The following is a 72,089-nucleotide window of genomic DNA, read 5'->3' as shown; positions in this document are numbered from 1 at the left end:
CTTGTCTGTCATCTCTATTTATACCAATCATTATAGTAAGTAGTTTAATTTTTAAATAAGGTAGGTAACAATTTGATATAATCTGTAATTTAAACATGTTATATATAGGAATATCAAATTTTAATGTTCTTAATATCATTGTAGCACCAATTAATATGAGCGTGTAAATTTCAGTTTCGTAGAATTGTATAGAAACTATTGTATTTTGATTTATTGTGTTATGATTTGATTTGTATAAAATATTATAATTTAAACAATGCAAGGTGTATTTCAACTTTTAGATCATGATTTGTAAAATGTCTTTAATTTTTTTTCGTTTTATTAGTTGATTTATAATTTGATGTATTTGAAATGTTGGGATATTTACAAAAAAATATTATGTACTTTAATGTTGGTGATAAAAAATCATAAGTTAAAATACACCTTATATGATTCAACTTGCACATGTTTAGTTTAGCATCTCTAAGATGTCTTTCAAAAATTTCACCTCCTTTGGTTCATTCATAATATCTCGTGTGTGAAATATTGGGATTTGTACATTGACAAAATGAATGTTGTGTAGTTGAATGTTGGTGAAGAAAATTGTCGGTTGTAAAACACAATGTGTATTTCAACTTATAAATGTTTAGTTCATGATTTGTAAAATGTTTAATATGTTGTCTTCTATTAGATTTTGTTTTTATTTACATGAAATCTCATTCAATCTCATTGCAAGTATTAGCAAGAATTTATTTTGCATGTTGAATTTTTGAACATACATTCAACTTATAATTTTCTTCTTCAACGTTCATTCACATACTATTTGTTTTATCAATTTACAAGTCTTGACATTTAAGACAAAAAATCATAAACATCACCATATGTTGATAAAATGACAAGGTTGGAATAGGAAATTTAGCACCTATTAATAAAAATTTAAATTTCTTAATTTGAATTAAACTCTACTTCAAAGTTTGCAAATAGAAAATTGACATACATTATCGTAGATATTACCAACTATTTATTACAAGTGATAGTGATAGTTTAATTCGTAAATTAATTACAATCTTGATCAAATGGTTACCTATTGCCCGCAACAACAAGCCTATTTGAAATGCCATATCATATTATTTTTTAATTTAAAAAATAGAAGTGTTTACAGGAAAGAATGCAACTAATTTACAATTTAGACTATCACTAACACTTGTAATAAATAACATGTTTTTGTGAGTTGTTAATATAAAAGAAGGATTTCAATTTAAAAAGTTAAGGTGATGATGATTTGGGGCTTAATCAAATACAAGTTATTTTAGTTTTCATTCCATTAATTACAAGTTTCAAGGTCTAAATTAATTGCATGTTGATTTATTTAAAATCGGGTTGTTTATAGTAGAAAATACAATTAATTTTTAACTTCCACTTTGTAAGATACAAGATGCACTCTTCACTAAATGGAAATATAAATCCAATTGTGTTACTCATTCCTTTTTTCAACTCTTAGTAGAAAGGTGATGAGACCATGCCACATAATACCCTATCCTTTTCATTTTGATTATTTCACATGTAATTATTTTTGCATGTCATAACAATTGTGAAAGTCGTATCAAGTGGCATTGTCTCTAAACTAGCTATTTGTGGAAAGTTGGAACTAATATCTACATTTTTTTTAATGTCAAGTTAACTAATATCTACAATTATTTAAATGACTAGTGACCCTGGCATAACACGTCCTCCCGTACCATGTGAAACACTTTTGACCTGGAACTCTGAACTGGTGAAGTTGCAAATAGAATGTTAGCAACAATTAAGAAGGAAGACTGAAAGGTTGGGGGGGGGGGGGGGGGGGGGTGAATTAGTCTTCACTAGATTCAGAAAATTAAACTCCAAAAAAAAACCGATAAACTGCAACAATAGATAGACAAGCAAATTAACAACACAACACACAACACCAAGATTTTTGACGTGGAAAACCCGGTTAAGGGAAAAACCACGGTGGGAACCTACCCACAATAAGATGATACTCTGCAGTAGTATGTGAAGATATTACAATGGGGAATGCACATGCATTTAGGCACACTGCCTAGAGTTCACTGCTCAAAAGATATTTGCCCGGAAGGCTACAACCCTTAGGGAAGTCTCATTGACTTACAATATGATTCGGACTACAATCCAGAAGAAATAAACTGCAATGATAGCATCTACAAATGCCTGATGACAATTTCGGTTAAGCACAATTGTCTGCTCTGCAACACCAATCTCACCTCAACACTTCACTGAATGATAAATCTCTTGTTTGCATATTCACCTCTCTTTGAAAATGCAAACACAATACTGATACACAAACTACATGAATAACTCACCTATATATACAATTCATCAACCTTGATAACAAGTTTGGCTAAACCCTCAACCCTCAATTACAAAATTACATTACATGATACAAAGATCGGTCACCAGACCAATATAATGATTTACATTACATAGCATGGACCTAATTCAAATTCCCAACTGATCACATCCACCGGAAATCATGCCAAGATCAACCGCAACACGTTACACCACCAGAAATACCGCATAACGTGAAAACCAATACTAATTGATAGAAATCACCAAAAACTCGCACAACAATCAATACGGATCACCAAAACAAATAGGACATGACTAGGAAACACCAACAAGCACGTTAGAATCATTTGGAACAGTTGTACCAACACTACTTTTCAAATCTTCATCTATCAACGTCTAGAAGCTCAAGAACACAACCAATCAACAACTGCCACAAAGAAAGATAACTTGTGGGGCACCAAATCACGAACCATTTGAAATGAAGATACACAAAATCATCCAGAACAATATCCCAAAGTCTCAACACCAGATCTGATCACACCAGAATATACTAGAGGAAATACCAGATTTTGCAAAACAATGATCAACAAAACCAAACTACAAAACCGGATTAGAAAATCTTCCCAATCTCAATGGAATAAATCACATGAATGTGTTGACATCAATGACAACAACATATCCTAGAAGCAGCAATGAACAACTATATCCAACACATAGGACTTCATCCCCATTTAACAGAGTTGAGACTCAAACCCGCGATCACATTAGATCAGAGAAGGTACAAGCAAGTGATCACAATGGCCTAGTGGGGTTTTGAACCTTGGTGGTCACAACAACAACACCACTTAACCAACACACTATAAAAAGAACCCCAAAACTAATATCTACATTATTTAGCCTTATAAAATAATATTCAACTTGTAGTTCCCCTTTGAATCTCTTATAATAACCTAGTGAGAATTGTCAATACATACATAAAATAAATAATGCAATTAATTTATACTTTCAAACTATAAGAAATGGGTGCATGTGTAGGTTGAAATATACATAGTATATTACAACTTAAATTTTCTTCACCAATGTTCAATTAAACATTATTGTTGTGGCTCCTATCAACATGGTTGGTGATTCACCATGGTATGGTATGCTATGTCCAAAATTTGTTAAAATTGGGATATGATGCCTTACACATACAACATTGTATAGATAATATCATGATATTGGATTTGCCAATGTATGGATCCTAACATTTGAGGTAACAAAAATAAAAAATTCAATTGGGAAGGTCTAAAATTTGAAAGATATATAAAAATTTATTACAAGTGTTAGTGATAGTTTAATTAGGAAATTAATTTCCATATTAAAAAAATTGAAGTAATTTTAAAAATGACTTGTTTATAAGAGGGAATGCAATTAATTTTGAGTTAATTTTTTTTTTTTATATTAGTTATTCCTGAAATTTAGAATGGTTGAACAACATAACTTACATGTTTCAACTTATATGTTTTAAACAATTAAACATGTCCATACTGAAATATAAATATGTATTTCAATTTGCATATTTTTAAACAACTAAACATGTGTAAGTTGAACTGCACAATTATATTTGAATATACATATTTTTTTCTAAACAATAACTAACCATCCTTATTTATACATTGATACACCCAATGACATAAGAAATAGGTGTGTGTGCAAGTTGAAATATTCACTATATTTCAGCTCACATCTTCTTTATCAACATTCTATCACAATATTGATTGCCAATGTATGAATCCTAACATTTGATACAAATCAAATAAGAAGGTTTGAAATTTGAAAGACATCTTAAAAATCTACTACAAGTATCATTGAGTATAATTTGCATATTGAAGTTTTGAATGATTTAAAAAATGACTTGTTTTATAGCAAGGAATGCAATTAATTTACAATTTAAACCACCACTATCACTTGATACAAAATGGGTGTATGTACATATGAGATGAGTAATCAACTAGAAAGTTACATTCTTTACATGCACAAAAATAACTTTTATACAAGTTCAACTTGTACGTTTTTTAATTTCTATTAACAATTTAACACATTTTGAAACTAAAGAGGGCATGTCAAATAAAATGTTGTATCACAAAATAATTAGTCCTTACAAAGGAATATAGCTTCCTTGAAAATCAATATCCTACCTTATATTCAGATGAATGGAAAGTCCTTTTCTTGCCCAATTTATCCTTTTTATAAAGAAATATAGTTGGGAATAAGTGAAATGCTCAATTACAATACAATATATCCAGATATAATGAACAACTAAAAGCATATTTCTATATAATAATAAATAGGAAGTACATATTTTAAAAATAATTTTGTGATTTGTTGGAAGCCTTAGCTACATACATTAATGCATAGTGTAGATATCATCATATCATATTGTTGTCTAGTATGAATGTGAAACAAAATGCATAGAATGCTCCAAAATCAATACCTACACACACAAAATGAGTGCCACAAATTTATTTGTGTATGAAAAATATTCAAAACAATAAAAGTAGAGGGATTATATTATGGAACCTAAACTATGACAATTAAATAAACTATTGAAGATAAAGATATCACTAAAATTGATTCTTTCCTCCAACTTAAAAACTACACATAAAGTGAAAAGAGAAAATGTTTTGTTGGGCTTTTAAGGGGCTTGTCTCATTCAAAGATTGCTTGACTTTACTTTATTCTTGCACACTAGTTCTCTCTCCAACTTTGCATGTATCCTTCTCACATCTAAATGACTCCATACATAACTCTATCATCAAAGTGTCATGGAGTCAAATATTCATTACCATTGAGTCAAATATTCATTACCATTGAGTCTAAAAGGTTGTAGCTATTTTGGCTCGAAAATGGCATGCCATGCCATGATGCGGCTCCCCAAAATCGCATGCCCTTTCATGCCATACAACACCATACAAACGTTCTGGGACCCACCATCAGGCTTCTAACGTGGAGGCATGTTGTCGTTTGCGGTTGACGGAAAGAAATTGCACGCGACTAACATTTGTCGGCCACTCTCCCGATCACACCTCACGGGCACAACTACAGTTTGTAGCCATGTGTGTCTAAAAAATTGAATTTTAATTTTAAAACTCCTCTCCCGCTCCCGCCCAAACATAATTTCAAACATATTTGTTTTAAATTCGATCGCTATTGAATTCCATTTTCATTTTCTGATGCTCAAGTTTAGAGTCAGGGTGAGGGAATTGGGGTTTTCTATTTGTTTGATTTTGTTTGGTGTTGCAGAATTTTTAGATGGAGAAAATGGAAGGAAACCTTGGATCTCGTCATTGGCTGTCGTAACTGGAGTTGGAAATAGGAAGGTGAAGTTTGCTTCTGCAAGGCAGAGTGTTTCTGTGCACAGATCGATGGTCCAACGATCTACAGTGAAAAGATCAATGTCTAGTTTTGGTAACGCCTCATACGATTGCAAGATATGGACAAAATACATTTGTGAAAGATATAGAAACCTTTAGCCAAATGCAATTGGCAGGTGTAAATCCAAACTTTACGATCTTTACTATCGTCCTCCCAGCCTGCTCCTAAAATGGGAGCTTTGGAACAGGGCATGGACATGCAAAGCTAAATCAGCTTCATAGAGAACATACCACACCAGTTGATGTTGTTCATTGTAATGCCCCGCTAAGAACCCTAAAGGAAAACAACACAACTAGGCAACTAAAGGGTGAAATAATTTTTTTTTAAAAACTAAGTGCATTAATCATAACCATTGCACGTCTAATAACACAATGAAAGACTAACACATGATTTCCTAAGGGTTACCAATGAAGATTGATTGTAGATTATATTAACACCATGGTTAATCCAATTGTCCATTTAATTAGATAAAGTAAATGCTTAAGTATAAAACTACACATACATCTAAATTCCATAATGAAAGAATCAAGTATTCCAATGCATTCAATTTTCCATAAATCATTTATACATAAGATCAAAGCAACTGAATTAACATACATTCCACTGACATAATATTACAATATCCATAAATGCATGGGTTCCAATAATGCTACGGATTACAAAGTTACAATATCAAGGTTACATAAAAGTCTGATATAATGACCACAAGGTCTCAACTGAACAATGATCATGAACATGAGCTGGTACATGAACCACGAACCAATAAACACCAACAAAGCCTTTCCTTGCCTGAAGATACAATCTAGAACATTCGATGGGAAGTGGCACTACCACCCGACCATGTGATCCCGAAATGGAACCACCCCACCCTGCTAGGAGATAGTAGAAAACCCTCAAGCAAGCAAAGTAAGACAAGTACGAAAGAACAACATGACTCTGCAAACATCAAAGTGACTCAACTCACAAAACACTAGTGACTCTAAGGAGAGAGTTTCATCGCATAGCTTGATGGTTACCATGGTAGGCCTCCTAGGTCCCGGCTCTCTGTCCTAGTAACCTCTCCCAGCTTCCGGCTCCAACTAAGTCCCATGCGGACCCTACCAATCCTTTCATGAAGACAAGGTGGTAAGTTTGTCATTCCAGACCTTCTCGCAACATTATGAGCCCTGTACAAGCACTCACCTATGCACGAGGTACATTATCTTAATTAATATTTATTCCACTCCCCCCCAACATATTATTAGGTTATCACTTTTTACTGACTTTCGACGGGTTATCCTATCATCCACTTCAGGCACGACCCCCGCTCGAAAGCCACTCTCTCTCATAGGACACTAACAGGAAAGGTCTCTCTCTATGAGAACTCTATGGCGAAGCAGACAACCATAACTAATTCTGACAAACCACATGTGAAGGATACACAATCACTAACCCAAGATTGACCATTTGGACAAAACACACAATGGCTCACATCAATAAGGTTATACAACAACACCTAACCAATGAGATATAATAATATAGGACACAATGACAACTCAACCAGAAATGCAACGGAATTAAGCTGGACTGCAAACACCATTTACACAAGATCCTAATACAGGCAATCTTTCCTTAAAACAGTCAAATGCATAAATAACTTGCAATTAAAGATTTTCTAGAAATTAAGAAAATACAACTATATTAATACAAATAAATCAATTTTGTCATTTGTCTAATAAGGTTTAAATCAAGCACATAAAAATTAATCTCCTAATGTCTTCAAGCATAAATATAAAATCTCTAAATTTACAAGATTTTCTGAAAACACCAAACTATAATTTAATTTCATTCATAAAATATAATTATAACTATAAATTAAATTATATTCATATAATATACCTATAAATAATTCACTTATAATTATATTACAGAATATATATTTATCAACTCAGAATTTAATTCCACAGTATTAAAATATTAATACCAAATAACATAATGTCCAAAATAATATTAACTTTTATATATATATATATATATATATATATATATATATATATATATATATATATATATATATATATATATATATATATTTCATATATTAATAAGTTGATTTAATACCAAATTAAATACCCTGCATGGATATCGAAACTCTATATTTCGGACTGCACAACGAAATTTTAGGGAAAAGCAAATTTAACCATGTCCCTGCCACCATGCACGATAGCACATGCTACCACACAGTAGCAGGTACTACCGCTCAGTAGCACTGCTACCGTCGGTAGCTTACTACCTATATATATATATATATATATATATATATATATATATATATATATATATATATATATATATATATATATATATATATATATATATATATATATATATATATATATATAATTTTAAAAAGAAACCAAAAAAAAAACCTAATTTACATTAAACTTTATTTTATTTATAAAATTTATTTCAAATGAATTTTTATATAATCCAATACATTTTTTTTTTAAAGGAATTTTAATTACTACATATTTTCTAAAAAGAATAATATAGTAAAAATAACTTTTCCCAAAACCTAATTAATCAAATAAATTTAATTGATAATTAAATTTATTTCCAAAGTAAATCAACAGTTTCACAAAGACTCAATTATCAAAAAGACTGCCATAGCCAATATTGGAACAAATCAAACAAGAGGAATGATTTCTCTAGTAAATCTCATTCCTCCCAAACCTTGCAATTTTCATGCACAATAAAAATCTTGGCAAAATTTGCCATAATAATTTTCCCAATTTTTTCAAAATTTAATCCACAAACACTCAGGAAATAATTTCTTTTCATAATCTAGAAATTAACTTCAGGAATGGACTTTAGCCAAGAACAAGAAATATGCAGGCAAGATTTTAGATTTGACAAACATATTAACACACACATCATTCAAAAAAATAGAAGAAATAGAAATATTTTCTTAAAACAACAATCAAAAGAAGCCACCCAACTTGATATAGCTTTCCTGGAAGAAATTTGTAGAAGAGCCCTAATCCTTTCAACAAGCTTCCAAATAAATTTCTTCACCTAAATCCCTGACCTATTTCCTGTGTATCCTAAAATAATGACCTATTCCCCTTTTTAAACTAAAATTCTAGGTTGAATATCTTTTTCCCCAAAAACGTAAATTTAGTAATAAAAACAATTTTCTTTTCTTTTCTAATTTCCTAACAAAGGATAAGTTAACATGCAATAATTAAAAATCTTTTTTTTTTTTCTTTTCTTTTCTCATGCAATTAACTTTCCAAATAAAAAAATTAAAGCAATACTATAATTCTAATTAATTTTTTTATTCATTTATTTATTTATTCTTTTATTCTATTTAAAATTCTAGGAAACAATAAATGCAATTAATCCAATTTATTTTTCCATTAAAATTTAAATAATTATATTTCTAAAATCATGCAACTTGCAACTTAATTTAATAACTTCTTTTAATTAAATAAATTTATAATCTCAATGCATACCTAATTCAACTATGATATAACTCCATAAACTTAATTAATTAATCAAATCCACTAAAACACACAAACTGAACAAATCTCAAGCAAATACTCATAAAAAGATCAAACGACAAAATACGAAGGCCGAACAAACTGATAGGACGACCAACTGACGACACTCACACGAGTGTAACTGAGTAAAGTAGGATCAACTACTATCTCCTCTACTTCCATCGAAAAATATAAGGCATGCTCAGACCTGTGAAGCCAGGTGGAGACGATACCCTGTACCTACCAGTACTTGTACCTGCAATATCCTGCATCACCAAACCACACATGCATATATAATATAGAAAACACGACATACACACCGATGAAGGAGAATTGCGACATTCCCTGTCTCACCGAAATGAGTGAAGGAAAATTGTCCCCTTGCATCCAATACACTCTCAGACACACAACATATAATTCCACATTGCATAGATAAAGTAAAGTGTCAGTATATAGCAATAATCCATAAAATTCCATAAATCACAAGTCCTGAAATACTGCAAATAAATTATGCATCTCATATCTAGATAAAGCATGAAATAATGTCATAAAAATATGAATAACACATCATGGCAATGTATCCACTGAAAACAAACGATAATAAAATATGAGTCTAATGAGTTCAAATGAGTAGAGGTACTACATTCTCCCTCCCAAAACTAGGCTTACTCCTGGAAGCCTAAAACAAATAAGAATACAACTCTCTCCTCTGGAACCTGCTGATACGGCTCCTCAACCTGAGCATGAATAGGCTGCTCAAACTCAAGCCTATGGCCTAACCTAGCCAGAACCTCCTGAAATATCTGTCTCAGCTCTTCCCTTTCGGGAACCTGCTCTCTTGCATGCTGAGGATCCTGATGAACTGACTGTCCGGGCTCAAAACTCACTACACTAGTGACTCTAAGGAGAGAGTGTCATCGCATAGCTTGATGGTTACCATGGTAGGCCTCCTAGGTCCCGACTCTCTATCCTGGTAACCTCTCTCGGCTTCCAACTCCAACTAAGTCTCATGCGAACCCTACCAATCCTTTCATGAAGACAAGGTGGTAAGTTTGTCATTCCAAGCTTTCTCACAACATTATGAGCCTTGTACAAGCACTCACCTATGCACGAGGTACATTATCTTAATTAATATTTATTCCACTCCCCCCCAATATATTATTAGGTTATCACCTTTTAACTGACTTTCGACGGGTTATCCTGTCATCCACTTCGGGCACGACCCCCGCTCGAAAGCCATTTTCTCTCATAGGACACTAACAAGAAAGGTCTCTCTCTACGAGAACTCTATGGCGAAATAGATAGCCATAACTAATCCTGACAAACCATAGGGGAATGATACACAATCACAAACCCAAGATTGACCATTTGGAGAAAACACACAATGGCTCACATCAATAAGGTTATACAACAACACCTGACTAAGGAGATATAATAACATAGGACAAAATGACAACTCAACTAGAAATGCAATGAAATTAAGCTGGATTGCAAACACCATTTACACAAGATCCTAATACAGACAATCTTTCCTTAAAACAACCAAATGCATAAATAACTTGCAATTAAAGATTTTCCAGAAAATAAAAAAATACAACTATATTAATACAAATAAATCAATTTTATCATTTGTCCAATAAGGTTAAATCAAGCACATAAAAATTAATCTCCTAATGTTTTCAAGCATAAATATAAAATCTCTAAATTTACAAGCTCTTTTGAAAACACCAAACTATAATTTAATTTCATTCATAAAATATAATTATAACTATAATTAATTATATGAATACCTAGAAATAATTCACTTATAATTATATTACAGAATATATATTTATCAACTCATAATTTAATTCCATAGTATTAAAATATAAATACCAAATAACATAATGTCCAAAATAATATTAACTTATATATATATATATATATATATATATATATATATATATATATATATATATATATATATATATATATATTTCATATATTAATAAGTTAATTTAATACCAAATTAAATACCCTACACAGATATCGAAACTCTGTATTTCGGACTGCACGACGAAATTTTAGGGAAAAGCGAATTTAACCATGTCCCTGCCACTGTGCACAGTAGCACATGCTACCGTTGGTAGCACTGCTACCGTAGGTAGCTTACTACCTATATATATATATATATATATATATATATATATATATATATATATATATATATATATATATATATATTTATTTATTTATTTATTATTATTATTATTATTATTAAAAGAAACCAAACAAAACCTAATTTACATTAAACTTTATTTTATTTATAAAATTTATTTCCAATGAACTTTTATATAATCCAATAAAAAATTTTTTAAAAGGAATTTTAATTACTAGATATTTTCTAAAAAGAATAATATAGTAAAAATAACTTTTCCCAAAACCTAATTAATCAAATAAATTTAATTGATAATTAAATTTATTTCCAAAGTAAATCAATAGTTTCACAGAGACTCAATTATCAAAAAGACTACCATAGCCAATATCTGAACAAATCAAACAAGAGGGAATGATTTCTCTAGTAAATCTCATTCCTCCCAAACCTTGCAATTTTCATGCACAATTAAAATCTTGGCAAAATTTGCCATAATAATTTTCCCAATTGTTTCAAAATTTAATCCACAAACACTCAGGAAATAATTTATTTTCATAATCTAGAAATTAACTTCAGGAATAGAATTTAGCCAAGAACAAGAAATATGCAGGCAAGATTTTATATTTGACAAACATCTTAACACACACATCATTCAGAAAGATAGAAGAAATAGAAATATTTTCTTAAAACAACAATCAAAAGAAGCCACCCAAGCTGGTATAGCTTTCCTGGAAGAAATCTGTAGAAGAGCCCTAATCCTTTCAACAAGCTTCCAAATAAATTTCTTCACCTAAATCCTTGATTTGTATCCTGTGTATTCTAAAATAATGACATATTCCCTATTTTAAACTAAAATTCTAGGTTGAATATCTTTATTCCCAAAAACCTAAATTTAGTAATAAAAACAATTTTATTTTCTTTTCTAATTTCCTAACAAAGGATGAGTTAACATGCAATAATTAAAAATCATTTTTCTTTCTTTTCTTTTCTCATGCAATTAACTTTCCAAATAAAGAAATTAAAGCAATACAATAATTCTAATTAATTTTTTTATTGATTTATTTATTTATTCTTTTATTCTATTTAAAATTCTAGGAAACAATAAATGCAATTAATCCAATTTATTTTTCCATTAAAATTTAAATAATTATATTTCTAAAATCATGCAACTTGCAACTTAATTTAATAACTTCTTTTAATTAACTAAATTTATAATCGCAATGCATACCTAATTCAACTATGAGATAATTCCATAAACTTAATTAATTAATCAAATCCACTAAAACACACAAATTGAACAAATCTCAAGCAAATACTCATAAAAAGATCAAACGACAAAATACGAAGGCCAAACAAACTGATAGGACGACCAACTGACGACACTCACATGAGTGTAACTGAGTAAAGTAGGATCAACTACTATCTCTTCCACTTCCATCAAAAAATATAAGGCACGCTCAAACATGTGAAGCCAAGTGGAGACGATACCTCGTACCTACCCGGTACTTGTACCTGCAATATCCTGCATCACCGAACCACACATGCATATATAATATAGAAAACACAATATACACATCGATGAAGGAGAATCGCAACGTTCCCTGTCTCACCAAAATGAGTGAAGGAAAATCGTCCCCTTGCATCCAATACACTCTCAGACACACAACATATAATTCCACATTGCATAGATAAAGTAAAGTGTCAGTATATAGCAATAATCCATAAAATGTCATAAATCACAAGTACTGAAATACTGCAAATAAATTATGCATCTCATATCCAAATAAAGCATGAAATAATGTCATTAATGTAATAACCCATCTTCATTTCCTATTTCACGAAATAACCCACCAAAATTGATTCAACAAAGATTGAGTATATATTTTTTTTCATTATGTTTTATTCAATTGCATACTCTGGGCATCCATCCAATTAGGATTAGGCATTCATCCATTCGGGATGAGCTTCTAACCATACGGGTTAGACAATTGTCCATACGGGACGTAAATTTCCATCTATCCAATACGGGATAGGCATCTACCCATACGGGGTAGGCATCTATCCAAATGGGATAGGAGATGCTCTGGCCAGAGACTTAGACTCATCGGGACCATTCGGGTCCTGAGCCACTCACTAAGTACTACACTCTTCTAACAAGAGTGCACCGAGGTCGCCGTCCTTAGGAGTAATTAAAATGACACAAGCTTGAATTCCGCCTCGGAATTTGGCTTAAAGCCTCGGGAAGTCAAGCGAATCCATACGGGATTCCTTCCGAGTATGCATTGAATTAAATTGATTATCTTATTTTTCATTTAGGATTCTTACTCAACCAAGCCTAGACCCCACCCACGAACGCCTGAGTACGAGGGACAACTCCGTCCCAAGACTGCCTACATACCCCCTTCGGCACGGGATCAAGGCGTAAAGTATGTAGTTCTATTTTCTAATCTATGGTTTGATGTAAACTGATTTGTGGGTACGCAACCCTTTCTAGGGTCGGTGTCCCAGACAGTTTCTCTGCGGTTGCTACCCACGATGGTAGCACTTAAGCGAAGGCTCAAGATGGCCTATTGCTTGTGGCCTAAAAAGAAAATAACTAGATCCTAATACTTATCATGAACGTCACCCAATTACAAAATGCCAATATCCCTTCAAAAAAGAAATAAATTTCATGAGAGCTTTTGACTTGACCATCCCTAAGAGGGGTTTGCTATGGTTTATCTCAACGGATGTGAAAATCATTAAAAATTATCTTATTAAATTGCCGATCCAAGGGGGATTACCCGCCCCTCGGATTTTAACTTCCAAATGTCCCTTATTACTCCCCGACGATTTATAGGGACGATGCCACAGACGTCGTTAATGCAGCTTTATTAGGTGTTAAGTGCAGTAGTTCGACACGACGGCATTACCCGTAAGCGTGACCCAGAGGCACCGTATATACCGAACGCTGCTAGTTTTGGTTTTCCAACTTCCTTTGTTTAGTTTTCAATCTAACATCATGCTTGAAAATATAATTATGAAATGGATGCACATAATTTAAACCTTAAATACTATTTGAAAAAAAGGAAATATCATTATTCTACAATTAAATGAATTAATACTTGTATTGGCATGGTAATGATAATTGTGAACTTATGAGTAATTGCATGGAAATAAGGAATACGAAATAATAATAATGCAATGCAAAAGTAACGTCATTTACATACAAAATGCAGAAATGTTTTCTCTTATCGCAAGACTAATTAATTATAAGGTTACAAATTTCTCATGAGTGGCCAAATTGAATAATAATGAGACTTTACTTATCTCCAAAATCATGGATCAAATAATCCATTAATTCTCTAAGGAATTGAAATAATACATTGCATTCAAACTCTTGCTAATTTTAAGGAAAATAAATTTAACTAAACAAATATATGTAAAAAAATTAATTTAAATTTAATTTAAACGATACACAAAATAACTTAAATTTTAAATCAAACGATTAAAACTTCCATCGAAATTCTTATAAGCGAACCTTGTTTTATTTATATATATAGAACCAGGGGGTGGGGACCACGGGTCCCGTCACTCCCTGCGGTCCTGCATGTGCAGGCCCGTAGGGGTTGACGGGGCCACGTGGTCCCCTCCACTCCCCAACGGCCACTTGCAGTGACCGCAGGGTAGTGGGGGGTACCACTAACCCTGCCAGTTTCGGTAACGCCATTCTGCGTACATGCGGTTATTTTCGAGGACTGTGCCGAATGCGGTAGTAAATGCAGTAAATGATAATGTGGCATTAATATTAGTATATTAACATTGGGATTATATATGCATATATATATATATATGTGTGTGTGTGTGTGTGTGTGTATGTATATATGGTTTCAAATTTCTTTGACAAAAGATATTTTTATTTAAGAAGGTAAGAACAAGGAAAATGAGCAAATAATTGAGTTTTTTCTTGGTTTGTCTCTTTACAGAGAACAGGTTTTTTTTTCTTTTTATCATTCACAGAGAGAGAGGGAAAGAGATTTATCCAGCCATCACAGGGAGGGAGTTATTTCCCAGACTTCTCAGGAAAATTGTTTATTTCTAGGATTTATTCCAGAGTTCAGGAGGATTTGTTCAACTGATATTTACAGTGAGCTCTTTGTTCAATCCACAGAGAGTTTCAGAAGAATAATCACAGGGAGGGAGTTTAGAATGGTCATAGAGAAAATATTCACAGGGATAAAAAGAATGATCATTAAATAGTGAAATTTATCCTTACTTCCAAATAATTTCTTTTCTTTTCTACAGAGAATTTATATAACCAGATACAGAGGAGATAATCACAACGAAATCTCTTTAGAGGATGAGATTTAGATAACAATAATCAGAGAGATGAAAAGATGGTTCTGCTTAGTAAGAATCAATCTAAAATTTAATAAGAGGAGAAAAACAATTTAATCTGGATCTAATAATTTTTTTTTAAAACAGTGAATCTAATTCTTATCAAACAATTTAATCTACTTTTTTTTTTATCAAGAATCTGAAACTAATTTTTATCAAAAATCTAAAACAATGAATCAACAATTTATTCTACTTTTTATCAAACATTTTAATCTACTCCAAAATCTGAAAAAAAAAAAATTTATCAAGAATCTGAATCAAACAATTTAGTCTACCTCTTTTTTTTTTTTATCAAACATTTTAATCTACTTCATATCAAAATCTGAAAACTAATTTCTTATCAAAACACAAATGAATTTCATTCTCATAAAAATGATTTAATCAAATCTAATCTACAACAAGAATAAGATGCACGAAACTAAGTTTGAAGGAACCTGGGTGCTTGAAAATGGTGTAGAGTCTTCCTTGATCCTCCAAATTGAAGAGAAGTCCTCCCAACAAAATCTTAGCTGCAAATGAAAAATTGACTACAAAGGAGAATTTAACTTGCAGAATTTCTTATGGAATAGCCAACACTCATTTTGAAACTTGTACCTATTTTATAAAAGAAATTTCAAATTCCCACTACCTAATTTTTTAATTGAAAAAAAGAGATTCTCTCCCAATTTGGCCTCCATGCAAATTGATTAGGCTTAGTGGGAGGAGTTACATGCAAGGGTGGTGGAGAAGCCTCTAGAAGCTTCTTATTCCTCCTACAACATGTGCCTTAATTTGGGTGAGGGAAATTAAATAACAAATTAAAAATATATATGTGTTTTCCATGTGTGTGTGGTTTATTATTTTTATTCCCTTACAATATTCATTCAATAATTTATCCAAGGAATTATAATAGAGTTTGTATTTAAATCAAAAAGGTGATAAAGGAGGGTTGTGACAATTAAAATCTGAATAACACATCATGGTAATGTATCCACTGAAAACAAACAATAATAAAATATGAGTCTAATGAGTTCAAACGAGTAGGGGTACTACATTCATCCTTAAGACAGGTTTCATTTTGCTGAAATTCTAGCTATGATTTTTTCTTCATTTTTTTCGTTTTTACTCATTTAAACTGTGGAAAAAGAAGCCTTGCTTGGTACTCTGCAATCTCTTTTGAAAGAGAAGTTAAATAGTTCAAAATTAATGAAAAATAAGCCTTGTCTCGCTTGTCTTGCAGACCCATTGAAAAGGGGTAAAACAAACAATAAATGGAATGGACAAGCTTAGTTTTGGTAAGAATCTAGCTGCAACAGTCCATTATATTGTTCATTTTTTTTTTGTCATGGTATTCACAATCTCTTTTTAAATAGATGGTTGCGTACCCTTAATGGGGATGACCAAAGATTGGATTTTTCTCAGCAAGACAAACTACTGAAATAGATGGCTTCACATGCAATATGGATTCAATTGCTGCAAGCTCATCCACAAAGTTTGCATGATATATCCTTCCTTCTTTCTGATCTATAAATTTATAGATTTGAAGATATTTTGTTACTATAACCTTTTCAACCGTAATTATTTGTAGTCAAGCTCTTTCCAGTAGAATAAGGATTGGATGTGGCTTTTGAATAAGAAAGAATAAAATATATAATTCTTTTGGTTGGTCTACTTTACTATTGTTAGTTCTAATTTTCTATTTCTATTATATATCATAATAAAAAATGTGTATACAATTTATAAATTTTAATAGGTAGATTTGAATTTATCATTTCTAATTTGTATGTTGGAAATTATTATTCAATATGTTTTGTAAATGGATTTTTTAATTGTTTAGTGTGATTTATTTATTTTCGTTTAGACTACTACTAATTTTAAATTGTATGTCAAATTATAATAGTTTTTTCATTATTTTTCAATACATTATTTTAATTACACAAAAATTTGTTAGTCATCTTAATATCTTTTTATCTTAGTTAATATTATAGCCAAACCCTAAAGGATACAACTTTTCCAAAACCTTATGTTAAGAGACTTGATGTAATCTCTTGAAGAAATTAGTGAGCATTTTAAGATTCAACATTCCAAGGCAAGAATAATAGATTAACATAGCTATAATAATCCCCGATGCATGGCATGCGATCATTCCTATCTCTAGATGACATGGATATTAAATGTAGGTCAATCCCATTAGACTGGTTATTATTCCCCCCTATTGACATGTATTATATAGAGAATTCAAGTTTAAGTGATGATCTTGGGACTATTACTTTTTTGCTTGCATTATGAAACTAACCCCATTAGAAGTAATTCAATGTAGAACAAGTAGTGGTCAAAGCCTTTTGCTTGGTTAAGAAAAATAAGGGATATGGGTCTCTTTATTGATCATACTCATCAAAGATGAATCTTGATATATCTTGCTATTGAGAATAAATTGGAACTAATCCCATATATGCATCCCTATCATATAGGATAAAATTATTCTTTTCTCAACCCATTTTTCAAAAATTTACGAAGAATACCCTTCTTTTATAATGTTTAATTATATCTAAAATTTAAAATAAAATTGTAGATTTCAATAGATCTTTTGTTATTATAAAATTCTCAACTAAAATTATTTTTATAGGAGACAAGAATGAAAAGTTGCATTTGAATAAAAAAGATTAAGATATAAAATTATTTTGGTTTATAATATAAGGTCCTCTAATATATTATGGGCCTAGTTTATAAATAATTTTTGGCTATATTTTTTTTATATTAGAAGATTAAGATACATAATAGAAAATATGTATATAATTATTAAATCTAATATGTATTGGTTAAGATTTGAATCTATTATTTATAATTTATATGTTAGGTTTATTATTCACTAATTCATCTATTTTGTGGTTGTCAAGGAAGGCCCCCCAGATAGCTCTCCCAAACTTCCCCTACCCTAACAACAACTTCTAGATAGTTGATAGTGTTGGGTGGGATACTGTTTCTGAGATCGACGAACGTATTATATTGATCTAACAATAAGTGTTTCATCTAAATAAAATATAATTGCTAAGTATTTTAAGGATCAACAATCCAAGACAATAAGCATAGATTCTTTTAGATATGTGAATTCCCTAAATGCACATGTGATCCTTCACATCTCTAGATGGTATGGCTCTAAATATAGACCATTCCCATTGATCGTTGCGGTGGTTATTTTTCTTTAATAATGGTATGCATTATATAGATAATTCAAGTTTACATGATAAGCATGAGATTGTCATTAATTTCATTATCATTATTTTCCTTGGTATTTTTACTAATATATAATATATCCCTAAATAGAATAGGCCCTTAAGGTAGGTTAACACCACCAAATTCCCTTTAGAAGAATTTAATCTACACTATATCTCCAAGATTTATTAGTACACATCATACTCTTCACTTATCCTTGTAATGATATTTACGTCCTTTATGTATACTTCATAATAACATAATGTGGGATTAAATCACTAATCCCACTATAAGCCTACTCATCACCTAATTGAGTAAATTACAAAAAAAAAATATATGATTTAATATAAACAACTTAAGAGATGTGTGTCAATGTTGGCATCCCTATCCACCTATTAAATTATAATATAATCTCTATAGATGCATTGCATTCCATCTCTCTTAAATATATGTTTCAACTATCAAACATGGGAGGAAGTCAATAGTAAGACCACTACAATTCATTACAAATATGATGAAATTTCCTATTATCAAACCATCCATAAGTGATCTTGTAATATTTTTAGCTTGATGATAGAAAGATCTAGAGCTTGATCATTATTTTAACCTCTATTTTATTCTATTATTTCTATAGCTATTCTTTCTTTTCACCTTAAATTTAGTCATTGCTTCTATTCAATGTCAATATTTTTTGTAGGTCCATGTTGATTCTATGTTGATCCATAGTGATTTATTTAATTTTTATATTTAGTATCATGCCTCCATGTAGGTTTCTTCTATGAATCTTTCACCTCACAATCATGTGGATGTTTTTATATTGTACCTTTTATATGTCTATAACCCTATTTAATTCATCACCATTTTTTGCAACTTATTTTGTTAGCTCATGAAAGGAAATATTTTTTCAATCTTTATTTTAATTGTATGATTTTTGGGTATACTCTTCATTATGTTCTTAAAATTTCCCTACCTTGAATTTTATTTTGTGTTTACTAAGTGTAATATCCTACAATATAGTTTTTATTTCCTTCTATACCAAAGCTTCATAATATTCTACACATTTATTTTTGTTGTCCTAATGACTCTAACCAAATATATCTAAGAGAAATAGATCCAATCCATCAATATCTAAAAAATTATAATTTAAATATAAAACATATTTATCTATAAAGAGCTTCGTTTTTGGATTTTTTCTTACCCTTTATTTGGCTATCCTTGATTTATTTTCTTTTATTTATAATTGGTTGGTCATTTTTTTTGTAAATTAATTCATAACTTGTAGGATTCATATAAATAATAACATTTTCCTTTTTAATAAATGCATGAAATTAAAGAATTAGATCTTCCTTCCTTGAAGCTCAAATTCATGAAATGTCATCCTTTGTCTTTCCTTCCTTCTCATCATCTCATGCTTTTCATCATCCTCCCCATTTTCCTTCTCCTTCTCCATATTCTTCTAATTATTATTATCCGTCTTATCCTCCTCCACCTTCATAATCTCCTTCTCCTTCTCTCATTTCTTTTAGTGCCTATCTATCTATAAAATCTTGTTTAAGTTCACCCTAAAAGGAAATGTTAGTAAACCATGACACATACCAATTGTTAGCTTCACCTTTATGAATACAAAGAAAGGTAATTTCTATAGATCACTTTAATCATAAAATATTTTATACCAACAAAATAAGAACACTCCATCAAAATAAGGTTTCAAAAAGATCAATATATCTCCTTTACCACCTAAGAAATGAAAGCATTCATAGTCCATTAGAAAATATCTATCATGGGAATTTACATCATTTATTACTTCCATATAAAATGCAAAGTTTTCATGAGAACTATGTTGAAGGAATACCTAAGTGTACACTAGGTCTAGCCTATTAAATTTAATTTTAGCTCTACTTTAGAAGAATAAAATTGAAAAAAATAGAGACAAAAGAAATTCCAACTAAATCATGTCTATCATGATACATAGATGCACCAAAACAAAAATGCTAATACAAAGGCACCCCCTCAATATGAGTTGCATCACATTGATATGTATCTTCATCTTATATTGCAACTCATCCACATCATTGTAACTAGGTCATGATTCATATAAAATTAATAGATCCACTATCACATGCATTTTTATCAAACTCATGGATAGAAAGTTGTAATATATTACCACTACAAATGTTGAATTTATTTTTCATTTTAGACTCAAAAATAAAATTCAATCCTTCAATCCAAGCATGATGTAAGTCTATATGAAATGTCTCTAAAGAAGAGGTAAGGATTTTAGAGTTTTTATCCAATTTAATTCCTTCATAAAAAAATATCCACAATAGAACTACCCTTGTGGATAAGTTCTAGAATGATTTTGCCTTGAGTTCAAAACCTCTTCACAATCAACATTATTAGGGTCAACGCATTTAATTAATGAATTTAAAGAACAATCTCAACATCATTTGCACCATGAATAACTAGTATATCTAACCCATGCTCTACAAATTTACCAAGGTAAGAAGCTTGTTCATTCATAGAAAAACACTTTTCCTTATCAATATTCATATTAGTAAGATTTTTATGTGAAGGTCAAATCTCTAATTTATCATCATAGGAGAAATTACAACTTATAGAAATACAATAAAATAAATTTATCATCACAATCATCACCTAAACATTTATCTTTATTAACATCATTAAATAAAGAAAAAAAATCATTGTCCATAATAACATAATATTTTTAAGTAATCAAAAGTCCACTTCACCCATACGTTTGCAAATTCCCTCAACAAAGTAATGGGAAAGAGACAGACCTAAGAGATGGAGAGAGGGGGAGGAGAGGGAGGGAATGGGAGAGAGACGGACCTAAGAGAGGAGGAGAGTGAGATAGAGAGATAGAGACTGAGAGGGAGAGACTTTAGAGATAAAGAATTGGAGAGAGAGAGAGAGACTTAAGTGAAAAAGAGAAAGGGAGGGGGGGAGCTAGGGAGAGATTGGAAAGAGATACACTTGACAGAGGAGGAGAGTGAGATAGAGAGATAGAGGTAGAGAGGGAGAGAGACTTAAGAGAGAAAGAATGAGAGAGAGAGGGAAAGAGAGAGAGAGAGAGAGAGAGAGAGAGAGAGAGAGAAGATTGACGAAATATTTTTTAGGCACATAGCGTGTTGATGGAAGATTCGACTAACATAGTGTGTTAGTCGCTTTTGCTGATTCACGGACTAAATGGCCACCATTTCCTTTTGCCCCATGAAATAGTGAATTCGACTAACATAGCATGTTAGTAGCTTTTGCTTATTTGCGGGCTATGTGGCCACCATTTCCTTTTTCCCCGCGAAACAACAAATTTGACTAACATGGTGTGTTAGTCGCTTTCGCTGATTCGCAGACTGTGTGGCCGCTATTTCCTTTTGGACCATGAAACATCAAATCCGACTAACATAGCGTGTTAGTCGCTTTCATTGATTCGCGGACTGCGTGGCCACCATTTCCTTTTGCCCTATGAAACAAGGAATTCGACTAGCATAGTGTGTTAGTCGCTTTCGCTAATTCGGGAGTTGCATGGCCGCCATTTCCTTTTGGACCACGAAATGACGAATTCAACTAACATGGCATGTTAGTCGCTTTTGCTGATTTGTGGACTGCATGGCCGCCATTTTCTTTTGCCCTGCCAAACAACAAATTCAACTTACATGGCATGTTAGTCGCTTTCGTTGATTCGCAGACTGCGTGGCCACCATTTCCTTTTACCTTGCGAAACGACGAATTCGACTGACATGGCATGTTAGTCGCTTTCCCTGATTCACGGAGTGTGTGGTCGCCATTTCCTTTTGCCCCGCAAAACAACGAATTCAACTAACATGGCATGTTAGTCGCTTTCGCTGATTTACGGATTGCGTGGCCACCATTTCCTTTTGCCCCGCGAAACAATGAATTTGACTAACATAGCGTGTTAGTCTATTTCGCTGATTCACGGAGTGCATCGCTGCCATTTCCTTTTGGACCGCAAAACAACGAATTCGACTCACATAGCATGTTAGTCGCTTTCACTGATTTGCAGACTGCGTGGCCGCCATTTCCTTTTGCCTCACGAAACAACAAATTCAACTAACATAGCGTGCTAGTCACTTTTGCTGATTCATGGACTAACATGCTATGTTTGTCGAATTCTCTGTTTCATGGGGCAAAAGGAAATGGAGACCACGCAGCCCGTGAATCAGCGAAAGCTACTAACACACTATGTTAGTCAAATTCGTTGTTTCGTGGGGCAAAAGGAAATGGTAGCCACACAGTCCGCGAATCAGCTAAAGCGACTAACACGCTATGTTAGTCGAATCTTCCATCAACACGCTATGTGCCTAAACAATGTTCCATGAATCTTGTCTCTCTCCAATGAAACCTTCTTCGGTTTATTCCTCCAGTCACTCCATCGGCCTTCAGAATGAAGTCACTTCATACTTCATCCAATGGTCCCATGACATCTAACTTTCCTTTTGATCGGATTGCTTCATCGGGCATCGACATAGTGTATTTTCCTTGCTTCCGATAGTTATATTCTCCCTGATAGATCCGCCCTTTATGGCATTCTGCCCATCGGGCATCGACACAACTCTAAGAATGTTTCTCCAGTAGCGTAAGCTATCCCGATAAGCCTTCTTGCACCTTACTCTCCTTATTGGGTTGTTTCAGTCTTATCAGCATAGGCTTCCCTGATGTAGTCTCAGCCCTTCATTTGTGTCATGTAGCCCGTGAATCAATGAAAGTGAACAAGCTATGTTAGTTGAATTCGCTATTTCACGGGGCAAAAGGAAATGGCGGCCACACAGTCCGCGAATCAGCGAAAGCAACTAATATGCCATGTTAGTCAAATTCACAGGTTTCATAGGGCAAAAGGAAATGGTGGCCACGTAGCCCATGAATCAGTGAAAGCTACTAACACGCTATGTTAGTCGAATTTGCTATTTCGTAGGGCAAAAGGAAATGGCCGAAGCTATTCTGGCTCCAAAATAGACCTTTCGTACAACGTGTTAGCAACAGGTTAGTCAATCACAGCCATTAATTGCAAAATCGACAGTATAAAATGTGTGACTCACACGTGTGTTAGTCAAGGAAATGACGGCCATGCAATCCGCGAATCAATCTTTTTTAAGGAAGGCAAGGATGCCCTGGGCACCCCTATATAGAAAAGGGTGCCTTGAGTGCACCTGTTCATCGAAAATAGGGCAAATAAATGAGAAATGAAGAGCAAACAACTCAATGTTAGGGTTTAGATTACCGTGCATAAAGATGACATTAGTTTTGAGGTAAAAAGGCTTGAAATGGACTCAGGTGAGAGCTAAGATGGGACACATGAAAGTAGGGGCACATAAAGTTGTATAAATTGTGCAAGGTTACAAATTACAACAGTTCACTATCTCTCTCACTCGTACACACACTCCTTGTTTCTATCTCTCTATAAATCTCCTTTCCAGCTCTCTCTATCTCTTTGTTCCTCTATTTGTTACTTGTCTTCATCACCTTTCTCTCTCATTATTGCTCCCTCTATCTGTATCTCCCTATCCCTCTCTATCTATATCTCATTATCTATACCTCTCTCTTATTCACCCCATCTCTCTTGCTTTATATATTTATCTCTCCATTACTCTCTTTATCTCCCTCTTACTCCTCTCTCTATCTCTTTCTATCCATATCTCTCTACCTCTATCTCTCTATCTCTCTCTTATTCACTCCATCTCTTTACCTCTATCTCTCTATCTCTTTCTATCCATATCTCTCTACCTCTATATCATTATCTATACCCCTTAGAACACTATTTGGTGTTGTTATAGGTCCTATTATGTACTAAGGGATCATATAGTGTCATATGACCCCTTAGGATAGCCCATGACCCCTTAGGACTCTATATGACATCTAATGTATCGTTACGAGTCATATGGTGTCCTATGACCCCACAGGACACATGCATGGATTCCTATGATACCATATGAACCCTAAGAATACCATATGACCCTAGAGAGGGAGAGAGGGGTAGGAGAGCGAGGGAATGGGAGAGAGACACATCTAATAGAGGAGGAGAGTGAGATAGAGAGATAGATACTGAGAGGGAGAGACAAGAGATAAATGAGAGAAAGAGATAATTTAGTGAATAGTTTTTCAAACATATAAATCACCATCAATTAATATATATAATTATGGAAATTTTCGTGGAGGCTTAAATTTTATGACTATATGATCTTATATTTATGGATTATTTGAATAAAATGCAATTAAAATTTTAAGAGCTATATTTCATAAACAAAAAGATTTTGTATTTTTTGCTCATTTGAGATATCAAACTAGTCATTTGAGATATGTTTTACACATTGTGTTTTATACAAAAGTACATTACACATTGTATTTTGTAACCTTACACAAACTTAGTTCATAGTTGGTAAGATATGCTCTAGTAGACCTATATGTGCCTGACCTTAACTATACACTTCTCATGAATTCCAATCCACTAAGGCAATGATGCATATTCATAATATTAATAACTCTATTTTATTTTTATTTTATAGTTTTATATTCTACTTATTTTGAAAAAATGATATAATGCAATTGTGATATATTATAGGGTTAGTAGTTATATATTTACTTAGATTTCTATATATTTATTTCATGTTTTATTTGTATATTTTTTTAATGTATTATAATGTAATTTAATAGATTAAATATTTATTAAATTTGTCAATACACTCATATTGATGGCCTATCAACCTTTATTTCATCACTTATATTTGAGATTGATCTTACATTTACAAATATAATCTCTCAAATTTCAATATTCAAATAAGTTTTGAAAATTGTGTCCATTTTTTTTACCTTGAACAAACTAAACACAAAATCAATCATTATATTAGTTTTGTTTCTCATTCTCTCTCTATTTCATCTATTCTAACACATGTGTTGCCCCTTACAAAGATACCTAGAGGGCAAGAGAGAGGTTAGATAGCTAGATGGGAAGAGAGGGGTGAGATAAATAAAGGGGGATAGAAGAGGAGAGTTGATGAATTAAGAGAATGAGAGAGAAGAGGAGGGAGAGAGAGAAAAGAGAAAGAGAGGGATAAGAAGGGGGAGAGGGAGAGGTATAGAGGAGACTATAGAGAGAGAGGTTTGAAGAGAGGGAAAGAGGGAGAGAGTGAGAAAGAGAGGTAATGAGAAAGGGAGAGAGGGAGGGGAGGAGAGAATAAGAGAGAGATACACCTGAGAGAAGGGGAGAGTGAGATAGAGAGGATGAGAGGGAGAGACTTCAGAGAGAAAGAGTGGGAGAGAGAGAGAGAGAGAGAGAGAGAGAGAGAGAGAGAGAGAGAGAGAGAGAGAGAGAGAGAGAGAGAGAGAGAGAGAGAGAGAGAGAGAGAGAGAGAGAGAGAGAGAGAGACTTAAGTGAAAAAGAGAAAGGGAGGGGGGAGGTAGGGAGAGAGTGGGAAAGAGATACACTTGACAGAGGAGGAGAGCGAGATAGAGAGATAAAGGCAGAGAGGGAGAGATACTTAAGAGAGAAATAATGGGAGAGAGGGAAAGAGAGAGAGAGAGAGAGAAAGAGAGAAGATTCATGGAACATTGTTTAGGCACATAGCATGTTGATGTAAGATTTGACTAACATAGTGTGTTAGTCACTTTCGCTGATTCATGGACTAAATGGCCACCATTTCCTTTTGCCCCATGAAATAATGAATTCGACTAACATAGTGTGTTAGTAGCTTTCGCTGATTCGCGGGCTGCATGGCCGCCATTTCCTTTTGCCCCACGAAATGATGAATTCAACTAACATGGCGTGTTAGTCAGATTCGTTGATTCGCGGAATGCATGGCCGCCATTTCCGTTTGTCCCGTGAAACAACAAATTTGACTAACATAGTGTATTAGTCGATTTCGCTGATTCGCAGACTATGTGGGTGCCATTTCTGTTTGGATCGTGAAACAATGAATTCGACTAACATAGCGTGTTAGTCACTTTAGTTGATTCGGGACTATGTGGCATGCTATGTTAGTCGAATTCTTTGTTTCATGGTCCAAAAGGAAATGGCGGCCACATAGTCCGACATAGTCCGCAAATCAGTGAAATTGACTAACATGCTATGTTAGTCGAATTTGTTGTTTCACAAGGAAAAAGGAAATGGCAACCATGCAGTCCACAAATCAGCGAAAGCGACTAACACGCTATGTTAGTCGAATTTGCTATTTTGCGGTCCAAAAGAAAATGGCGGCCACGCAGCACGCGAATCAGCGAAAGCGACTAACACGCTATGTTAATCGAATTCACTATTTCATGGGGCAAAAGGAAATGGCAGCCATGCAGTGTGCGAATCAGTGAAAGCGACTAACACGCCATGTTAGTTGAATTCGTTGTTTTGCGGGGCAAAAGGAAATGGCAGCCATGCAGCCTATGAATTAGCGAAAGCTACTAACATGCTATGTTAGTTGAATTCGCTATTTTGCGAGGCAAAAGGAAATGGCGGCCATGCAGTCCACAAATCAGCGAAAGCGACTAACACGCTATGTTAGTCGAATATTCCATCAACACGCTATGTGCCTAAACAATGTTCCATGAATCTTCTCTCTCTCTCTCTCTCCCTCTCTCTCCCATTCTTTCTCTCTTAAGTCTCTCTCCCTCTTTGCCTCTATCTCTCTATCTCACTCTCCTCCTCTGTCAAGTGTATCGCTTTCCGACTCTCTCCCTACCTCCCCCCCTCCCTTTCTCTTTTTCACTTAAGTCTCTCTCTCTCTCTCTCTCTCCCACATTCTTTATCTCTGAAGTCTCTCCTTCTCATCCTCTCTATCTCACTCTCCCCTTCTCTCAGGTGTATCATTCTCTTATTCTCTCCCTCTCTCCTCCCCCACCCCCTCTCCCTTTCTCATTACCTCTCTTTCTCACTCTCTCCGTCTCTCCCTCTCTTCACACCAATTAGGGTGACCTCCAATGGTTAAATTGAGACGCCAAGATCCAAAATCACCAAGAAGGGGAAGTGCACTGACATATTTAAATATGTATTTTTTAAGGAAGGCAAGGATGCCCTGGGCGCCCCTATACAAACAAGGGTTCCTTGAGTGCACCTGTTCATCGAAAATAGGGCAAATAAATGAGAAATCAAGAGCAAACAAATCAATGTTAGGGTTTAGATTACCGTGCAGAAAGATGAAATTGGTTTTGAGGTCCTAAGGAGTCATATGGTGTCCTATGACCCCATAGGACACATGCATGGATCCCTAGGATACCATATGAACCCTAAGAATACCATATGACCCTAGAGAGGGAGAGAGGGGTAGGAGAGGGAGGGAATGGGAGAGAGACACACCTAATAGAGGAGGAGAGTGAGATAGAGAGATAGAGAGTGAGAGGGAGAGATAAGAGATAAATGAGAGAAAGAGAGATGGAGAGAGAGAGGGGGGGCAAATAGAGATAGAGAAAACATAATATTGATGAATCAACACCTCGAGGTCAACATAATTTGTATTTTGATGATGTTTCAAAATCATTGTTGAGTTATTATAGATGTATCTTCTTCTTCATCAATAACATACAAAGGTAGCTCATTAAACAAAACAATCATTATCTCATCATCTTGCTCAATATAACTAGGTAACTCATTAAACAAAACAATCAAAAACTTTTTATCGACACTTTTTCCTTTCTCTTTAACCTATTGTTCTATATCATCATGCATATCATTTTATTGCAATAGATTTTAATTTTTCTATTTCTACATCATTTGCAGGTGTATTGACGAAAGATAACTTTGTTTCTACCTCAAAAAAGTCTCTGTTTTGTTCAACAAAATAGCTCTTTTGATATATAATAGGACATCTTGGACAAAGGCTTGTCATGCTAGGGCATGAAAGTTGATTTGCAAAAGGACTTTGATAAGATTTGGGGATTCCTTGAGGTCTCTTTAAAGGGTTTCTATTGGGGAATGATGACCTAGTTTTCTACATACATATAACATCTTGCATGTGTTGAAAGCTTCTAAAACTTGGGATTTCAACTTTAGAAGACTCTCTTGAAGGTTGAATAGGCTTACCTTGCCCAAAATTTTTTAATTTGTACTTATGAACCTCTTCTTTCATAAGATGATCTATTGTAGTTGAGGGAGTTTGTTTGAGGATAGGAATTGAAAGAGCCGATTAAGTCTCCAACCTCTAAAATTGAGCAAGGAAAACCTTCATCTACTTCTCCTTGTTTTTTATCTCACTGCAAGATATTCTTCATATTGCTTCATTTGATCCTCTAAATCTTTCTCATGATGATAGGCTTGATAAGCCCACTCATCCTGTTGCAAATCAAATTCCCTTGATAAGTACACTTATATTCAAGTTCCCAAGGGGTTTGAGCAGGGATGGGTGAGTGGTAAGTATATTGAATATGCTAATAGCTTGTTGTAGAAAGTTTGTCTGGGATAAAACTAGCAGTGTTTTGGGTCTAATATAGATAATTTGGTGTAGGAATATCACTCTCATGAAATAGGGTTTGATAAGACAAACTCTTATGAAGTATAGACATATTTATTCATTCAAAGAGACGGAGAATCAAAATAAAATAGATTTTCTTTGAAACATACCAACACTTGGACTTTTGAACCAATAGATTTGAACTCAGAGTCACTAGGCATGTGAAGATATTGCCTCAAAAGGAAGATATCATTGATATAAATACCAATATCAACAAAGTATGGAAAATCCTTGGACTGAAACAATCCAAACTATCCCACTTGGTGTGCCAAAAGTTGTTGTTACTAAGGATTGTGCCCAAATGCTAAGATGTAAAACTCAGTAATCTTGCACAACATGGGGAGTTTCTCAAGCTATGAGTGACCTAAAACAAGGATGAACCTCCATATTATGGGATACTTCCCTTGGAAAACCTCCTAAAATTATTGCACTTGACAAGAGAAAACGATAGAAAGATTGCTTTTGAATTGAAAACTACTAGCCCTAGGAGGTGATGCACTAAAATTTTGAGAATCTGCTTGCTATCCTAAATCATGATCAACTTCAATGGAGATCAAATTTCACTCGCAACTCAAATTAGAAACATGTAGTATATAATTGATTCATAGGAAAGTTTTAAATTCAATAATTGCTTGAAGGAAAATGATTGTATTCACAACTTCAACTTGTCAAAACACTCAACACAACTTACAACCTCTACTAACATGACACTTCTTGCCTTGAAAATGCATAGATGAGACAAAATTGAAGGATCTTTAAAAAAACCACAGGAACATCATCATATCATCCATTTAGGAGTCAAATAACAAGTTTAGACTCTATTTATTGGTTACATGTTCTCTATTAGCTACGTCTATGGAAAACTATAAAATTTTGTAGGCTAGAGCAAGTGTAGATTATGTCATTGAAAGACTTGTTCAAAAGAAATAATACTGAAGCTTTAAATAAAAACACCATGTAATAAAAGAAATCAAGCTCATGATTGTAGTTTTTACATTCATGATGAGTGTAAATGAGACAATGAATTCACTTATCAACAACATGTGTTATCAACTAGAGGGGAGATTTGTCACCAAGATATTGAATATTGGGGCACATATTAGTGTGTCCTATTGTGATCAAAGATAAGAAATTATTTATTTATTTATTTTTTTTTTGTGTGTGTGATAGATTCCATCAATTTTGATGCTAAACCATTTGTGCATATTTAGGATTAAGATTATATATGATATATACACAAAAATGTGACTATACATAGACAATTAAAGCATAAAGTTAACCAATATAGCTCACATGGACACACAATTTAGTCACAACAATTTAGAAAATTAATATAATGAAAGCATACAAAATATTTTTGTCCACCATGCCTTATCAATTCACCAAGCTATGATATTCATATCCAAGGATATAAATTGGTTAGACTATAATATTAAATTCTCATAATGACAATACAACAATGTGTAACATCTAAGAATTTCGTTCAAATGGATTGGTTTGCAACAAATTTATAGATTTTTGTGTGAGAAAATAGAGGGCCTAGATTAGTTGGAGAGACCAAAGGTTCTCACGGCTTGAGAGGATTGGGAGCATAAGAAGAGAACAAGTTTCATGCTTGTAATTGAGGAACTCAACGCCTCTCCATGATTCAAGGGGAATCAAGGGTGAGTGACACGTGTCTTGGATAGAGTGGATGGTAAGGATCTAAAAAGTATTTTTTTGAGGGATGTGAAAATAACTCCTATGCCTTAAGTATTGCAAGTGTACAAGTGATATGACATATGCACCTACTTGAGAAATTGAGAACATAAATATTTGAATATTTATTATTAGGCATGCACAAATGATTAGGGATATTAATTATTTTTTCTTAGGTGTTTAATTAATTAAATATTCTAGTGTTTATTGAATTTTTAGATGGGGGTGAGATAGAGATTTATTTACCTAAGGGAGCTTATAGAAAAATGATGTGGAGTAAATGCTAGAAATAGGAATCAATAATAATAAATTTAATTATTTAATTAATTTTAGAAAGAAAATAAAATAATTAATCAAATACAAATGATTAAATAGAAATAAAATGACAATAGATGAGCTGGAATGATGATGTGTCAATTTTAGTTGTCTAAATATACTTTTTGTGAATTGTATAGTGAACATTTAATTTATTGGGAAAATATTCTTATGACCCAAAATATAGAGTCACACTTGCAACATTAGCTATCAATTGATGGAGAAGAAGATGATTAAAATCATAATAAATTCAATCCAATTATCTCACACAATGTTTAAGTACCACATGCTAATCACAATGAAGTGTGATACAAAATACTAAAAAACTAATTAAGTGCCTAGTAGAATAATAAGAACATCCTCATAAGTGTTCTTTTGGTCCAACCCTTGCTTGTAGTGATTTGATATTTTGTTACATATTCTTGACCACAATTTATGTTGATCTATTCATTTTTTTTCTTCTCTTTAAGAAATATCTAAAGAGAATTGAAAATTTCCTTGTCTAGCTTGTTCAAAAGGTTTTAAGTAAATTTTGGTATGCTTCTATACCTTATTCTTTGTCTTATTCACTCAATATCTCTTGAATTATCACCTTCTTGCTTTAGGAGGGTTGCCTCCTATGGGATGAATGAAGTTATTGTGATTCACTTATATGTACGCTTTGATGTATTATTGTATTTATGCTACAAAATTGATGAGTTCATATATGATATTTAGAGTTTTAAAGAGAACATATGAATTGCTTATTCATTAGATATAGTTGCATATTTGCATTTAGTGATTTCAATGGAAAGGAAATTACATACAATGTTGAGTTTGTTAGGGTTTATAATTTTGTTTTCCAATAATCCTTGAACATAATTAAATATACATATGACTATTTCTTGGATCAAATTTTAGGACTACATCTAAAATCAGTTTTGTTCATAGATATTACTAAAAGACCTATATGAAATTCTTGTTTCGCCATAACTTTGGCTATCATAAGCCTATGAATTAATTTATAGAAGTCAGTTTAATATAAAATATTTCTCATCTTGACTACATTAACTATCAACAAGAAAAAATATTACAGCTTGACATTTTTTACCACATTGATTACCTACATATAAAAAGAAAAGGATAGAAAAATAATATAAAATTTGACCAAAAAACTTATAATTAACTAATCAAAAACATAATTTACCATTATATTGATAAGAGATGGCCAAAAATAATTTAACATAATAAAATATATAATATTAATTTAGTTCATATTTTTATTCATTTTAATTAAATATAACATAATATTATTTTAATTTACTTTAAATTTAAATTAAAAATTTATTAGAAAATTTATTAAATAGGTTTAGTTAAGTTTTTTAATTAAAAACAATAAAGCGCTGGGAGGTGAGGGACCCCACAACCCAAATGAAAAAAAAGGCAGGGTATGGGACGAGACGTTTACGTTACCTTGCAAATGCACAAAAATCGGCAACAACAAACACAGAAACCGGTGAGCGGTGGACGCACGTTGCATGTTAAGTCTAACCGCATGGAAATAGTGCGGTCAACACTTCCCGACCTCAGATGAGCCAGATGTCTCCACGTCATAGGTCATGTGGGTCCGTTACCTCCACGCCATCCGAGCAAGTGGACATAGGAGGGATGTATGTCAATGGGCTCCAGATGCATGTCATTTGTACGACAGTGCTGTTTTGGAGCCCGAAGCATCCAATCTAAAAGGTTTGAGAAACAAATAAATATTCTTTATTTGAATGAAAGGTTTGAGAAACAAACAAATACTCTTCATTTGAAAAAAAATGGTATTTGAAAGGTTTGAGAAACAAATAAATACTCTTTATTTGAAAAAAATGGTAACTTCATTTTTTTTGTTTCTAAGGAATTCTTTTACAAAATCATCTTTTGCAAATTTTTACAATATCTTTGGATGAAATTTTTAATTTTGTCTCATCTTCAACCAATTTTCAAGGCTATTACACTTGGTTTTGGGCTTGTTTAGGTCTTATTTAGCATGTAAGGGCTTGTTAAGGCCTTCTTTATAGGTTTATTGTGTCTTGAATCACTATGACCTCTTGTGGAGGACAAGTCATAGGAATAAAGCATCTACAATGATGCAAACCTTTTAACAACTTTTGCTTTGTCCAAACTCTGGTTTGTATTGAGGATTCCCTGAAACAATGTAGCTTAAGTTTTTTGTCAAAGATTTCTAGCTGCCACCATTCACCTGTTATGTTAGCCTAGAGATTTACCAGTCATGATCTTGCTTGGTATTGACTCGGGAAGGAAAAAACTCACGTAATGATAGATCTCACACATCATCATTGTTCTGACTAGAGAACCTTATGCCTAACATGACTAGATTTGTAATGCATAGGGTATTGGCATTTTATGTCTATTATTCATTGTTGCAGCTTTTGAAAAAAATGACGACCTCATTACTCAACAAGGAATTATATTATCTTAGCATCCTCCTTAGTCATTATCTAAGGGTGGCATCTGATTTGTAGTAGTTTCTTGTGTATTAGGAATCCTCTAAGAAATTTTGTTTGTAATATCATACCTTTTTATTCTTCTAGTTGCTACTAGATGAACTATAATCTATCAACAACTATGTAGGAAGTGATGAAAGATTCTATAGTGCCTCCAATAGCACTGGCTCCAATAGTAATGACCCTTAATTGGGATCATATACTTCCATTTACTCTATTAGTATGAGTGGCTAGATCAACATGGAGACTATTCAATTTTCCCTCTCTTCGAATGACTCCAAAGCAAGTCAAGCAAGTCAAATGCTTAACTTGGCAATCAAAGACCTGGTCCTTTCTCCACTCACCCCTTGAATTGGGCCTCTCTCCTTACATGTAGATTTTATTTGTTATTACTATTTATTACATTTACTTTATTAAATGTTGTCTTTAACAAAAACATGCTCACTATCATAACATTATGCAAACATTAAATTTGAACCTTTTAATTAATTACTAGAGATTAGATGCCCGCTAAAATTGACTTTTAGGTAACTTCACTCATCGAATATGAAGGGTGAGGCCTGATCCCCTTTACAAACAATGTTCGAGTTCGAGTTCGAATTCAACAACAATAAAATACAAATGAAATTCGGCAAGGGGAAAAAATTCAACAGAAACTTCATGTTTAAATCCGTCTGAATCCGTCTGATATAAATTTGATTTATATGATGTATATATAAAAAATATCTATATATTATATTAAATTTAAATATTTAAATAAATTTTAATAAATTATAATAAATTAAAATTATAATTTAAATATTTAAATTTATCAAATTTTATAAATTAACAATAGATTAAATTGAAGCTATGAGATTTCCGCAATCTATAGAATTATGTGAGCAAACTTCTAGAATTAAAACTTGAACACAATCGATTCCAAAGTTTGCTCACATAATAGATTAAATATTTAGAATATTAAGTTTTAATTTATCAAACACCAATTTTTAGAATTTATTAAAAAATGAAAGAATCAATTCCAGAAGTTTGCTCACATAATAGATTAAATATTTAGAATATTAAGTTTTAATTTATCAAACGTCAATTTTTAAAATTATTAAAAAATGAAAGAATAAAATAAAATCATATTAAATTTTAATTTAATGTTATTTTTTAATAAAAAATTAATATAAATAAAATAATATTAATAGACTCTACTGTTAAATTAATATTGACTATATTATTATAAAATTTTTAGGGGGAGATGGTTTTTAAACTTCGGGCTCAAATATGCCCATGCATTTTTAATGGCGGACTCTCCTCGACCAGAGAGGGTTTGTGTGCCAATTTGATAGCATGAGGCATTTTGGGTTTTACAATATATTATAGCAGCTATTTGGATGGGCGATAAGGCTAGTTTGGAGGACCTGGAGATAGGTATTGTTATACTGTGTGTGGAAGTCATTTGCAGGGTTTACTTTCAGAACTATTGTTCGTTCAAGCACGAGAAAAACTTTGATATTGATTCATGAATCTTCTGTGAATCCTGGTTGATATACTATCTCAGAACTGATTTTGGAAGCTGTTGGTAATGTGCAATGATGCTGCTAATTTAATTGCAAATTGATATGTACTCTTTGAGCATTATTTTCAGATCGGTTCTTCCATCAAAGGTTAGCATATGAACATTTGTAACTCTTTTCTGAAGTTAATAGTTGAAATCATGTTATTGTTGCTAAGGGATTGTATGAAAAATAAGAAATTTTTCATAGTACTATTCCTGTTTATGTCTGAACCGTTGGCAAGCTGAAAATTGTTATGTTATAATCTTGAACTAATGAAGCAACAATGAAACAAAGTCAACATTAGAAATTTTGTATCTTGGTTTTCATTCCAACTGTTTGACGAAATTACAAGAGTAAAAAGGTGAAAATCTGGGAAAAATTCCATAGGGGATCTTACAGGTGGTTTTGTTTTGAGCAAACAAAGTTTCTTTGAGGGTTATGATTATTTATGCTAGCCGTTCCTATTTCAACGCCTTGTTCATATATGGGTATGACTGAAAATCATTAGCAAACCTACAAATCTGTCCTTTTCTTACCTCTTTGAGGTTGTTTGATGATTGTTGGGTGATTGTGTTGTTGTTAGTAACCTTTGGTGGTGTCCTATGCACATTTGGAGGGTGATTGATGGTTTCCAAAGGTGCTATGACCTGCAAATTATGAAATAGAATACCTGCAACAATCATATTTCGGGCCTGCCATAGTTCAATTAAATTTTTTTGATCTTTCTACTCCCATATCAGTGACTATGGAAGGTAATATGCCAGTTTGGATGATTTCTGAGCATTCTTTGTGATATGTTTTAACTTTCAAGCTTTCAACAGCTTTCTTTCAGACCTGCATCGATTCTTACATCATATCAAACTTGTAATGACCTGTTATCAGCAACATATGTTTAGTTTCAGACCTACAACAATTGTTATTACCTCTTATTCAAGTTGTTGGGTGTGTGTAATGTTGCTGGACGTGATTGGGTAGTGTTCAATGCAAGCTTGGTAGGTGTTTTCAAGGGGTTCACAATGCCTTTTAGGACATACAACTACTGGCAGTAGTCCTGTAACTGCTTATTCATGTCATATCAGACCTATAACAATCAATGCCATGCTAATTTCAATTTATTTTGGTAGAAGTTCTCAGTTTAGTGTTTATTCATACTTGTTGGCATTGGTTTTGAAGTTGCATGTGCCATTGTTATTAGCAGATTTGGAATCGGCATTGCAAACTTGTGTTGGCATTTTATGAGAGTTGTAAACCATTGTTGACATGTTTGTTTGATGCCTTAACATTGTCAAAAAATTGTGAGTAGATATTAAAGTGCTATCAAAATTGGAGATCTTGCCAGCCTATGCCTTTAATCCTGTTTGGTAGCAGTAGTATTCCCTATGAGTGACAAAGAACTTCGTTTTTACACTAAAAAATAGAAAAAAGTTAGTTCCTCAAAAACCCACAAACCCTAGTTGAAGATCCGTTTTCAACAATTCAAAAAGTGCAAAGGAGTTTGATTAATGACAGTGAGATTTTTACACTCCACAAACCACAACCCATCTATAAATATGGCAAAAACAGATAAGAGACGAGCTAGTTCAGTTAGTCCAATACCAGAGCAGAGAGGAAATTTGATTTTTGTTGGAAATTATGTTGAAGATGTTAGCCAAGTTGAATCAAGGTATGCCTTAGCTTAATCAAGTGTAGAATGGTGGAACAAGTTTATCAAATCAGCTAAACACTAATGGATGCACTGTTGCAGCAATATTGAGGTCTATTCCTAGACCACTTCAACCTACCTTTACACGTAGCCCGAGGAGGTAAAGGTTATTCCCAAAGTTATATTTTGTTATCGTTTTAATTTTTCATAACTATATGGACTTGAAAAAACTTATTAAACTAAGTTCAATGTTCTTTCTCAGTTATGATACTGCATTAATCTCTACCACTGATTTTCTAAGGTCTCTAAGCCTATATTATTGTATTTTGAAGGCTTTTTGACTCCAAAACCCTGTGCTTTTCATTGTGTTACTGAACAAGGATTGTCAATACTCTCATTACCTTAGACATCATAGTCCCCCTCGAGTTTGAGCTAGGAATGCCCTTAGGTTATGTGCCACTATATTGTGGCTCTCTCTGATAATGCCCTTAATCATTAAAAAAAAAAATGCACTGTTCAAGACTGTTGCTCTATGTGGATGGGACTCTTGTGACTGCCATGCATCTTGAAATGTTGAAGGTGCTGCTCTGTCTTTATTTGCAAGGCAATGGAGGTTTAAAACTCTAGCATCATCCCTTTACTACTGTCTTTGAGCTAATCATTGTAAGAGTATAGTGGTGTGATTGCCACCACTTCCTACTGCACTGCTATAATAGTGATCCCCCTATATGAATCTGTCCTTTAGCAACCTTCCACTAATGGCTGCCCCTTTGTGTATTTGATAGCAGACCTTGAAGTGACATTAGAAAGCTGCTTCTAAAACTTACAAACTACCCTTGTGTATCACTGCGCTTCCATCCTTTTTAGGGTCTGTCATCTTTATAGTCTGTGGTCTCTATAGGAATGGTTGTAACTGTGATCAAGCCTTTCACTATTCTTTCCTCATGCTACTGCATTCTTTCCTTTTGACTGCAACTTTATGACTGTTTCATAGGCCTTTTGACTGTATCTGAAAGCTTTGATGATTATGGCATTGGACTATCATTGGAGTACTTTGAAATGTGTGTTCTTCATGCTGAATGTCTCAGACCTTGGCTGGTCTCACAATTTTGATGTGGCTTTGTTGTAGCAGGTTTGTAACTTCTGTCTGATTTGGACTAAGTCTTCTTTTTTATCTCTGGTTTTGATCTTTGAATGGACTTCTTAGGGTTGTCACTGTATCTATGCCCTTGAAGATCTTCTGGCTATCAATGACCTTTCATTTATTGTTTCAGTACTAGCTGGGTTGCTTATCTGCTCATTTGTTATGAAATCTGATCTTGGGTCCTTTGCTTTTATCACTATGACTACACTAACTTTTGTTGTTAAAACTGTGTATCTCGGTGAACTTCATACAATGGATGTCCTCATATCTTGAGATCTGCTCTGTGAATGGGGCTGTTGTCAGACTTTGCTCTGCACAAATCATTTGCTGTCCTTTTGTGCATATTGATTCTGTGAAATTCCACATATTTTTGGCCCTTATGACTACTGTGAATGTTGCTATTTAGCTCTTCTTAGCTATGACCACTGTGATGCTACGGACATTGACAAAGCACACTTCTTCACATGTGTCTCTACCCTTTTGTGACTGTAATCTCACTATCCTATTAATCATTGTGTTTTGGTTGATTAGTATACTGCCTTTAGTTGTGAAGAAGACTGTCTTTCAATATATGCATATCACTGTGTTTGAAATACAGTCATTTGCTCATTATACTGTCCTTTATACTCTTCTCGTGCCTTTACATTCCTTCACTCCATCATCATTCTGCTATAGACTGCTATATTATTATGAATAATGGTTGCCTCCATGATCACCACTCTTCTAATGGCTCTGCTACAAAAGTTTGAAAGTGTTATTTTGACAGTGAATTAAAATCACTGTATTTTGTGACATTTTCTGCTATTAATGTCTTTTCAGTGCTGCTAATGGTTCATTGACAATACCCTCATGATGTCTTAGACTCTAATAATCGTTAGATTCATAAATAGCACTATTTTCTCTGTTCCATGTTCTTTGAATGATAATTATCATGGACTCTTTCATTTGCTGCTCTGAGAACATAGTTAGCCTGATATAAACATGGTTTATGAGATTTTGAATGCTCTTGTATGCCTTTAGGCTGTCTCTTTACTGCTGCTCTCTGTGTTGACTGTCCTGGTTCATTATTTTGGGCTGTCACTAGCTTTTGGACTACCTTTTGATGCTTTGAAGAGACAGTCCTGTCAATATTGATCCTTATCTTGATGTGTATGTACGAAACAATCACTATCTTTAGCTTTCATCATTACAATTTTATCTTTGATCTTTGTGTACAATGACTGCTTTCAATATTCTAGGGCTGGGAAAATGCTACAACCTCATACATTAGCATCATCAATATCTACCTTAACCATTGATTAATTCACTCAGAGATTGTTGCCACTGTCTTTGTCATGATTTTACAAAACTTCCTCATTACATGTTCTTTCATGACTATTTTATCTCTGAGATTATGAATGACTATCCTTTTCATCATCTCTGTTTATGGCCTGATTACTGTGATGATTGTTCATGGACCATGGCTTTTTGTGAATCCTCTGACTTTGCTGATGCTATTCAACGCTCATTTCACTATCCTGTGTAATCATTGTTGCTTGCTATCTATGTTTTCCTCCTTGGTATTCTTATGTAGCAACCCTTTCTTCACTATACATACACCGTTTTGGCCTTGAGACTGTTTTTGGGCTTATCTCTGTTTTGTAGCCTTCACCGCCTGCAAGAAGAAGTTATATTCATGTTATTCTTTGATAGCAAAACATTCAACTGAGCATTGTTTTGTCTCTGCTAAGGTCTGTCATCTGTGACAGTGATTTGTCTCTTTCTAGATTACACCCACGTTCTCTTCATCATTTCTTGGACTGTTCTCATAACCTTAAGTATATCGTTGCAAACAGTGATCTGGCCTCTAATTGAAGACGAAAGAATCTCCTCAAACAGTGACAGGATTTTGAAACAATCTATGGAACTCCCAAAACTACCCTTAACATTTAATGACCTTTGAAAAACCCTTGGAAAATAGCACATAAGTCTTTGAAAATGAATAGTGGAGTAACTCGCAAATAATGATTTCAATGATGCTTAAAACCTTGAAACAATAAAGAACATGTTACTGCAAAGGTTCATGAGTTCTACATGTCACCCTACCACTTATCAAAGGTGTAATGCCCCGTTAGGAACCCAAAAGGAAAACATCATAATCTATGCAACTAAGGGTGAAATAATTTTTTTTTTTTTTAATTAAGTGCATGAATTTAAACCTTAGCACACCTAATAACATAGCGGAAGTCTAACACCTGAATTTCCTAAGGGTTACCAACGAATATTACTTCGTAAATTAAATATTTAAGATAAAATTTCCACAATGAAAGAATTTAAAATACTTCAAGCAATCATATATTATATACAAAAGAATTAAGTAATTGAAATAGCATACATTACAATGTTTCTTTGCTTACAATATTCGAAAATATATGTTTTCAAAAAAAGAAAATTACATCATGAGCTAAAATGTTACAAAATGAAAGTTACATAAAGTTTCTTTTCAAAACCTCTAGTTTTCAACTGAATAATGGTTAGGAGCAAGAGCTGGTACATGAATCACGAACCAAGAACATTAGCGAAGTCCTTCCTCGCCTGAAGATACGTTCCAGTACATCCGATGGGAAGTGACACTACCACCCGACCATGTGATTCCGAAAAGGAACCACCCCACCGTGCTGGAGATAGTAGATAACCCTCAAGCAAGCAAAATGAAACAAGAACGAAAGGACTACAAGACTCCACTTACATTCATGTGACCCAACTCACAAAACACTAGTGACTCTAAGGAGAAAGTGTCATCGCATGTCTTACGGTGGATACCATGGTACAGCCTCCATAGGTCCCGGCCCCCATCCTGGGTTATCCTGGTAACCTCTCCCGAACCTCCGATTCCAACTAAGACTCATGCGGACCTTACCAATCCTCTCACGAAGACAAGGTGGTAAGTTTGCCATTCCAGGCCTTCTCGCTACATTATGAGTCCTGTACTAGCACTCACCTATGTGCGAGGCATATTATTTTATTTAACTTTTATTCTACCCTTCCCTAGTCATTTATTAGATTTTCACTTTCTTAACCAACTTCCAACAGGTTATCCTGTCACCACTTCGGGCACGGCCCCTGCTCGAAAGCCACTCTCTCTCTTAGGACACTACAGGTTAGTTCTATCTACAGAACTCTATGGCGACACAGACAGCCATACCCAATTTTGACCTACCTCGGATAAAAGATACATAATTACTAACCTAAGGTTGACCATTACGAACAACTCACAGTGGCTCATTTCCTTAAGGTTATACATCTAAATAACTGGCCAAAACACAGTACACAAGACATACTGACAACATGACTCAATGTACTTAGTTGCGATCACCATATAAACAAGGTAATCTTACATACCAACACCTATCACAAAATTAACTTGCAATACGAATATACGTTGTCAAGACACAAAGAACAATTTGGTTGGTATAACACAGAATTTTACACTTATTAACATGTTTAAAAGTTCAATTACTCTTGTTAACTACTATAGGTACGCAACCTCAATAATTTCCACTTATACCATAGACTATGATTAAAATAGATATATTTATTTCATCAAGGAAGTCTTACAATAAGACATAATACATTTCTTCATAGAATAATGTCTTTATTTTTATTTTTATTTTTTTACACTAGAGTGTTACATCATTCTTCCGGAAAAAACGGAGAAGTGCACTCGTCAGACTCTACATGATCTAAAGGAGTATATCCTTCAGACTTGCTTTCACTCAGGGGAAAGTACCCCACAGACTCATTATCACTTAAGGGGGTATACCCCTCCGACGAGTCAGAACTTATAACTATCGGCTTTTTAGGCGAGCACTCTAGCTTGGGTTCTTTTCCTTTTTCAATGGTAACTTCTTTAGTTGGACTCTGAGTAGAACCTTTTTCTATCTCTTTGCTCTCTTTAGGAGCTGGGTTCTCTTCAGTAGGGTTGTCATCCACAACGGGCTTGACAGGTGTCAAAGAATCTTTCTTGACTTTCAAGTAGTGAGCATAACCTGCTACGGATTTGCGAGCTGTCTGTTTGACTCGTACCATCTCTGTAACGTATCAATAGTAAACTATTACTTCCTAGACTCTCCTAGAGCTACGTCTAATAAATCTTACTAACTAGGTTTTGAACGCAACTATACATTTCTTCCATATAATAACAAGTGTGAAATTTGAACTTAAACACTATTCCACTTCTATAGTCATAACGTAATCACGACTTCTATTAAATGATTTTATTTAACAATCCCTAACGATAAATAAGACATAACCATAACTATTTCATAAGCAAAACAATAAACATGACATATAACAGAGATTGTAAATATTAATGATCGTAAACTAAGAAATTCCTGACCTATTGAAATGTTGATCAATATGCAAGACCTTAACGCCCTTTCGCCGATAAATGCGCCTTGCTTGCGATCCTTTTCACCAATACTTTCCAACTCTATAAAAAAAACAACTCTCTTGATACTATCAAAACAATATCCTCTCTAACTAAAAAAAACAACACTCTTGATACTATCAAAACAATATCCTCTCTAACTCTATTCTTCTTTCTGCAATCCACCGTCCTTCCTTGGATGCCAAAAGTGACTTGTCTCTCCTTCCTCTCTACTTCCACCCCTATTTATACTAAAAATCATCCATCGCTTCTCCTAAATTTGGGGCTTAGTAATAGTTATCAACTGAAAGTCTTTTACCTCCAACTCTTCTTGTTCCTCCACGTAATGAGTCCATCTCCAGTTAACTATAGCTCTTTGTGCTCCTTGGTCGATATTACCACTGACTAGCCTCCTCCTTCATATACCACGTACTCCCTCTTCCTCCATTAACACTGCAGTCAGCGGCCAATGAGAGGTTTCCTCCATTAACACTGCAGTCAGCGGGCAATGACACCACTCGCCCCTCTCGCTGTTCAAAGCGATAAACAACCACTTCTCCACGTCCAAACTTTTCCACGAGCTGCAGTTCATTGCATCTAACTGCAGATTGGCCGATTGAGGAGGGGAATAGACTGGCACATAAGGTGAAGATTGAAACGTAAACCTAAGTTGACTCAAGACCTAGCAGATCAAACACACATTTCGCTGAATGCAAACACATAAGTGTTTGATGTAATATACCGATCTCTCCACCCAGCCGATAATTGCTATAACCTCGATCAACGAGCGCAAAGAGCTATAGTTAACTGGAGATGGACTCCTTACGTGGAGGAACAAGAAGAGTTGGAGGTAAAAGAGTTTTAGTTAATAACTATTACTAAGCCCCAGATTTAGGAGAAGCGATGGATGATTTTTAGTATAAATAGGGGTGGGAGTAGAGAGGAAAAGGAGACAAGTCACTTTTGGCATCCAATGAAGGACGGTGGATTGCAGAAAGAAGAATAGAGTTAGAGAGGATATTGTTTTGATAGTATCAAGAGTGTTGTTTTTTTTAGTTAGAGAGGATATTGTTTTGATAGTATCAAGAGAGTTGTTTTTTTTACAGAGTTGGAAAGTATTGGTGAAAAGGATCGCAAGCAAGGCGCATTTATCGGCGAAAGGGCGTTAAGGTCTTGCATATTGATCAACATTTCAATAGGTCAGGAATTTCTTAGTTTACGATCATTAATATTTACAATCTCTGTTATATGTCATGTTTATTGTTTTGCTTATGAAATAGTTATGGTTATGTTTTATTTATCGTTAGGGATTGTTAAATAAAATCATATAATAGAAGTTGTGATTACGTTATGACTATAGAAGTGGAATAGTGTTTAAGTTCAAATTGCACACTTGTTATTATATGGAAGAAATGTATGGTTGCGTTCAAAACCTAGTTAGTAAGATTTATTAGACGTAGCTCTAGGAGAGTCTGGGAAGTAATAGTTTACTATTGATACGTTATAGAGATGGTACGAGTCAAACAGACAGCTCGCAAATCCGTAGCAGGTTATGCTCACTACTTGAAAGTCAAGAAAGATTCTTTGACACCTGTCAAGCCCGTTGTGGATGACAACCCTACTGAAGAGAACCTAGCTCTTGAAGAGAGCAAAGAGATAGAAAAAGGTTCTACTCAGAGTCCAACTAAAGAAGTTATCGTTGGAAAGGGAAAAGAACCCAAGCTAGAGTGCTCGCCAGAAAAGCCGATAGTTATAAGTTCTGACTCGTCGGAGGGGTATATCCCCTTAAGTGATAATGAGTCTGTGGGGTACTTTCCCCTGAGTGAAAGCAAGTCTGAAGGATATACTCCTTTAGATCATGTAGAGTCTGACGAGTGCACTTCTCCGTTTTTTCCGGAAGAATGATGTAACACTCTAGTGTAAAAAAATAAAAATAAAAATAAAGACATTATTCTATGAAGAAATGTATTATGTCTTATTGTAAGACTTCCTTGATGAAATAAATATATCTATTTTAATCTTAGTCTATGGTATAAGTGGAAATTATTGAAGTTGCGTACCTATGGTAGTTAACAAGAGTAATTGAACTCTTAAACATGTTAATAAGTGTAAAATTCTGTGTTATACCAACCAAATTGTTCTTTGTGTCTTGACAACGTATATTCGTATTGCAAGTTAATTTTGTGATAGGTGTTGGTACGTAAGATTACCTTGTTTATATGGTGGTCGCAACTAAGTACATTGAGTCATGTTGTTAGTATGTCTTGTGTACTGTGTTTTGGCCAGTTATTTAGATGTATAACCTTAAGGAAATGAGCCACTGTGAGTTGTTCGTAATGGTCAACCTTAGGTTACTAATTATGTATCTTTCATCCGAGGTAGGTCAAAATTGGGTATGGCTGTCTATGTCACCACAAAGTTCTGTAGATAGAACTAACCCGTAGTGTCCTAAGAGAGAGAGTGGCTTTTGAGCGGGGGCCATGCCCAAAGTGGTGACAGGATAACCTGTTGGAAGTTGGTTAAGAAAGTGAAAATCTAATAAATGACTAGGGAAGGGTAGAATAAAAGTTAAATAAAATAATGTGCCTCGCACATAGGTGAGTGCTAGTACAGGACTCATAATGTAGCGAGAAGGCCTGGAATGGCAAACTTACCACCTTGTCTTCGTGAGAGGATTGGTAAGGTCCGCATGAGTCTTAGTTGGAATCGGAGGTTCGAGAGAGGTTACTAGGATAACCCAGGATGGGGGTTGGGACCTATGGAGGCTGTACCATGGTATCCACCGTAAGACATGCGATGACACTTTCTCCTTAGAGTCACTAGTGTTTTGTGAGTTGGGTCACATGAATGTAAGTGGAGTCTTGTAGTCCTTTCGTTCTTGTTTCATTTTGCTTGCTTGAGGGTTATCTACTATCTCCAGCACGGTGGGGTGGTTCCTTTTCGGAATCACATGGTCGGGTGGTAGTGTCACTTCCCATCGGATGTATTGGAACGTATCTTCAGGCGAGGAAGGACTTCGCTAATGTTCTTGGTTCGTGATTCATGTACCAGCTCTTGCTCCTAACCATTATTCAGTTGAAAACTAGAGGTTTTGAAAAGAAACTTTATGTAACTTTCATTTTGTAACATTTTAGCTCATGATGTAATTTTCTTTTTTGAAAACATATATTTTCGAATATTGTAAGCAAAGAAACATTGTAATGTATGCTATTTCAATTACTTAATTCTTTTGTATATAATATATGATTGCTTGAAGTATTTTAAATTCTTTCATTGTGGAAATTTTATCTTAAATATTTAATTTACGAAGTAATATTCGTTGGTAACCCTTAGGAAATTCAGGTGTTAGACTTCCGCTATGTTATTAGGTGTGCTAAGGTTTAAATTCATGCACTTAATTAAAAAAAATAAATTATTTCACCCTTAGTTGCATAGATTATGATGTTTTCCTTTAGGGTTCTTGACGGGGCATTACAAAAGGTCCTAAACTTGAGCTTTGCTTGACTGATCATTAATGACTTTTGCACTTAACCTCAACTTCTCTTTCCACGTAAGAAACTTGCTCCTGAAGATCTGGCAGATGCATTGAATGGGTTATTATTTTGCAAGTGCAACTGAAGATGAACAAAAGGCCTCTATACGAACTAGCTGTTAACCTTCTGTTAGAAGATTTGAATCCATGTTTTGCAACCAGAAGCTAGGGTTTTCTGCTCTTTACAAGTGCAGTTAACTCCTCACGGACCTGAGGTTTTTCTCCTCTAACACAAGTTACTTGGAGTTTGATCACCTTGGTCAAAGAATAAGTTTACTTGGAATTCCCTCCGAGACCTAAATTTGAGCTTTTAAAAGAAACATCTATCCAAAATCACGTGGTCCCCCACAAAAGACCTCTTCAAATTTTACAATAGATAAAAGTGAGAAATTAAAATTCACTTTTAATATTTCAAAGAAAAGACAAACAAGAGATATAAAATCTCATTAGCACTTTGAATGTATCCCAATACCTCAAGATTTTTTGACATTTCTAAACATAGTCATAAAAGGAAGATTTTTTAACAAAAATTATTACTTCTCCCATCCTGACTCATAAACCATCCTAAATATGAGACTAGAATGAGACTCAAAATTATACACACAGACCCCATATGTACAATTGACATGAAAATGTAAATTGGATAACATTTTGGTGACTCTATGGGGTGTTTGCACTTTCATGACTCATTTCAGATCTGAGACTTCCATCTTCATTATTTATTCAACTTACTGTTCTTGCTTGACAGTGAATATCAAAGCTTGATCTTTGGTCTGCTGTGAGTGCATAGTGGACTGTAACCCTTTATAGTTCTACTATATAGTTCCCCTCTGATAGACAATCACGTTCCCACTGTTTGATCTTTATTCACCTTTATGTTGAAGTTTCTTGCTTAGTTTCAATGTGTCACCTACATTTGCAACAAGACTTATGAAACCCTTCCATACCCTAATGGCTAGGACCAATTTTTTTGGGAAGGACCTCCTTTAAACTTGTTTTCTTGCCTTATACTCTCACAAGTAGCTTACTTTGACTAAGTGTGCTCTTTCATTATGAATGACTGTGCTTGTCATTGGTTGCCCTCAAACGCATGGAGACTATAACAATGTATTAGAGACAATTAAAAACATGCTTTACTCATGACTCAAATGCTTTGAAACCTTTGAATGAGACTGCTATGGACTGTTGTTTTCTTTTCTCTTTGCATGCTGTCTTATTGTCTTTGACCATCCTTAAGTGCTGCAAATCATTCTATATGAATGCTATCAATCTCACTGCCTTTCAATTGCCTTATGCCTTTCATGGATGGTTCTTTTAGGACTGTATACACTGCATCATATATGGTGATCATAATTTGCTGGGATTGTTCTATATTGACCTTGTTTAAGGGTTGTGATCTCTGCACTAAAGGATATATCCATGCCTTGTTGTCTTATGATCTGTGTTGTTCTTTGCCATGATTGCTAAGAGTATTGTCACTATTAATGGCGACTGTTCTTTGGCTAGACTTGATTGATTGTGATAAGATTGTCTTTGATTATATCCTTATTGTGTGTTTCCCATCATGATGCCTATCTTCTTGACAACATTTACTCTTCATTGAGGCTGAACATGACCGTCATAGTCTTTGTTTACTGTTATTACCCTACTGTGGACCATCTTCAAGACCTTACAGTGATATGTCTTGAAATCTCTGTCCTAGGGTAAGCTATCTCTCTAAGTGCTATTCCTAATCACTGCTTTCTAACTATCCATGATTGTGATTTGTCCTTAGGCTGCTCATTAAGATGAATGAAAGACTTTTGTTACTGTCTTTGAAACTCCTTGTGACTTATAACAGCAAGAGGATTTGTTGTCTGCAACATTTTACTGTTGCTTTCCTATGACTGTGTCATTATCATGCTCTTCTCCTTTTTTCTTTATTTAGGTGGCTCTGTCTCTTTAGAGACTGTGACTGTGTTTTAGTCAATACATGTGACTGTTTTGACAATCCTTACTGTTAAATTTGAACCAGAATAAATAGATAGCAGAAAACTAAACTTATGAACAACACAAACACAAGAACTTATCCTGGGAAAACCCTCCACCTGAGGGTGAAAAACCCAACCCACTCAAAAATGAACTTTATTATATCTCTGAAAATGAATACAACTGTTGATAGTTTCAGATTACTATCAATCACAATAAGATAAATTTGGTTCTTCACAAATCAATCATGATAATGAAGTCAAATGCTACATCTCATGTATCATGACTTCATACACATTATTCTCATCTTTCTCTGAAACAAAATGAGAAGCCACCAATATAACTATCAATCTAATGAAGAAGAAGACCCACAGAAATGAAAGAGCCATGAATATAAAGCATCGGATTGCAAATGAAGAGACCCCACGATGTAAGAAGAAAAGACACCATCTTCACCGACAGCCACATAAACATGAAGAGTCACCGACAGCCACCAAAGCGATCATGAAAAGAAAATGGAAGTCAATGAACCGATGCAAGGTAGATAAAGGAACTGAATCCACTAGATAAATAGGAGACGTTGAATCTTTGATCTCTAACGCATCTATACCTTCAACACTCCCTCTTAGCAAGAGAGAGATCTTCAATTCGTCATCTCATGACAGATACATACAACTGCAACCAAAGAAAGTTAACAGAGTCTCATCACAGATTTTATTCAAGAAAATTGTTATCTCAGCATAACAATGTTCACCATAGCTACTCCTAGAGGGTGAATGAAAATAGAAATAAAAGTTATAAAGTCATACACATGACTTCCACCATAACTACTCCGAGAGGGTGAATGAAAATAGAAATAAAAATTATAAAGTCATACACATGACTTCCACCATAACTACTCTCAGAGGGTGGATCAAGGGATTTCACCTCGAACTTCTCTCGCAGAGAAGAACTCATTTTTCAAGGGATTTCACCTCGAACTTCTCTCGCAGAGAGAACTCATTAATCAAGGGATTTCACCTCGAATTTCTCTCGCAAAGAAGAACTCATCAACAAGGGATTGCACCTCGAACTTCTCCCTCACAGAGAATAACTCATTGGCAAGGGATTGCACCTCGAACTTCTCCCTCACAAAGAAGAACTCATTAACAAGGGCTTTCACCTCAAATTTCTCCATCACAGAGAAAAATGCTTTAACCAAATCTTCATGACGATGTAGCTCCCTCTGAAGCTGAAATGTCAAGCTCCCTCTGAAGCTGAAATGTCATGCTTCCTCTGAAGCTGAAATCAATCTTCTAACCTCTTTGTCCAATGTTACTTCTGACGATATGTCAGACTCCCTCTAAATGCTGATTCTTGCTCTGCGAAGAAATGCAAGCAATCTTCCTTCCTTGAATGCAATCTTTGATTCGTCCTTTTATAATTTTGCTCAGCAATGGAATTTCCATTCACTTGGATTGATCATATTGAAGCACCTAGTGATGATCTGATGGCTGTGTGGCCTTTGGCCCTCGCCATCACTCATCATCTGTCCACAATATCTGCCCCGTGCATAGGTTAAGCATCATTTGAAGAACTGTCTTTAATACCATCCACAACAAAGTGATGGACCAATCACATAAATGCAACAGAAGTCCACTTGTAGCAGGGTGTGCAAGAATGCTAAGCTACACTGCCCATCCTAGGACAAAAGCACAGGATCTACCTTCAAGCGGTTAGGCTCTATAGGAGGAACCTGCTCTGATAGCATGTTAAATTTGAACCAGAATAAATAGATAGCAGAAAACTAAACTTATGAACAACACAGACACAAGAACTTATCTTGGGAAAACCCTCCACCCGAGGGTGAAAAACCCAGCCCACTCAAAAATGAACTTTATTATATCTCTGAAAATGAATACAACTATTGATAGTTTCAGATTACAATCAATCACAAAAAGATAAATTTGATTCTTCACAAATCAATCATGACAATGAAGTCAAATGCTACATCTCATATATCATGACTTCATGCACATTATTCTCAACTTTCTCTCAAACAAAATGAGAAGCCACCAATATAACTATCAATCTAATGAAGAAGAAGACCCACGGAAATGAAAGAGCCATGAATATAAAGCATTGAATTGCAAATGAAGAGACCCCACGATGTAAGAAGAAAAGACACCATCTTCACCGACAGCCACCAAAGCGATCATGAAAAGAAAACGGAAGTCAATGAACCAATGCAAGGTAGATAAAGGAACTGAATCCACTAGATAAATAGGGGACGTTGCATCTTTGATCTCTAACGCAGCTATACCTTCAACACTTACTACTATCATATCCCTCTTGAATCTTTAGGCACTCATAGAGTGTTATTCTGCTCTGAATGACTGTGAATTGGCTGTGGCACTGTAGCATGATCTTCATTTGACTATCCTCCGACCCATGACCCCATTCATTGACTGAGAATGATGGGTTATTGTGATATTTGGCATACTTGTGGCAACATAGAGTCTCATGTCTGTGTATACCTCTTGATATGACATTCATCCTTCATGATAAGACTTTATCATCACTCTATGGGTCAAAGAAGGCAATAAAGTCTTTCTTTACTGCTCACTGCATAGTAATGTTTTTTGAATGATGTGTTGACTGTGACCTTTGAGTAAATCTATGATGCTCCAGGTCTTCTCCAAAGCTATATGACTGCTCTAGATATGTTGAATGTTTTTGACAGTGATTTTGAGAAGACCTTTTCACTGTTATATATCTACTAAAAGCTTCAACATCTGTCACTATGTCCTAAAGGATAACAGAACCTTGTTTACATAAGGGATTTCTCACAAATGACCTTCAGTTCCGATCTACACTGTGTTGGCCTCCTTTGATCCATTTACTGTTATTTAAGGCTGCTACAGGTCCTTAATGACTTCTTACTGTCTTTGGAGACAATGAATATACTCCTTTTAAAGGTGCTCACCGTTCTTTTGACCACTGTTGCTCTATCTTGTGGGGTTGAGTGCTTCTTTTAAAACATTAAATAAACCTCCCTTATGACTATTCTATGGGTGCTCTTAATGTCTTAATGGCCTTGTCTAACATCAATGTCAAAAATTTCATTGTATTTCTGTCTTTAGTGCTTCATGTATTGTGCCTTTAGGTCCACTATTGTGTTCACCATATCACTGCCACTGTACTTCTACTGGTCACAATGTGTCAATGACTCATAACCTCTGTGTTACTATATCTTTAAATATCAAATCCTTCCATTGATATGTTTCTTTGTTTTGGTTTCTTCACCGTCATTAGCCCTTTTGGACTGGGCTTTTACTGTGATCTCTGACTAGGACTGTTCTTGATGATTACAATCCTTAATCATTGCTATACATGCCACATTTTGACTGTGATCTATTGGCCTCAAGACTGTCTGTTTGACATGTATCCCCTCACTAGGCTTATTGAATGCTTGATCATACTTTGTCATCACTATCTTGTGGTTTTAGTAACTGTGACCCCTGTCTCTTATTTGCTGTCATTGTCACAGATCTTCGTGACCGTCTTTGAAGGCTTAATGCTGCAACATTGAGGTCATTGTGACTGGTCTCTTCAAGACTACTCAATACCTAGATCTCTTATTGTGAATTGTTCTATTGAAGGCTTTCTTTATTGATGCTCATATTGACCTTGAATGGACTAGATTTACCCATGCAAAATCCTATTCTTATTGCTCTGTGAAGATCATTTGATGTCACTATGTTCTTTTCTTAGGTCTGTACCTTATACTATGCATTCCCATGCTTTCTTTTGTTCATTCCTTTCATATGACTGTCTAAAGATCATAAACTGTTAGAATCACTGCATTTTACTCTTTAGACAACAGTGCTGGAAACCTTACTCACTTTGAGATTGTTCCAAACACAAGTCTGGACTCTATTCATGAATCTTCTTCACTGTCAATGTTTGTCTTGGGACAGTGACTGTCATTCTCAATGATTTGTGACTTTACTTTTCTTTCTTTGTATGACTGTCTTGAAAGTCCTTGAATGCTTTGTCACTAATGCATCTATAACTGTCAATAATGCAAAGTTACTTGTGTAGACTGCTCTTGTAGTCCTTGTAGTCAAATTTTGACCATCTTGCCCAAATTTGCCTCTTTATAAGTCATATGTCTTATTTCAATAAAAAATAAGGGGTTTTTAAAGAGATAAGAAGGGCAAAATGATAATATCCTAAGCTGCTCTTTAACAATATTTTAATTAAAATAAATAAGGCATTTATTATAGTGTTTTATTTATTTAACGGCAAAAAATTTCCAAAGGGGTTCCTTTCGCACTAGAAGTCTAATGTTCAAGTTCCTTGTGCATGAGGAGGGAAATAAGAATTCTAAGTGAAACAAATGTTGTAAAAAGCTTTTCTCCAGCTCCCACGTAGGCACTTAAGGTTTCTGGATGTTCTCAAAGTGCTCTTTCAGTCTTGTGTACCGTGAAAAGGAAGTTTTCTTGCTGAGAAGCAGCATGCAGATCCACCTTCATCTGCTTTTCATCTTCAAAGATCTATCAGGAGGTAGTAATCTGAAGCATGCAATGAGTTATGATTAAAAGAAGCAGCGATCAAGAGGGTTAACAGTCTGTTCTTAAAGATTGGATGTGAACAAGAAGTTGTGAATGCAAAGGGCACATAAGTCAAGTCTTCTCAAACCTATACCAGGGTCATACATTAGTGTTCACGTAGAGGGAGCTGTCATGAGGCTTCACACAGCAGTTTAATAACAAGATCAAAGAGTCCCAGCTAGGATGCTTGAGGAGGTAGGCTTTTCTTAGATCCATGCTTCGTAAAAAGAATGCGTTTCTTTTTGTGCCTTAAAGAATCATCTTATAAGGAAATCTTTTTCATAAGCATGTAGGATTATGTGGGTGAACACATCTCTTTCTTCATTATTATATTTATATATATGATATGGGCATAGGTAGTCTCTGTTTACAAAGAACATATCAATGGCAGTTTTGAGATTTTCAGATACAGTAGCAACAGAGATACCACTGTCAAAATGAAGAAGATAGCCCCAAGGCATGATACAGTCCTCAATCCAAGCCATGAAAAGGCAATACACAAGGGTTTCCAAGTTAAAAGATCAAGACTTAAGCCTAAGGGAGCAGTTCAAACCCGAGGACAAATAGGGCACTAATGCAACCACAAATAGCAAATCATAGTCATTTCAGACATAATACAGAGCAAAGAAGGAATAATACAAATGGGAGCAGTAGGAATGTTTGGGGATAGCCATACGATAGAAAAGAAGCCTCTTTAAGGGCATTATACTAGCATATTTTGAAAAAAGGACAGTGATCAAGCAGTGACAATAAGGAAAAAGCCAAAGTCCAAGTCAGTAATCTAGGTCTGAGACAATTCAAGATTAGTGCATCATCAGAGCAGCCCTTTCAAGGGATGATCAGTACATATTGTTTGAAATACAAAGCAGCCTTCATAAGTTTCACATTGATTGATAACAGTAAGAGCCAGGGTTTTGTGTCAAAAGACAGTCAAAGATGTAGAGGTGTACAAGCTTCCCAAGTGCAGAGATCCTAGCAATGATTATGGAGGAGTCTCTCAAAGCAAATATAGAGAATAAATTCAACGAGCTTACAAAAAACCCATGTCTCAAGCTGAGCAAACAGTGCATTAATGATGCTCAGAACAGGCATAACCCAAAGGAAACCGTTCATGTTGATTGTCTAAAGAACAGTGAAAAGAGAAATCAGTTTACTAGTCATAAGGAGCAGTCATTAATGGATAGGTTCAAAGCTTGAAAATAGTGATCAATATGTCACCATACACCATTGAAAATGATACAAGAGACATTAATGGTAGTCTTAATGAGCATGTAAGTTTGCTAACAAAAGTAACCTTCAATAGAAGTCACAAAGATGAATGTATGGTCTTATCATGGAGCAGTCTTTATACATGCATGGGCAGAGACTACGACCAGTACTAACCAGTGAAGATAAAGCCTTAGGTCCCAGTCAAAGCAACATTAATGAATAAGTGTGGAGCTTGCACCATCTTCAAAACAATGGTGGAGATATTAATGACTGTTAATAACCATCAATCAGCAAGAACAGTCAATACCAAAAATGACAGACAGAGATATCAATCTGTCCCAAGACAGTGGTATAGTATAAGAATAACATGTTAAGGCAGCCTCTCAAAAATGATGCAGATCCAAATATCTACTTCAAGGTAATTGATGATAAAGCCTTAATACAGTCATGATAATGCAGATCAAGCCAAAAGATACATTAACAGCCCCTTGATCAGAACAAAGCAGTAAGAGCAGAAGCATAGACTGAAAGTGTCTAAAGATCACAGTGAAAATGATTTCAGTCAGAGTAGCATTAAGGGAAGATATTCAAGCAAATCATGACCTTAAGACAGTGATGTTGCAGTCCTCACAGAGATTAAAGAGCAGAGATAGTAGCTACCAGCCCTACCACATTATCAATATGAAAGCCAGTCATCTATGAAAGGGGCAAACCTTGAGAAAATAAGCACAGTGAACACACTTTAACACAACGAGAGTTGCATCCTTCAAATGTACAGAATGATAGAGTTCAAATAACCCTAAAGTTTAACAATGTACATGTAGTTTAACAAATCTTCTAGTGATTTTTTAACTCAATTCTTGCACCTATCAATTGTGTCTCAATGTAGTTTTTTTTTTCTAGGTATAATGCCCCAAAATGTCAATTAGTTAGCCTTGCAAAGTTCTTGAAGTTAAGGTTGTAGGTGTATAGGTCTACATGTTTAGTGTTGATGGCGATTCATAACTATAGCACTGTTTTTACATATGTTTTGTGAACCTCCGATCTCCTTGAGGTCTGCCCCTTGGCTATTAATATTGTCTTTTTTTCTGTGTTTTGATATTATCACTGTCATGGCTCTATTTCTTTGTGATGTTTGACCTTTTCACTTTGCTTTGTCAAGGATTTTTATGACTGTAAAATTCCTCCTCTTCTTTAACATGTATGACCCTACCTCACTATTTTCATAATAGTCCTTTGTCATGACTGTCTGAATGGATTGCTTTAAGCAAGTTCTAGCAGGCATTTACCTTACTGTTACTTTCTTCAATCTGTTATAGGGTTGTGTATTTTCCTTGCTTTAGGCCTTCCAATAATTGACTTCTTGTCTCCAGCTTTGACAGTGATCTCTATCTTTTGGGTGACTGCACCTTGTTCTTGTTCACTAATTTGAATGCTCTGTCACATGTAGTCACTGTCATTGAGAAACTCCTATTTCTCCTTTATGTGGTTGTAACATCATATCTCATCATTGCATCCTATGCAAAATTAATGATACCATTGTATTTGTATGCCTCTTTGTATGACTTCATTGAGCATTGAATCTTATCTTGAGTATTATGGACACTATTGTCTTGACTGTCCTAATTCTTACTATTCCATCCAACTACTTTGCCTCCAAACGCTAAGATAAGTATTGGAACTCCATCTTGACTGCACACCTAATGCTATTATAGGCTTCACTTTTGTGCTCTTTTCTTTCTGTTGCTTGACTCAGCTTTGGCATTCAATCCTTGTCATAAAGATGCTATCACTGCTAATATTTTCTGTGTTTGTTCCTTTGACTGTAGTCTTTGAAAGAATGGTGCCAAACAAATGAAGATGCTCTCCTAAGGTATGGAATTCACACCATGAACTCTGTTAAAAGGCCTGCAAACCTTCTTTATCCCTGTTATAAGGAACTTGTACTGTGCTTGATGGTTGGTCTAACAAAGATTGATTTGAATTCTCATTTTACTTTGACTATTACAAGGCTTATTCACTGTTCTCACTTGACAATAGGGTATTGCCATTGATCCCTCTTTTCATTGCTACTGATCTATGCTCATTGACTCTTGAGACTATCCTTTGTAGCATCATAGACCTATTTACTGGTTTTGTGTCTTTATACTGCTTTATTTTACTGTCAAAATTTCTCCCTTAAGCTATGTTCCTCTGTCCAAAAGTCTGATCTATGAACTACTTTATCATAACTGTTCTTTTGGGTCCTCAAAGAGTTGTTCTTGGATTTCTTTGAAACTATCTTTAGTTTGACTGGGCATGGATTCCATTGATATGACTATAAAAGTTCCCTTTTTGGATTCTATAGGGGATTTGTCACACTTCATTGTATGTTTTGAAACCAATGTCTTTTCATCTCTTTATGTAACTGTAGTGTCTTTGTTATATTACTTGTGACAACTTTCATTGAGAACACTATTCTGAAGCTTCCCTCTTCATGGCTTCTTGCTATTCTAGAAAAAATTTCCCTTTGGGCTGGAAGAAAATCTTACACTCATGAGGACATTTTTTGCCTTTGTCTTCTGCTACAATTTATTTACAAGGAGGTAAAAGATGCTTTCAAGATAAATGACTGGAACCCAAGCTCGAGTGTTAAGAATTGGATCCCATAAATTAGGATCTGGTGGATATAATAGCATTCCTCGTGGCATGGTAAGTGAATATTTCCATCTATTATATTTTCTATTTCAGGATAAATAACCATGACAAATTTGTGAGTTAATTGTATCTTATGAGTCATTATACCTTATAAATTTGGTTATTTTTGTTAATGTAGGTTCACCAATTTCAAAAGGAAGCTTTAGAGGACCTAAAATATGCTTTACTACATGGTTCTCAATGTCCTTGACAACATATGATAGATTGAGGTGAGAAATTAATCACGGGTCATGAATTTGAGGTAAGTAGTTTATAATATTTTATGACCCATGCAATAATTTAATTGGAGGTATTATTTTTATTTTAACAAGTTAAATTGTGTTGTGTTTAGGAAGCCCAACAATCAAATTCATCAAGTGAAATATCTGGGAGTGAGCATGAGGAGGAGATACATTTCAAGCAACAATTTCTTCCATTCATGCCAAAAATTCTAGGACAAATTATAGAATGCAATATAGCAATGCCAAGAACGGGTCCAACATTTCAAGCAACAATTTCTTCCATGAATGAATGTGTGGCAGTTCGCTAATTTTTGGAAAAAATAAGTGTATCTGTTATGTCTTGGACAAGGAAGTGTAATCTCCGGTGATTTCAGCTCTTATGTAATTTTATTGCACACCACTATTGCATGATTATTCTTGTTTCTTAATTAAAATTCTATATGTTGGAACTTTTCAAATTTAGGAAAGCATATGCAAATGTTTGCATTTATGTAAGTCTTGAATTGATGTAAAACCAGGATTGTTTGTCAAAGAATGTAACTCCATGTGCAATATGTAAGTTTTGAAATTAATGTAAAACAAAGGATTGTTTGTCAAAGAATGTAACTCCATGTGCAATTTCCCGATTTTCTTTTATGCACATATGTTTTTGGACATTTTTATTTCTTTGTATAATTGGTCTTCACAATCAGTTTTCTACTTCTCTTCTGTGGTATATGGCTGCCAACATGGAGCATTTATGTTTCCATATTTGTGACTCATAGTCTGCTATTTCTGTATAGACATGTCTACCATCTACCAGGAGGATGTATTGCATATAAGAAAAAATGAAAATTTTTATTTGCTTTTATGTTCTAGTTTTAGCATGATATTATGTAATTTTTGCATTATAAAATTTATGGTATTTAATAAATTATTCATGATTATATTTACTACCAATTAATGGAAACAAGTAAATAAAAATGACTAAATATACTTCTAATGAACGTAGATTAGTGCATAAAAATGACTAAATATGCTACCATATGTTCTAGTTTTACTATAATATTATGTAATTTTTGCATTATAAAATTTATGGTATTTAATAAATTATTCATGATTATATTTACTACCAATTAATGGAAACCAGTAAATAAAAATGACTAAATATACTACTAATGAACGTAGATTAGTGCATAAAAATGACTAAATATACTACCAATTGATGACAATTAATGATTAAATATATGACTAAAGTAATGACTAAATATATGATTAAATAAATGACTACCATACCTAAATAATTAATCACTTAACAACAATCAATGACTAAATAAATTACTACCATGATTAAATAAATGACTAGTTAACAACAATCAATGATTAAATCAATGACTAAATTAAAGATTAAATCAATGACTAAATCAATGATCAAATCAAAGATTTTGTCACAACCCTCCTTTATCACCTTTGGATTAAAATACAAACTCTATTATATTTCTTTTGGCTAAACTATTGAATGAATATTATAGAGGAATAAAAAAAATAATAAATCACACACACATGAAAAATATACTTTTTTTTAATTGTTTATTTAAATTTCCTCACCCAAATTATGGCACATGTTGTAGGAGGAATAAGAAGCTTCTAGACGCTTCTCCACCACCTTGCATGTAACTCCTCCCACTAAGTCTAATCAATTTGCATGAAGGCCAAATTGGGAGAGAATCTCTATTTTTTTTAATTAAAAAAAAATTAGGTAGTGGAATTTGGAGTTTTTTTTCTTATAAAAGATGTACAAGTTTTCAAAAAGAGGAGTTGGTAATTCCATAAAGATTTTCTTCAAGTAAATTTTTCTTTTGTAGTCCTAATTCATTTTTCAGCTAAGATTTTTGCTTTGGAGGACTTCTTCAAGTTGAAGGATCAAGGGAGATCCATAGAGGATTCTACACCATTTTCAAGCACCCAGGTTCTTTCAAATTCAGTTTTTTTTCATGCATCTTATTCTTGTTGCAAATTAGAGTAGATTAAATTGTTTAAGAAATTAGAATCTTTTGTTTCAAATTTTGATGAGAAATAGATTCATTTATTTTCAGCTTCTTGATAAGAATTAGATCCATTAGTTTCAAATTTTTGATAAGGAGTATATTAAATTGTTTAAGAAATTAGAATCATTTGTTTCAAATTTCGATGAGAATTAGATTCATTTAATTTCAGATTCTTGATAAGAATTAGATCCATTAGATCCATTGTTTAAGAAGTTAGATCCATTAGATCCATTGTTTAAGAAGTTAGATCCATATATTTCAAATTTTTGATAGGAATTAGATTAAATCGTTTAAAAATTTCTTATTAAGTTTTAGATTGATTCTTGTTGAAGAACTAAATTAGAACCATCTTTATTTTCTCTAGAATCATCTCTCTGGTTATTGTTTATCTGAATCTCATCCTTTAAAGAGATTTCGCTGTGATTATTTCCTCTGTGTCTGGTTTGAGATTTTACTGCGGTTATTCTAAATTTCTCCCTGTAATATTTAAATCTGTATGATTAATTCTTTCTATCTCTGTGAATAACTCTCTGTGAAGAAGCAAAATATAAATTTATCTCTGTAGGTTTTAGATTGAAAAAAAAAACAAAACACACTTTATGAGCTTGCATTCACCAGCATAATTCATTTATCTTCATGGCTGGAAACAAATATTGTATCTGGATTGTCTATCTCTGAGAATAAAAGTTTATCTCTGTAGATTTTATGAGATTACACTTCCCAGCATAATCATCTATCTTTCATCTTCCTGGATTGTTTATCTGTAACTTCCTGGATTATTCACCTTGTGAATGAATCCTTATTGTTTACTTCAGTATTTTTTTTTTATCCTTTTATCAAAAATGTATTTTCTGAACCTATTTAAATTAAAAAAAATAAAATTAGAATTTATATATATATAGAATGAATATTCCAATGTTAATATATTACTACTAACGCCATAGCGTACCGCATTTATGTTGCACGATTTTCGAAAACGAGATTGCGCAGGGCGGCGATTTTGAAAACCGCGGGGTTAATGGTACCCCCCACTACCCTGCGGTCACTGTAAGTGGTCGCAGGGGAGTGGAGGGGACCACGCGACCCCCTCATTCCCTACGGGCCTACGCATGCAGGACCGTAGGGGATGATAGGACCCGTGGTCCCCACCTTCCCCTAATTACTACACTGAAAAGCAATTCATTGCTAATGAATAAATTCGATAAAACTTTTAAAAATCATTTTTTACTAAAAATTTAAATTATTTATATATATATATATATATATATATATATATATATATATATATATATATATATATATATATATATATATATCATCTAAGTTAAATTTAAGTTAATTTTTTTTACTTTATACAATTGTTTAGTTAAATTTATTTTTCTTAAAATTAGCAAAAAGTTTGAATTCAAAGTATTGTTTCAATTCATTTAGGGAGTTATTGGATTATTTGATCCATGATTTTTAAAACAAGTAAGTCTTATTATTATTTCAATTTGACCCAAAAATTTCAAAAAAATTATAAGCTAATCACTCATGGGGAATTTGTAACCTTATAATTAATTAGTCTCGCGATAAGAGAAAACATTTCTGCAATTTGTATGTAAATGACGTTACTTTTGCATTGCATTATTATTATTTCGTATTCTTATCTTCATGCAATTACTCGTAAGTTCACAATTATCATTACCATGCCAATACATGTATTAATTCATTTAATTGTAGAATAATGATATTTCTCTTTTTCAAATAGTATTTAAAGTTTAAATTATGTACATCCATTTCATAATTATATTTCAAGCATGATGTTCATAAGCTCTTAGTTAGAAACTAAACAAAGGAAGTTGGAAAACCAAAACTAGCAGCGTTCGGTTTATACGGTGCCTCTGGGTCACGCTTACGGGTAATGTCGTCGTGTTGAACTACTGCACTTAATGCCTAATAAAGCTGCATTAACGACGTCTGTGGCATCGTCCCTATAAATCATCGGGGAGTAATAAGGGACACTTGGAAGTTAAAATCCAAGGGGCGGGTAATCCCCCTTGGATCGATAATTTAATAAGATAACTTTTAAATGATTTTCACATTCGTTGAGATAAACCATAGTAAACCTCTTTTAGGGATGGTCAAGTTAAATGCTCTCATGAAATTGATTTTTTTTTTTATCTTGAAGGGATATTGGTGATTTGCAATTGGGTGACGCTCATGATAAGTATTAGGATCTAGTTATTTTTTTTTAGGCCACAAGCAATAGGCCATCTTGAGCCTTCGCTTAAGCGCTACCATCGTGGGTAGCAACCGCAGAGAAACTGTCTGGGACACTGACCCTAGAAAGGGTTGCGTACCCACAAATCAATTTACATCAAACCATAGAATAGAAAATAGAACTACATACTTTACGCCTTGATCTCGTGCCGAAGCGGGTATGTAGGCAGTCTTGGGATGGAGTTGTCCCTTGTACTCAGGCGTTCGTGGGTGGGGTCTAGGCTTGGTTGAGTAAGAATCCTAATTGAAAGATAAGATAATTAAATTGAAAAAGTAATTCAATGCATACTCGGAAGGAATCCCGTATGGATTCGCTTGACTTCCCAAGGCTTTAAGCCAAATTCCGAGGTGGAAATCAAGCTTGTATTATTTTAACTACTCCTGAGGACGGTGACCTCGGTGCACTCTTGTTAGAAGAGTGTAGTACTTAGTGAGTGACTGAGGACCCGAATGGTCCCGATGAGTCTAAGTCTCTGGCTAGAGCATCTCCTATCCCGTTTGGATAGATGCCTACCTCGTATGGGTAGATGCCTATCCCGTATTGGATAGATTGAATCTTATGTCCCGTATGGACAATTGCCTAACCTGTATGGTTAGATGCTCATCCCAGATGGATGAATGCCTAATCCTAAATGGATGGATGCCCAGAGTATGCAATTGAATAAAACATAATGATTACATTAAACAAAAAAAAAAGAATACTCAATTTTTGTTGAATCAATTTTGGTGGGTTATTACAGATTTAGTCATATATATTTGGTCATTGATTTAGTCATTGATTTAGTCATATACTTGATATATATGTATACATGTATACACATATATTTGGTCATTGATATATATGTACACACACACGTGTATTGTGTGTACATATACACACACACATGTATATATATACATATATATACATATATATACATATATATATACACATACGTTTACACATACATATATATGTATATATATGCATGTGTGTGTATATGTGTGTGTGTATACACACATACATATATACACACACACATTGTATATATATATATATATATATATATATATATATACACATACATATATATATACATACATATATATATATACATACATATATATGATCTATGTATATATATGTGTGTGTGTGTGTGCGCGCGCGCGCGCGTGCACATAAACTTATGATCAAATTCATGGAACCATTTCTTTCTTGTAAGCTGAACGAATATACACTTTTAGATTTTAAATTAGAGGAAGATAAAAATCATTCTCAGATTACATCTCTTTCAATTGTTCTTATTCATTTATCTTTGTTAGGTATATGATATCCATATGATTTGCTTTCAATACACACACACACACACACACACACACACACACACACACACATGTATATATCTGTGTGTGCATGCGCACACACACATATGCATATATCTGTGTGTGTGTGCGCACACACACACATGCATATATCTATGTGTTTGTGCACACACACACACACACATATGTATCTATGTATATATGTGCGTGTGTGTGGGCGCGTGTGTGTGCATAAACTTATGATCAAATTCATGGAACCGATTCTTTCTTGTAAGCTGAACGAATATACACTTTCAGATTTTAAATTAGAGGAAGATAAAAATCATTCTTAGATTACATCTCTTTCAATTGTTCTTATTCATTTATCTCTATTACGTATATGATCTCTATACGATTTGTTTTCAAAATATGCTGATAATTGCAGTGAATAGTTACAACACAACATACTTATATATATGTATATTTATATATATACATATATAGATAAACTTACATATATATTGAATATAGTGGAAGATGGGTTTTCATCATATGTTGATTTATATATTCTCAAATCTTAATCTGAAAAGGGATAACATATAGATTTATACCAAACTTGTATGAACCTGTAGAAAACATTGAAACAAACAGACTTAGTTAGATATCACGAAAGATATATACATGTATTTGAATTCTGAAAATTATTTACCGTGTTTGAAAAATATACTAAATTTGATTTTTGTGAATATTACCATTGGAAACACAGAAACGTAGATGAAAAATATCAAAATAAAGAATTATTGCATGCTGAAATAATTATTAGACAAAATAAGAAACATAGATTTAAAAGAATGTGTGCTCATATATTTCATTTTTGTATTATTTTTATATTCAAATATGTGCATACATGTGTTACATCTTCTTTACTTTAAACTTATTAAATTTATGTTGAAAATGGAAGATTGTTCTTCTTGCAAAATAAATTTAAGTTTGAATTGTTTTCAATCTATGTATGCTTGTGAATGGAAATACTTGACATACATACTCATAGAAGTAAACTTAGAATGTAATAGGCATGCTAGATGAATGAATATGCTAGTCATGTGATTTGGGGAAAATATACCTTCCGGGACAATGGGGTTCTAGAGAGTATAGTTTTCTTTTCCAAACTATATAATTGCTATGCATGACATTATACTCGACCGAGTAACTTATTGACCATTGGAATAGATGGATTTATTTATGACTCTCTAGCATATCCTTGTATTGATCTTGCTTGTTTCTTAAATGAGCTAGAATAAATGAGAATGCATGTATCATACTAGGCATGCACCAAGATTCCATCTTGCATGTCAAATTCTTCTTGCTAAGAAATTCATGCAGGGTCGGGTATTCTTGATTGATTAAGAATTATGGGGAAGCGCATGCTTCAAGGTTGGGTGGAAAAAGCACTTGAATCTTGTTCTCGTCTTCATTCGAAGGATTGAATTGAAGATAACTTATGGATTGGAGATCAAATGACACATCTCATCTCATTATTGTGTATTATCTTGTAATTGTATATTTAGCTTAAGGCAATTGAATGCCTAAGTAATGTAATGTATCATAGATAAAGGAATTGTATGATGAATTTCTATGAAAGAATACGTATATTGTAAAGAATATTATGTTATAACTATTTAATGAATTTAGACTCGTTATTTCTATTATTGAACTCGCATATGTAATGACCTCATTAGAATGACATTATGTGATTATGGAATGATTTGAGAAGAACAAATGAATTTATTAAATAAATTATAGATTTGTTTGAAGTTAAAGAGTATTCGTTCTTTTATTGAAAGTTAGAGCACCTAAGTCTTTACAAATCAACATTTATATCCACATCTCTCATATGATAATACCGAATTACAACATTGATCTATCTCAATCGTCAAGCACAATAGGTCTAAATTATGCCATAGCACAACCCAATGAGTCAAATACCCAAATAAATCATGGAATGGTTCTCACAACCAGACACAAGAATAAAGAACACATCCCAATGCAACAACATGATCAAATCACCATGAAGCAATCCAACACATCACCGATTTAAAATGATCATGAACATATATCAAAATCAAGATTAAGATAAACATTCAAAGTCACATATGCTGCAAGGATGAAGAGTCCAAATTAAGGAAGATCAAGAACCACAAAGAGACCCACATCCAACTACAAAAAATACAATCCATGGGCATGAAGCCAAGTCCACATGAAGAAGTATGCAATGTAGAGAAGCAAACAACAGGGGCATTACAATAACAAGTAGAAAAGTATGAGGATTAGTGGCATGATGCCCTAGTCACTAGAAGGATGAAGAAGGATAATGAGGAATTTTCTATGCCCCCTCAAAAGGATAACTGGATTCAAAGAACATAAGTGTGTTCTTCAAATGGATGGGAGGAATAGAGGATGAAGGATGAGAGTAGAAATAAGACAAGGATGGATGAGAATCATGTTGTAGTGTAATAAGAAAGCTTGATTTTATATTATACTTGACAATATGCACTAAGGTATAAGAAATTAGAGTAGCAATGAGTTGAATACATGATAAAAAATATTAAACTATAATTTGCATGCAGACAAGATGCAATGGTTACGTTGTTAGAAAGATATGCTTTGGGTAATATATTGGAAGGCAAGCAAAAGTTGGCAGAAATGAACATAGCTTTTGTTATTATTTAATTTTGTTATAAAATATTTACTATTTATTAAGAAATGAAAACCTCAATCCTTCAAATTATTTCTCAAGATCCCTATAGAAATGAAATTTCTTTACATAATTGATGACAAAGAAAAACAAATCATCTCACAAGTTTTAGTATTAACATCCAAATGTAAAATTAGCAATAATTTTGTACCTTTTTGTTAAAATTCAAAATCAATCATATATTTGTATACACTTTCTTAGTCCCTCTATCCAAAAAAGATACAATTTATGATTGTTTTGTTGGCTTTAAGCTTTCAATACCATTAAAATGTTAATAATAAAATTATTTGTTAAAATAGTTTACCATTTTTCTTCTACAAATGTTTATAAAGATAACCCAAAATTCTCTAGGCTAAAACTCGTTTGGCTTAGATGATTCATAAATGAAATTGCATGCATGGTTCATTGATATAATATTTTATATTTATATATTTTAAGTATGTACCATATCTTATATCAAATTCAATTAGTACTTGTATTTGGCTTTATTGAATGGTGTGCACTATTGAATGTTGTAATTAATTATGCAACATTTGTACATATAAACAAATTAGCTATGATAATTAAATTGATTTTGTATTGAATATTTGTACATCTAAGTGAATTAGATATACCTTTAAAACAACATAGGTGTTTCTATAAATGTAAATATGACATTAACTAATCAACTTACACAAACAAATGTTTACATTAACAGAGAAAAAATAAAGCACCGAAAGGGACAAATAAAACTCATATATTGGCAAACAATTCCAATGGTATGCATTTATATAAATCTCTTAATCTAATGAAATTCTCGCAACATAGAGAAAATTGTGAATGCAATTTAACAATCCTTCTTTCTCTTTTAAATCTCTTATGCAAGTTGTACATTTTCAATTGAATCAGATGTAAAAAGAATCACTTAATAATAAGTAACTTTAACAAAAGCTTTTAACAAAAACTATAAATTTTTTGTTAATTCACATGTAAGAGGATAAAAGTGGATCTTAATGCAACAATAAATAAAGAGCAAGTTCACCAAAAAATAATATATGCTTCCTAGAGCATTGTATGGATTACTAATAGGACTTAAGATGTATCATGTTCTAGGATTCCTCTAGCTTCTACAAGTTTGTCTCTATAATGGAACGTGGGTGGTCACTCACAAACTATTATTAGAAAGTGTGTTAGACAAACAACATTGCCTTATCCTTTGCAATTTGAAAAAAAATTCTCTTCTCATAGACTAAAACACATTTCATCCATTGAATAGTATCAATAATTTTACTTTACAAAGAATGTGATGAAAAACATTCATGTTGCCAATTTCCAAGTCCAAGGTTCAATCTCCATAGCCTTTTGCAATATTGCATATAAAAACTCATTCCATGTATTTGGCACCCTACGAAGACACCAATAATTACAATCTTTCTTGCAAATAGAAGTAGGTCTTGATCCATCACATCAATAATATTGCGAGGAGTGGCCATCCTTTCTCAATTGTCACAAGAATGATATGTTTAATATATGTCCATTCACTAAAAAGAATCTACAAAAAAAACTTGGCTTAAAAGAACCTATTCAATAATCATTCACCAATAGTACTTTAAATGTTGGTTTTATTCAAAAAAAATCCACTTGAGGCACCTCTTAGATGCTACCCTTTTCAAAAAACAACTTTGATTTTTTTGCACAACTTTAAACAAATAGCTTCAAATTATTTGGACAACCTTAAACAAATGTCTTCAACTTTTGTGGACAATGTTTGGAGAATGTTGTCAGTGATTTGTTGTGTTGTCATTGATGTCAGACTTGTATGGGGAGTATTTTTGGAGAATGTTCTCAATGATCTATTGTGTTGTCATTGATGTCAAACTTGTATAGTTGCTTATCAAAGTTAGTTGTATGTGGAAATGAAGAAGTTGTTGGAGATGTTCAATAGTGTACATAGATTAAATACTTGGAGTTGTCATTGTTGTCAACCTAATGTCTGACAATGCGAGTTGTCTCTGATTAATGTTGTTGATGAGAATATATCGATGTTGTGTTGACATTATCACTAGTATGCAGTAATGCAAAAGTTGTAGCATATGTTGGTATCTTGTTTTGATGTTTTCTCATTGGTATCTTAGTCAGAGGTAATACTGAATTGTTGAGGTAAAGAAGTGATAGTAATAGTTGTTTTTGTCTAGTGAAGCATATAATTGAAGATAAAGTGAATGGACTATTAATCAGTTGTATAGATGAGATATATTGTCTAGCAATATCTAGTTAGATGTTGTGCATACATGCGGTTTTTATAGAAGGATAGTGTAGCAAAAGTTTCAATATGCATGAAATAATATTTAATGACTCAAAGGAAGAATTTTTTATTTTCCTCTAAAAATGAAGAGTATGGTGTGCAGATTTGGATATAATTTTAATATTTTGTGAGTGGTGTACTATCAAGTTTACAGGTCCGCTAATTGCTCAGATGATGAGACTAGTTGTTGTTTCTTTCTGATAGTAAGAGTGTTTGCTAGATTGGTCCAAAATATTCTTGGTGGCTTTCGAATATGTAAATTCAAGTCTTGCAATTTTGAGGACATGTTTATTTGGTTTGTACAATATTTTAGTTCAATTCTCTGGTGGTGATTTGTTCCGCAATTGAGTTATGCTGGTTTGTTTTTGGTATGTTGAGTTGTGTTGTGTTTTTAGTGTGCTTGGTTGGATTATCTTGTTTGGATCACATGTTTTGGTTCGAATCTGTATGGGAGGTTGAGTTAGAATATTATTATGGGTCTCATTGTGATGTGTGGAGATTCACATCAAGTAATTTGCATTGAAAGATTTTTTTGGGTCGACTGGTTGCCAAGTTTATTGTTTATCTACATGTTACATTTGGAGTCGACTTTGGAGGATATGTTTGTGTGTTTAGTTCATTGAATTTGACTTAGAAGGATACACGTATTGTGATGATTTTGGGTCCCCTCTATCTTTTGGAGTGGACCACATTGTGTTTTGTTTGGTTTGGGTGACCTATTTTATTTAATATTGTATACTTTGTTTGGCCCTCAGCCCTCAACTAGGCATTTAACGATCTAGTATTTAAGAAGTACGGGTGTATGAGTTGAGTAATGAAAGGTGTGTGAATGGATGTGAAGTGAATGTGACTAATGTGCAAGTAGATGTGCGAAAGTCAGTTTGTGAAGAGCTTTGATGATGATATATTCAATGTGATAATTATCTAAGACAATGGTTGATGTCATATGTGTTTTCCATGAAGAGATTTGATGATGATATATTCAGTGTGATAATGTTGTAAGATAGTGGTTGATGTCATATGTGTTTTCCATGATATTAGCTTCTAGTTGACACATTGGTTCAAGGAAAATTTAATGATCAAAATATTCTTTTCATTTCAGTTCTCCTATTCTTTCTTTTGTTACAAGACAATGGGTCTCTTGGCAGCTCTCTGCATCTTTCCCTAAAGCAGTGAGTTTCAGTTATGCAACTCATTGTATCTTGCCCTAAGGTTGGGTTCCTTAGCCTTGTAAGTCCATTACATGCATGTTTCCCCTTGGTAGTAAGCATATTCATTGTAATCAATTCTATTTATATTGTGAGTGTGATTCTCATTGTGGTTATTTATTGTTCGATTTTTCACGTATATCAAGTGTTCATGTGTTGATGGTTGATGTTTTCACTATTGTTGTGAAATAGTTAAATGTTACTTAAAAATTTGACGGATTAGTATTTTAAAAGATCTAGATTGATTCACCCCCCTCTCATCCTGCCATGGGTTCAACACAACCTTATATAAATAGCTTCAAATTTCATAAATCATCAAAATAGGTCGTTCAATAGCACTAAAATAAGAAACCTACAAAAATAAAATAGGATACACAAAAATATAAAGCCTACAAAAAAACTAGGCAACACAAAAATACGAAGCTTACAAAACAAAATTATGCAAAATTCATCCTGCAAATCCTACCCGTAAAGACATTTTAAAGTACATAGAATCTACAAATGAAATTGGTTCAATTTGTTTGAAGATACAAAAATAAGCTCACTGGAACCATAGTAAAAATAAAACCACAAGTACAAAAAACTTAAAACCCTACATACTAGATGCCAATTAAATTCATATTACGATTTAAGACGTCAATTATTCAAAATATGTGTACTTGCACAAAATTTCTTCTTTCTCGACGACGAATGATTAAGGATCTTATAAGCCATTATTTCTTGTGGAGCCATTTGTTGTCAAAACATGATAGTTTTCAAAACCCATGACCTATGCAAAACTTTACTAGGAGGTGGAAAAATCCGATGTGAAAAATTGATGTGAAAAATTGTGACATAACAATTATGGTGTGAGGCATTATATTCTAGCAACAACTTTCTCACATATAATAAACTGCCGATTAATAGAAATATATTCCTTATGACATTATGATATGGAATACCATGATGCCTCTATGGCAATATCTTGGAAACGTTGATAAATGCAAACAATAATAACAAACACAAGCAACAACAAAACAAGCAAGAAATAAATTAGGATTGTACCTAGGTCAATATAGAAATTAATTGGTTTGTTGATTCATAAGCATGACGATAGACAAGTTAATTGATAAAAATGTATAACACCATCATTGAATAGTAAATTTGGTGTACTAAAATAATGCACTCAACTCAACATATTAGAATATCATTTATCAAGTGAATTACTAGTTGTGACCTGCTACATTTATAATGTAAAACAAAACACGTGTTTTATTGGATATGGCATAGATACTATATGTATGACTTAAGGATTTCTTGTTGGGAAATAAATAGGTTCAATACTAAAGCTTGTGAAGATTAATCTCTATCTAATAAAATAATCAAAGGATGAAATTTATGGTTTGGATAACAACATGAAAATCCTAAACTCATATGCAAATCTGAAAAATTAAGCTACCTTAATTGTGGAAAACCCATGATAGGTCCTTTTTCTTTATGATGTAAAAAATCAACCTACTAACCATCCTTAATAAATCTATCTTATGTGAAATTATAACATCAATAAATAATGATTTGACATTAGCATAAGATAGCAGCAATAAGGCATAAACCAACAACATAACATCCACACATAACACATGATTTATATGAAGAAACCATTGTGGGAAAAAATTCCACCAAGAAGAGAGGACACACTTTTATTAACAACAATAAAAGTGCCTACAATAAAATCACTTTCATTCTCCTCTTTGCCTCCACCATAGTAGAACCTATGTGCACACGAACAACCTCCTTATGTGATGCAAGAGCATCTCCGGTTCTTGGCAATCTTGAATCAACCAAAAAACATTTCCTTTCTGTTTTGCTTTCTGTTTTGTAGTTTCAACATTTCATTATGCAATTTTTGGCATTGGCTCACTGGATCTTGTGGAGTTGGATTTTTTCTTGAGGACTTGATCATCTACCTTATTCCCAAATCATGGAGCATTTGGATCTTTTTCTGGCAAGTTATCACTATCGGTTTCCGAGACAGATTTCTAGTATCGGTTGCCTAGACCTATTTGCATTAGTGATCTATCGGATCCCTTCCGTAGCTTGCGGAGCCCTGAGCATTGATTCCGATGTTCCTTGGCGTGTGGCCGACCTTCCCTTTGATTCACACTTCATCCTTTGGATTTTAGGGAGGAATTTCTTTGGCGGAGGTCGATCTTGTTGTTTTTACACTTTAGGTCTTGTTCTTCGCCATTTGATCCCTTTTTGGGCTGACCAGATCCCTTGGATTGTATATATCATTGTAATTAAGCATTATAATGATAATTAAGCATTATAATGATATAGAAGTTAGTAGATAGAACATAGAAGTTGGATCTTAAGATTTGAGGTCCCGATTGTGACTTGTTCTGTAATTGAGCATGTTTTAGCAGACCAGTGAGCTGGTTTCTGTAACTCGGTTGTTACCGATTGATTGTAATCACTTTTCATGATATAATTCATTCTATTCTACATTGCCTCCATCACATCCTTGTTCTTCCATTGTGATTACTCTTGCTGACTGATCCAAATTGATCTCTTTGAGGTCCCTCCTAACAGGTGACTGCACAAAGTGATATTAGAGCGAGATTTCAATTAGGAGATTGTGTTGTCCTGATAAATTTTGTTGTAGGGTGGTAGACTGTGTATCCAACTTGCACCTGCAGAGGACTGGCATGAAGATGGCACAGAGAGGAAATATGAATGGTGGAGAGCGTGGGAATGCAAACCTTGCTATGATGGAAATGTTGCGAGGAATTGCAGCCCGGTTGGAATTCGTTGAGACAACACAAAGAAGAGGCCGACATATTGAAGATGTGAGTGAAGATGAAGGAGAAGAAGCCTCGACAGAACAAGTAAACCCATCGATGATTGATCTAGATGAAGAGAGGTTCTTAAGGGTTTTGAGTAGGGCGAATACTAAACCACATTTTACCCCACCAGAATATGATGGAAAGTTGGATTCAGATGAATTGATGGATTGGATCTTGAAGATGGAGAAATATTTTGATTTTGAGAATACCGCAGAAGAAAGAAAGGTGAAGTATTTATGTACCCGGTTCAAAGGTCATGCATCTCTTTGGTGGGGGCATTTGTAGGTTTAATAGAAAGAGAAGAGGTAAAGGGAAGATCAAGACATGGGATCAGATGGTTCTTAAGTTAAAATCAAAATTTATGCCAGCTGATTATCAAGTGAACTTGTTCCAAAAGTTGCAAAATTTGAAGCAGAAGGAATCTAGTGTGAAGGAGTACACCGAAGCATTCTACAAGTTGAATATCTGATCTGGACATGTTGATGATGAAGTTGAACGTTGTAAGGTATTTGAATGGATTGCGAATGTATATACAAGATGAACTCAGTTT

The 72,089-nt window shown here is 33.7% G+C and overlaps 1 long non-coding RNA gene across 3 annotated transcripts; it reads left to right on the top strand.

Moving 5' to 3' along the window:
• Positions 1-35,168: 35,168 nt before the first annotated feature.
• LOC131048402 (uncharacterized) lies at positions 35,169-57,495 on the top strand. 3 transcript variants are annotated; one of them, XR_009106412.2, is made up of 5 exons: positions 35,169-35,589; positions 55,809-55,852; positions 56,562-56,670; positions 56,795-56,917; positions 57,008-57,495. It is a non-coding gene; the product is annotated as an uncharacterized LOC131048402 (long non-coding RNA). The 3 variants fall into 3 exon arrangements; XR_009106410.2 differs by having other exon boundaries at positions 56,476-56,670; XR_009358711.1 differs by lacking the exon at positions 55,809-55,852 and having other exon boundaries at positions 56,476-56,670.
• Positions 57,496-72,089: the final 14,594 nt, after the last annotated feature.

The sequence above is a fragment of the Cryptomeria japonica genome, chromosome 8, assembly GCF_030272615.1.
Source record: "Cryptomeria japonica chromosome 8, Sugi_1.0, whole genome shotgun sequence".
NCBI classification, from domain to species: domain Eukaryota; kingdom Viridiplantae; phylum Streptophyta; class Pinopsida; order Cupressales; family Cupressaceae; genus Cryptomeria; species Cryptomeria japonica.
This window is presented reverse-complemented; position numbering and strand designations above follow the sequence as displayed.